The 72,089-nt window shown below is 39.4% G+C and overlaps 3 protein-coding genes and 1 long non-coding RNA gene across 7 annotated transcripts in view; 2 read left to right on the forward strand and 2 right to left on the reverse strand.

The window, feature by feature from the left end:
- BDKRB2 (bradykinin receptor B2) lies at positions 15,178-39,595 on the forward strand. 3 transcript variants are annotated; one of them, XM_021402617.1, is made up of 3 exons: positions 15,204-15,305; positions 16,478-16,615; positions 36,619-39,595. In XM_021402617.1, the coding sequence occupies exons 2-3, from the start codon at positions 16,531-16,533 to the stop codon at positions 37,764-37,766; spliced, it is 1,233 nt and encodes a 410-aa protein (XP_021258292.1). In that variant the 5' UTR covers positions 15,204-15,305; positions 16,478-16,530; the 3' UTR covers positions 37,767-39,595. The 3 variants fall into 3 exon arrangements, with proteins under 3 accessions (XP_021258294.1, XP_021258292.1, XP_021258293.1); XM_021402618.1 differs by lacking the exon at positions 16,478-16,615 and adding an exon at positions 21,512-21,637; XM_021402619.1 differs by lacking the exon at positions 16,478-16,615 and having other exon boundaries at positions 15,178-15,305.
- BDKRB1 (bradykinin receptor B1) lies at positions 43,400-46,312 on the forward strand. 2 transcript variants are annotated; one of them, XM_021403423.1, is made up of 2 exons: positions 43,400-43,857; positions 44,550-46,312. In XM_021403423.1, exon 2 carries the CDS (start codon positions 44,604-44,606, stop codon positions 45,690-45,692), a length of 1,089 nt encoding a protein of 362 aa, XP_021259098.1. In that variant the 5' UTR covers positions 43,400-43,857; positions 44,550-44,603; the 3' UTR covers positions 45,693-46,312. The 2 variants fall into 2 exon arrangements, with proteins under 2 accessions (XP_021259098.1, XP_021259097.1); XM_021403422.1 differs by having other exon boundaries at positions 43,436-43,857; positions 44,592-46,312.
- LOC110401771 lies at positions 61,733-65,267 on the reverse strand. Its single transcript, XR_002440592.1, has 5 exons — positions 65,241-65,267; positions 64,921-65,014; positions 64,628-64,786; positions 64,116-64,173; positions 61,733-63,091 (listed from the first exon to the last, which is right to left on the reverse strand). It is a non-coding gene; the product is annotated as an uncharacterized LOC110401771 (long non-coding RNA).
- Positions 69,705-72,089, reverse strand: part of ATG2B (autophagy related 2B) — a 44,221-nt gene continuing 41,836 nt past the window's right edge. Inside the window, exon 42 of the mRNA XM_021401911.1 lies at positions 69,705-72,089. This exon is cut by the window's right edge and continues 271 nt beyond it. The gene's annotated coding sequence lies outside the window, so the exon portion shown is untranslated.

A 72,089-nucleotide genomic window follows, 5' to 3' on the forward strand; every position in this document is an offset into this window, starting at 1 on the left:
AATTCATATGCAGCAGCAGCACCGAGATTCTGATTGCCAGAATTTTAGAGTAATATTTTTACAATCTTCTTGCAGCTTGACAACAAGTACTTTCATGAGTGAGTAAATCCAGCTGGGATTTGTTCCAAAGCAGCATTTACAAGTTGTCACTACCTTTTCATCTGATCCTACTGGCTAAAGCAAACTCAAGAGCTTCCTCTGATCTGCAACAAGACACACGATAGCAGAATGTTCTGCACTGGTTGAAGTAAGCTACTTCAAGCTCTTCTAGGTATCATTCATATAGTTTTTACAGTCCAGATCTACACACGTAGAAATCTGTCTCTTACATCCTTCCAAGGCAGTCACAATTAGTTGCGACTCGAAAGGCAGTTGGTGACTGGATAGAGGGCAGGATCTCTACAGCTCAACAGTCCAGGAAAATCTTTCTATTCCTAAGGCTGCTAGAGTCACTCAGAAATTGCCTCCAGGGCTCCAGTCAAAGTGTTTCCTATTCAGGCTTTTTCAGTGAAAACATTTCTTTGTTTTCCACCCAATAGCTGCAACTACAAAATTCAACCTTCCAGTCTTCACTGAGAACACAGAGGCAATGCCAACTCAGAATCCAACCTCCTTTCCTGTACCTGTTGCCCTTCACATCAGTTTTGAGACAACCAAGAGGACAACAAATACTCTTTGGATGGATCAGACAGGAAATTAAAATAACACATGAATGTTTTGTTGGACTAGTCAACTGGAGCTGTTCTCCTAAAGCAGCTCAGCCGTAACTCTGTACACACAACTGCACCTGAACAGCTACAGGCAGCAATATCTCTTGCAGGGAAAAGAACAAGCAGGAGGATGTTGGGTGAGACAGTAAGAAATGTTGTTAAATGTCAGACCTCAGCCTCAGGGTATACCTGTTCCAATCATGCAAATCTGAATCCAGGGTCTGGCCATCACAAGACTTGGATTAGAATTCAGTTTCTGTGCCTTCTCCCTGGTAAGGGATTTTGCACCTCTCAGCATATTCTACTTTTTGTTCTCATGACATGCAGGGACTCAGGCATTAAGCACTAATTTGGAAAATCCAAGATTTGATTACCTCTACTGATACACGGCTAACATTACGACAATATAGAGCAAGGCACTTTAGGTCTCTTGTATTCCTTAAATCAACAAGGACAGCAGTTAAAGGTAGTTACTACGCACAAGATAATTAAATCTCACCAAACACAATTCACTTGACCTGCCACTTACCTTCCCGTCCTTATTTTACTGAACAGCCTCTATCTAAGCACTTGTCAACAAAGAGCAGACAAATTTGCATACTTGGCTACAAGAAAAATAAAGTTGATCTTGTTTTACTTTAATATCTTATTCTCTATGATTTAAAACAACAAAAAAGGTAGTTGCTTTATTAGAAGACATAAGAGGTGGCTCTACCATCAGTTTATATTAGAATTGCTATATTGCTATATATCTCTGCCTTCAGCACTGGATTGTCATCACTACAAATCATTCAGCTTTAAGTTGAACCAGTATAATATCCTGAAACTCACAGAAACCAAAGGAATTATTTTTTTTTCCTCTCCGGGAAGGATTTAGGAGGTTTCAGACATCCTACTGGTACTCTACATTCTTGTAGGAGTGGTTCAGCAGCCCAGAACCCTATAGTACAACTAGTCCTCCTTATAAGAAGAGCTTACTCAACTTCACTGTGGTATTAACAAAAGAATGTGAACAAATCATTGTGAGGACTGAAAGAGATGACTTAGTGCAAGCTAACTGGAGGAGACAATAAACTAAGAAGATTAATAGAGTAAATTAATTCAGTCACTCAGTTTCAAGAAAGAAGACACAGTCATCTCAGATATGCAAACCCACACACACAGCATCACTGAAGTAAACCGCCCAGGGAGACTGATATGCCACCAGCAGAAACTGTTAAAGCTGATCTAGTAAATATGCTTCAGTGGAAGAGCAACAGCTCAAGAAATGTGCATGACGGCTACTTTCTCTGAATATTTCTGCTCACTGAGTTCAAATGAGGGTCAGGGAAGCTGCTCTCCATTTCTCTAGACTTGCTTCCTTTCAAATAGCTTTTTGAAGCTTGCAAAGGATTTCACATATACATGCATCTGCCATTGCATGGCCACATCTGAGTTCAGCTATCAATTTGTTATAGCAGTGCTTTCCTTAATACATCAGATTGCTAGAGGGGTGAGAAGCATCTTTCTGAAATACACATATATTGTCCTGCATTTTTTTTTTATTAAACAGACGTTATTTTTAAGACATTATTTGTCACCCACTAATTAGCATCCAAAAGCTGGAGGATAAGTGAATTGTGCCAAAACTGAAGTTACTGCTACAAACCCTTCATTTGAAATACAGCCACCTTTTTAACATCTCAGTCATAGCAGATGTCGAGCAGAAACATGTTCTTTCCATGCCCATTGTTGAACGCAGCCTACAGCCAATGCACAGCTGTAAACTAGCTTTCTGTCCGTTATCTATCACTTCCCAAAGATGACTGCACAGGCTACCAACTGTTAATGCATATTCAGATTTTCTTTTGCCATTGCCAAAACTGTTCATTTTGTCAGCAAGGCCAATCCTACAGGTTCTGTCACAGTTGCTAACATGTTTAGTGGATATCTCTAAATAAAACTTCAGATCTTTTTTTTAAATCAGTATGAAATCCACAAAATCTTTTTATTTTTTCAGTGAACACCAGTGTCATTCAGAATGTTCCATCAGTACAGAGAGGTGCAGCAAAGGCATTCTCCTCCACACACCTCAGAACCAATTGATACCTGCCAGGTATCCTCAGCTCAGCCTTGCTGAGAGATCATGAATAATGGAGGTCTTCCATGCTTGGAAGGAAAGTGCAGTCTCAGAGTAGATTTTTAAGTTTGCCATGCCTGCCAAAGTGACCCAGGTGTTGCAGAGTTCAAGTGAATGCAGAAAGAGAATCATAATAGTGTTTAGACAGATATCATCTAGGAAGACAACTGTGCGCTTCATTTTCAGACCAGTCTCCTTTTCTATTCATTTTTGCCAGTCACAGAAGTTGTCAGAAATGTACCACAAAATCCCATATTAAAAGTTAAGCATTATGGCAATAACTATTGTGGGGGAAAAAGGTCACAGATAGCAGAGCAATGAGTGTAACCTGAGTAAGTCATAGAATCATTAAGGCTGGAAAAGACCACAAAGATCATCTAGTACAACCCCAAACAATCCCCACCATGCCCACTAATCATGTCCCTCAGTGCCACATCCACACATTTCTTGAACACCTCCAGGGGCAGCGACTCCTCCACCTCCCTGGGCAGCCTGTGCCAATACATCACCACTCCTTCTGAGACTAAATTTTTCCTAATATCCAATCTGAACCTCTCTGGCACAAATTAAGGCCATTACCTCTCATCTTACCGCTAGTTACTTGGGAAAAGAGGCTGACCCCCACTTCACTACAACCTCCTGCTATTCCCAATCGTGAAACTAATTTCCTCTAACAGCATAGGATCATACCTGCAGCGCTGATCTTGCTATTGGAAGAGCTCCTCCCCAAACTAGGTTTTTACTTGATTTGGTAGTTATTCTTCCACACCCTCACAGAATATGAATGATGACTTGGAAAAGAAGTTGGATCTCCAATTTTAGTTAAAAAGAAAGAAAAACACACACCAAACTGATTTCTTAAATAAGCAAAGAGAATACATCTGGGAAAGTGATACCCTTTCAGGAAAGAGTGGCAGCGTTTTAAAATGTTATAAAGGTTTCCCTTACTCCTACTGAAAAGCTGACAATCTGGTTAACAAGTACCATTCATGTCCCTTACATAGCTTAAAAAAAAAAAAAAGCTTCCAGATTCCCCCCACATACATTTTCTATCTAAATGCCTGTTTCCTGCAACAGCTGGTACAACAAGCTATATTTTATTTTTGTCTTACAGAGAAGTCATCACACTAGATCACAAGACTTGTATAGTTAGGGGAGATGTTCATATTTTAATAATACTGAAAGATGCTTGCAAAAAAGAGTATATTGCAGCCCTAGCTGTTGTCAGACCACATCTCTCAGTCACAGCTCCAACTTTGCTAGAACAGACAGCAGCTAAAGTGGGAAATACAATATCTCAGAATTAAGTTATTCTCTACTTGAGAGGATATTGACGAATTCACTTACAGTGCCTTCTAGTCTATACATTATAACAGCAGTACTGATTTTTTTTTTGAAGTTTTGAGTTTATTATTTATTTATTTGCTTGAAGCGAAGATTGAAATGCAACTAGTGAGTTTCCAAACATTCCTCCTGGCACCTCAGACAATAAAACATGCTTTCTTACCACTACTCTTAATTCCAGCATTTTTAAGCTAGTGAAGGTATCATCCCTGAGCACTCTGGGATGAGCTCAGAGCAGTTAAAGGATGATTCCATTTTTAGGTCAAGTAGTCTAAGTCCTCTACTGTTTTACAAAAATCAAGTAAAACTAGATACCATTGAAGGGTCATATCCATAAGACTAGAGAGAAACTCCAGAGACCATCTAGACAATCCTCTTCCCCTCCCACCCCCCCCCCCCCCCCCCCCAAAAAAAAAAAGATATATCTGCCCCTATAGCAACGAAGGCTTTCTACAAAACAGAGGGTGCCAGTGCTTCACTTGCTTTTGGATTAGAAACATTTTTCTGACATTCAGCCTAAATCTCCCTTGCTGCAATTTACATCCATGATTTATTGATAGCCTAAAATAGGGAAAACCTTCCATGCCTTTTTAAAGCATCCTGTACTTGCTTGAGGGCTCAGGCTTCTCTTCTTCTGGTTGGGTTTGGTTGTTGTTTCCCTCCCTACCCTACCCCTCATAGAGCTACTGACTAAACGGAAATATAAATGGGTGTTTTATACAGACAGATCATGCTTTCCTTGTTTGTTTATAAACAAATAGGATGCAAGACACTGCCTGAATCTTTATAGTCAAAATATTGGACTGGACTGCACTGTTTCTATCTGCAAGATGTTATAGAGGAAAGTAAAATTAGTCCACTGTAAATTATTAAAAAGCAGTCCTATCAGGCAAACCACATACCAATTCATAGACAAAGGAGATCTCACTGTCGTTCAAAGGGTTTTTACTTTCTGAGCCCTTCCTCCTGACCCCAAGAAAGCAAGTGGTCTCTCAACCAGAAATAAATCTAACCCCAAAAAGGCTAAGAGAGGGCCAGCAAGTAAGTGCTAAGTATGATATTTCAGTTTGGACTGCCTCCTGCTGCTACTACAGAACTCAATGAAAACAGATGACGGTGGCATGTCCTTGATTTAGATTCCTCGGAAAAAGAAAAAAAATTACTCAAACAATACTTCCCTTATCCACTATAAAGGCTTTTTTTCTCTCCCTGAATTAAAAAGTACAACATGCATTTCACCCACAAAAGAAATAAAACTATCTCAGTATCCTGCAGATACCAGCAGCCCTGATATTCCCACTGAATATTCAATAAATGCTGGTTTCCTAGGCTACCTGTTAAAGCTACTGCTGAAGTTGTTCAGAAATATTAATTATAGAAAATAGAAACGGAAATTTGTGAAATAGGGAAGTTTATACGTTAGTATGCAGAGACTGCAGTCATCATACTTATTCCTTCTAAGTCAGTTTCTCATACAACAGTTAGAAGACCTCAACTTTTGAGCTCAATAAAAATAAGAAAGCAAGACATTATAACAATGAACGTTATACAGGAAAAACAAAGAAATTAAGTATTCTTCCCATCCTTATTCCTTGAACTATTAGCACAATCAGTTTTGCAGTCTCCAGGTCTTTCTACAGTTCAGTCATAGTTATCTTACACATATTTAAGTCTATGCATATTTTTCCTCACTGCAACTGACCATCATTGTAATAAGTCTTCCTAACTTCATTAAATAAGAGGAGAAAGATCAGAAGGAAGTAGGTAAAATGCAGGAAAACTGGTAATCAATTTGAAAAAGTAAAAATAAATGTCACTTGTTATTTTAAAAGCTCAGTTTTTCACTTAGATGCTGAAAAAGACTGGAACATAAAGAAAGGACGGCTTGACTTTTGACTGAAGTGCACGTGTTCCAAACAAGGGGGTTTGTATTCCATCTTCAAATTCATTTCTATTTTAAAAACAAATTTGGCAGAAACTGTGTCATTTCAGTTTGTACACCACTACTGAATACTGCACTTCCTGCATATATAAGAATTCTCACCACAGTCTTCCAAAAATTTATTCCTGACTGTAAGGAACGCTAAGCCAAGAAAGAGAGAAAAATGTTAGGACAGACAAAAAGGTTGCAGCTACTTTTTTCAGTGAACTTTGGAAACCTGACTCATACTAACAAACACCCTTGAAAATTATATACTGTTCTATTTCTAAGTAGAAAAATGACAGCTTTTATCCTCATCAGAATTGTCAGCTCATCAGCATGGAAAAAGCTGGGTAAAAAGAGTAATAATTATGGAACAGCTTATTTTTATTAATGATGTTAATCAGTATAAGATAATGGAAAATTGATCTTTCTAAACCAAGAGGCTTGGTGGCAGAGGAGGGTGTTAGCTTAATTTCTGGAAGAAATCCAAAAGCAGAGTTCTAGAAGCTATTTATCGTAATCTTACACAACATCATCATTAACAGACTGAAACAAAACCAAAAAGGAACAATATATCACACAGTTGCTTAAACCTGGCTGGCAGAACGCCAGCATTACTGGCAATGATAAAACTCCATTGGGCATTTATACTTCTACTGATGTTTCTTATATACTTGCAGGTCACTGACAGAGGGGAAAAAGCACTCTTGCTTCTTCCTATCTGTGGAAAGAGATGAAAACGGATATCAAGACTGTTGTGTGGTATTATTATTTTTTAATATATTTTTTCTTACAAACTGGGCCAGAAGAAATTATTTGTTTACATTGGCCACGGGTTAAAAAATAAAAGGGAAAAACTACTGCCCACATAATGGCAAAAGACTTGGGAGGGACTGTAAGATTAAGTCTTAACAGACAAATTCAGCCAAACTCCCTCTTTAATGTAATCCTTGAATGTATAATTATGAAGAAAATAAAGGTAATATTACAGCTCCAGTAATGGTAAGAAGGAGATCCAGTGCTATTCCAAAGGTGGATTCTTGTTCAGTTCTGAGACCAGATGGAGAAAACAACACATTGGAGAAGAGTTTGAAAAAAGCGTGACTTAAGACATAGGGAAACCTGACACAAAGGTCTTGCATTATACCTTTTCAAATGAAAGGACCAGAAATCACTGTACTACAGAATAAAGGTACCTACACAGAGAACAAAACTTCACTGAAGGTTTCTCCAACATAGCAAACAAACTCCACTGCTTAGACTATACAAATATTCTGAATAAATAATAAGGAGGGTAAGTGGTCAGGCCTCAGAAAAACTTCCCAAAGATTCTAGTAAATACTGTCTTTTCTGAAACTGTCACAATTTCACAGAATGACAGAACTCTGTTGAAAATAGTCTGAAGGTCAGATGGCCTAACACCAAAGCTCAGTCAGATTTCTCAGGGCCCTGTCAGGCTGAGTTTTAAATATTTCCAAAGATGGAGATCTCCCAACAGATTGGAACTTTCCTTACTGTATTTTATCTTTTGTTGCTTGTCTTTGCTGTTTACTGTTGAGAAGAGTTTCAGCTTCATATTTTCTAACAACCACATGCCACACAGTTCAAGACAGCAAGCATTTCCCCTCGACTTTTCTCCAGGCTTAAAAAAATGCACCTCTCACAGCCTCTGCATGCATGTCACATGCTTCAGCTCACTGTTAATTTCAGGGATCCTGCTTTGGACTCCCTTCAACCTGAAGTATCTCTTGTCTGAGGGGGTAGAGGTGGGTTGAAATAGAAACTTCACCCTAGAGGTAGCCTCAAAAATGCTGTGAAGAGAATAACTAGTGGGGGGTCAGAGGGAGTACACAGAAGCAACAGTTTTGTTTCTGTAGTCAATTAATTTCCAAAAATAAAAAAGTAAAAACCCCACAGCATTATAAATAATCCATTGGTGGAGGGGCAAGAGACACACACGTTTCATCCACAAGAATTAACAAAGATATTTGGCAAATTACTTTTCTGTGAACCGAGTACAGGTCTCTATGAAGAAAGAAAATTCAAAACCTATACCATCTTCGTTTAGTCCCATGTGAACAATACATCTTCGATGTCCTAACTCTATTAGATCACTGTTACTCTTAAACCAGCCCCATCACATAGAAATATTTAGGAATGACTGCAGTACAAACGTAAAGAGATACAAGAATCAACAGAACAAGAGTTAGAAGAGTCATGTCCAACAATAGACAGGGCAAAATTAACAATCATAAAACTGGTAAACACTAAAGAATGCACTGCTCATACCAAGTTCATGGCAGAAATGACTCATTAGCTGAAGACTTGTACTCTGGTAACAGAGCTATGACAACAAGTTAATAGCCTGGTGTTGGTGCCATTTCTCTTCTTGTTATTCAAACTAGAATACAGATTGCAGCCAGATTCACAGAGTTGTAGGGGTTGGAAGGGACCTCCAGGGACTACCTAGTCCAATCTCCCTGATAAACCAGGTTCCCTACAGTAGGCTGCACAAGAAAGTGCCCAGGTGGATTTGAATATCTCCAGAGAAAGAAACTCCACAACACCCCTTCACAGCATGTTCCTGTGCTCTGTAACCCTCAAAGTGAAGAAGTTCTTCCTCCTGTCTGTATGCAACTTCCTGTATTCCAGTCTGCGTTCACTGTCCCTTGTTCTGTTGCTGCACACATCACTGAAAAGAACCTGGCCCCATCCATTTGACTCCTGCACTTCAGACATTTATAAACAGTGACAAGATCTACTCCCAGTCTTCTCCAGGCTGTTCAGACCCAGGTCTCTCAGCCTTTACTCATAAGGGAGGTCCTCTGCTGGACTTCCTCTAGGAGATCCCAAAAAGATATAAAAAATGAGAAGACAAAAGAAATTGGGCAGAGATCACATCTTGACTTCTGAAGGGTAAAATAAACAGAACTCTGAGATGAAAGATCATTCCACAAGAACAGCTGATTGCCATGGTTATATAAATGCATGTTCAAAACTATATTATTACCATCAGTCTGAAGAAACCTGGAAGATACAGAAGAAGTTCAAAAGCCAGAGTTTCACATTCTACAACACACACAATACCAGTCAGACTTCTCAGGCACACATACCTAGGTTCTCATGAATATGAAAGGTTAAAGTTACCTAATCCAGGAATAAGAATAATCTTCTTCTACAATCCCACATGGAGTTTTCTTACAACTCAATGGTCTTCTGTCCTTTTCTGAACCTCATCTAGAAGGCAATAAATGCCTACAATGAAGGAAGCCAAACATGTTATTGCAGAGACTACTGCTTCACACTTAGAAACAGTCGGCAGTCAGAAAAAGCAGATAGGGAGTAACACTTATTGCTAGTTGTAGTAGGAATTAGGCACAGCCAGCCATTTGTCACTGTAATAAGGTTACAATAGCTAAAACTCCAAGACTTCCTGGAGCTATTACTCTTGAATTTAATTACTATGATCATCAAATCTTTGCTATCCATATCTTTAGCTTGGGTTTTAATGAATTATGGCAAACACATCTGTTTAATTGGCTTTCTGGGTTGCAAGTGCACATTGCCAATGGTATCCTAGGCTGCATCAAAAGAAACACGGTCACAGGGCAAAGGAGGTGATCATCTTCTCTTTGCTTTGCTCTCATGAAACCCACCTGAAATACTGCACTTAGCTCTGTGGCCCCCTGCATAAGAGAGACAAAGACCCATTGGAGCAGGTGAAACTACCTGATAGAATAACGCATGGCAATGAATATAAGTTCAGAAGTTTGGACTGATCAAGAGACAAAATGGGATTAAGTTATCCATTGGCCAACTTTGAGCATGAAATGTAAGGGGAAAACACTTTCCTGCCAATCAGTGTTTCCTCTACCTTCCAGCAAACGCTACTGTATTTCACAGCTCTCAGAGACCTAATTAATTCTGTGTATTCATAACAACTTATGCTGATGGAAAATCTGTTACCAGGAGTCTGGCAAAGTGATGCTAGAGAAAGACACACATAACAATGTACATACCTAACAATGAAAGTAAACAAGAAAAAAATATAAAGGCATGCAGTAAGTTTTACAAAAACAAACTGCCCAGTCATTTATTGTGTTACTACAAATGCATCAACTAAACTTGCCTTTCACGTAAATTCAGCATGTGTGGACCTGAGTAGCTATAAAGACTGTTGAGGGCATCTGTATTATCTTACTAGGGCTGTTGTTCACCAAATCTAGAAGTGAATATAGTTTTCTTATAAATGACAGAAGATTCAGATATAAGCAGAATATGTTGTTCCCTGAGGTATATGGCTGCTTTTGACTGAAAATCCATTACCTCTTAAAATATAAGCAGGCCAATCAGCGCAGCATCCTAACTAGAATCATAGCAGTCTTTGTTTTGGCACATTTTCACAGACAACATATAATCTTCTGCATGGGACTTTTTCCATGCTGCTTGCTGTTTAAGCTAATGGGTAATAGACTCTCTTCTACTCATCAACCCCTTCAGAGAAGGCAGGCTTCAAAGATTCACAGAGGGCACATCTTTCCCTCCTTCATTAATTTCAGCGATACTTGCTCCCATGCCACATTGCTTGACTCTTTTCCTTTCTCCCAACACAAAGCAGGTCACACAGCTACCCTCCCTATAGTTATATTTGGGAGGCTAGTCATGCTTATTACAACAAAGAGTTTCCAGGTACCATTCTCATCAGCTACCTTAAACAGAGAGCAATGACAGCCATTTACTTGCATCAAACTGACCGTGCTTCCTGTGTCTGTGTTGCAGCTCTATTAGTAGAATTCAATGGACCAGTGCAAAGGAGGAGAAAAACAACAGACTAGCAAAACCTTGTCTCAGTAGCTCAGGAAAAGAACAGCATTCTCTGATAATTTTCAACAAAGCCCAGCAGGACTGAGTTTTACATAGAGTTTTAAAGCCTCCTTATTTCTTAAGTGAAACAGTACTGAATTTGAGAATGTTCAATCAAAGGTAAAGAATATTAGAAAAAGGTTATTTGCTTAGCTTGGACAACATATGGCTTAGATTGTACTCTTGTAGGGTGAGATACAGACAGCAACATACCACCCTTGATAAATTCTGTCAGTGTTTCTTTACAAGAAGCGTTGGTCAGGAAACAAAAATACTCCTAAGTCATAAAGTTTCCGACAAGAATGAAGAAATAATTTAATGTAGAGAAACAGCAAGTTCCCTTCCTGATTGGAGAGGCTTAATTTGAGGCACATCTGTAATGCTGTTTAGAGGAAATGTTATGTGAAGATAAGGTGCACTACCCAGTATTTCAGGGGTTTTTTTGTTTTGTTTTTTTAAATCTTCCGTGTGCTAAATGTCTACCACTAATTCTGCTGAACATCTGTGGAGGAAAGTGGAAAAAAAAAATCACTTGACACAACAGTTGAGAAGTATGATGTAAGCCATAAAATCCTGCAGCACTGTGTGCCCAGGAAATCTCATGCACTAGCACGCAGCAGCACCCTTTTGAGAAGCTCAATCTGGTAGAGCTGTTTGAGGATCAGGAGGGACATTTAATCTTAATGTTATGTTTACAAGTATGACAAAAAACTATGAAGTTACCATTCAGTAGAAATGTCAGGCATCGCTGTAGGAATGGATCTACATAATGAACATTTAACTGAGGAGTTGCCAGCTCCTTCTGAAGGCAAAAAATATCTTCTTTATTGGCGCAGTCAAATTAAGGTCAGTGTCAGAGAAGAAGCAGGATCACGAGTTTCATCTACAACAATGGTTCCTATAATAGTTATGTCACACACAGGTTTCAAAAAAAAAAAATTGCCTCTGCTTCACACGGATGGACATTCTTGTCCCAATAGTACTATCTGCTACAGCCCACATGGACAGAAAAGCAGGGTCCATTGCTTTCTTCATTCACTCTAACATCATTTACTTGATATCATATACTGCAGATTCAAACCTTGGCTATCCAGTTGAAAGTCATTTTACAGCTAAGTTAGCACCAAAGCATTCAGGTCTCTCTATGACTTTCTGTAGAGGTAGGTTAAGATCTGTTCTACTACTTCCAAAGATTAATGTTGCCCTTCTCACAGAGCTGAAGAGATGTGGTTCTGACTGTATGCTTGTTTGATACCACACATAACAAATCCAGTTTTCAAACAAAAGGCTGTGTTTTTCCCTTATTTCCACTATTACTGTTGCTTCTCTGTCAGTATTCTATCTGCAGAGAACCTTCATCTTATTAGAAGACTTTCAAATCTAACTCCCTTGTACAATCATTCAGTAGCTCACACAGCTTCTAAGTGCTGAAAAAGTCAACATCTCTTATGATACAAAAAAGCAGCACAAAAACTCTGATTGCTGTAGAGAAAGAGCATTTCTACATCAACTAGAGAAATGGTAAGGTTTTAAAATAAACACATTTTCTTTTGAAAAATCAGAAATGCATAGGAGACCAAAAGAAAAAAGTTTTTATCATTCAAGAAAAACACAGCTGACCAAAAGGGGTGGATACTTCCACAAGATTACATGCCAAACAGCTACTAACCAGTGATTGTACAAAAATCTCACTGCTGACAAAGAACAGTCCGGATGCAGTTTATCTTAGAGTGTCAGATTTAGCCAAGGGTAAGGAAATAAGGCATGAGAAAGATACTATAAAGAAGGTAGTTAAGCCTCTTCCGTCACATATTTTAATAATTAAGTCTTGGACAAGACAGGGAGTTTCTACAGGAAGCAAATGCACATGCATAGCTACAAGAAAAAGCTTCTTCTAGGAGCCAGACCTGCACATACAAGTTTTAATATCCACTGAAAGCATTGGAAGTTCTAAGCATAGCTTCTCCCGCCTGCCTAGAGAAGGACGAAAGTCCTCTGCTTGCAAACCAACATCACAAAGCTGTAATTCCCCACCAGAAAACAGAGAACTCCTGCCCTCTTCCAAACCCAGGGACACAAAGACAACCAAACTTCCAGCAGTACAGGGAGAGAGAGAAAAACAGAAAATAGCAACAAATAAACAGTAAAGTCACTAAGCAAGACTGCCTCCCCAAGAAAGTACTTTTAACAGTCCCAAACAACAAATTAACTAATTTTCATTATATTCATTTACTCACTGTTTGTTGTTTGAGTTAGTGGAAAGTAACACTCAGCTATTCTCTCTTCCAATTTCCTAGCAAAATGCTAGCAGAGCAATAACGTTCAGATGTAAGCAAGTTCAAGCTGATTAAAGCTTCCACAATTACAACTCTCAGCTGTGGCCTCTTGTAGCCCTTCAGACAGTTACCCCCTGAAAAACAAGAAAATGGTGGGACAGGATAGGAGAAAGCTTCATCATCTGTCTGAGTTCAAGCTACTCCGGCTAAGATACTGAAGATTCCACATTTTATCTCCTTGATAATTATATATTAGGAGAACATCGACTGAAATATTACAAATGGCCAAGTAATTTAGCTGCACATCAAGCTCAGCTCACGTTCTTATCACCTCCTCACACCCATTAACCCAGTCACGATTTCCCCTTTGCAGAGCTTAGCGCCTCTGAAGCCCTTGAAAAGAACAAATGTATTTGTTTACCCTTTCAGAAGTTAAGTGTCAGTAGCCAACTAGCTGCTGGCAGCACCTACTCCAGCCTCATGGAGAGGGTAGAACTCCCCACACCCACTCCTCAAAAGGCCACCTGCACTCTCCAGGTTTAGCAGAGTCGATCTCACTAGAGCTGGGGTTTATTATGCTGCTACAAATGAGCTTGCCAAATCCTTCTTATGAACGAATAAAAGATATTTTAAAAACAAAGCAGGAGTTTGCTGTACTGTAGTTGCAAGATTAAGTCAATGCTATATTCAAGCAAAAAAAAAAAAAAAAAAAGGAAGAAACTCTTAGATATGGTTCTAAAATTTTTATTCAAGACTAAAAAGTTAGAACTACATGAGGAATTCAGGATGAAGATCTTGAGACCTTGGAAGATTTGAGTTCAGAGATTATATGATCAAGCTAAAACTGTTGCAGGGGAAGCAGGGATGGAGTGGAAGAAGACATGGTTAATAAGAAAGCATGACTCAACTTTCAGCAGTAAAAAAAGAAAATGTATTTGTTTTAGAACAGCTTCAGAAAAAGAAAAGGGAAATGACCGGTAATCAAAGCATCTATTCCTGTTGGGAAATGTATGAGCATTATTCTAAAACAGTAAATGAAGGAGTGGAGAATAGAGACCAAATGCTTTGTGTGGTAGATAAAATTGATCACAAAATAGACCACATAGAATATGATTAGCTACAAGTTTTTTCTTGAATCACTTACTTGCAGAATTAGTAATGTGTGTGAAACAGAGAGAGCAGAGTGTTCTCTGTTAATTTCTCCTCTGAATGAAGATATATTCTTTGTGTGGAATGCTGCAACCATGGCCACCATTTCAGGTTTCAGTTTAGTTGCATAAATAAGAGAAAAACAGCTATGCCTCTAACGAACATGGTAAAATCAGCTCTGTTATGATCTCAAATTCAGAATAAAAGTCACTGTCATAGGAAAAAGACTCTTCTCTGTGGACATAAATCTGCTTCAAACAGACATTTCTTCCAAAATCTTGAAGAAATTCTGGTACTGCTTCAAACTTTAAGTGGTATTTGGGATTTCTGTTCTCAGCCAACTGAGGACAGCCAGAGATTTCTGCTGAGGAAGAGCACTGTTCTCTGTTTTTGATAAACACTAAATTTCTTCCTATGAAAGAGAAGAATGTAAGATTATAAAGGAGGTAGTTGTTATTTTCTGTTTTAAAGATTTGAGTCTTGCAAGAAGCTAGCTCGTTTAGTTCTTGATTATGTCTAACACCAGTTAAAAATAAAATACACACACCGTCACTTGAAATCAGGATTAGGGTTGTATGTGTGTATGCTAGCATGATTCTGGAGGCTCTTGTGCAAACACATGTGGCTGTTTCATACACACTCTGTGGCACATCATTATTTTAAATTGTTTACCACCCATAGTCAAATACATGTGGTCTCATGCTGGTTACAGCAAACAAGCTCCACTCCTGAAATGAAATGCAGTACAGCAAAAAGTCCAGGACTGTGATGTCATCAACAGAGGGATGAGTCTGCTCTGTTCAGGGAGGGGCAGAAAATCAGAAGTTACACTCATTCATACAACAGAAGGAGCGTGGCTGCTCACTGAGAAAATTGCACTCACTTGTTTGTACCTCCTCAGTAGTGAATTTGCAGCCAAGGTATGTGTTTTTTCTCTTACGAAAAGTTGTCATTATTTAAATTTGGTAGTTTGTTACTTTTTCGAAACCACTTCTTGAATTCTTAATATGTTTCTAGTTCAATTAGAAAAGAACTGGCATCATTAGCATTCCAGGAACAGAGGAAGAAAATAATTATCGCTGATGTCGTGTGCTAACTTCGCAGATTTTGCAGAGGTTAAATGTTTACAGAAAAAATGCCTTATTTCAGAGTGCTCAGGATACCAAAGACAAAGGGACTGACGGGTATGGGCTATGTGAGGGAAATGATCTGTTCTGTCTGGAGGGCAGTCAGTGTGCTCCATTTGTTCCATCTATGAAAGAACAGAAAGTGCAAGCAGCTAACTTCATTTTCAGCTGAGAACTTACCTATCAAGTACCAGGGAAAAGCAGTGACAATTCTTCCTGTATGCTGTCAATGTTTTCTCACTGTTGTTTTGATTGTCAACTTTGTGTCACAGTTTGGATGTGTTTGTTCCTTATGCTGCTGACCTGTTTCATCTGTACTGACTGAATGGCAAAGATTAAGCCTTCAGAGTTATTTCTGTAACAAAGAAAGGTTTCAGTTCACTTTTGAGCAACATTATTGGTTTCCTTCTGATATTTGTATTAAAATGAAAAAATACAGTAAAAGCATGATTTATAAGATTCTGCTAAAAATAGAAAGCTTAGAACTGGAATTGTAATTAGAATGGTATAACAAAAGGACCAAATATTGATATGTATGCTATATTTCCAGCTACTCATTTTCCATTACTCAGTATTGTAAGCAGTAGGCTGAGTATAGTAACGGTAATAATAAAGTAGTCATGCAGCCAAAATAGTTAAGAGTTTTTCATTAGAATTCTTAGTTCTGATACATTGTATGTAGTCTTACAGATGCGATCTCCTAAGATTAGAATGTGTTTTTATCTTGAGCAGTTGTACATATTTCCTTAGAGAAGCTTGAACAGAGATAGGAAAAAATGTATTTCTTTTTACAGCAGAATCTCTAAATCTGAAGTATCAGGATATTGTGTAATATCTGTCATATAATTCCTATCTTTTCTGCTTTTTTTTCTGGAAATGTGCAGTCATTAAGGAAAAACTTAAAAGAAGCGTCTTTGCACTTCAAACCATTCAGAAACTTCCACACGTATCTGTCTTGTTTTCAGTGTGAAGAGCACGAACACAGAGAGAAAAGATAAGTGTACCGAAGTTAATAAAGATGTTGGATAGCCAAAGCAGAGACATCTCCAGAACACTTCTGTCAGGTTTTCCACTGCACCCTGTACATGCTAGAACAAGATTAAGTGAGTAACTCAGAGTTACCTGAACATTTTGTCCTGCCAACCCAACAGAAAAGCCCAGCCTTTCCTCTTGAGTTAGAGCTTCCTGAATTAAGGATCTCATATCTACACTCAAAAAAAAAAATCCCAGAGCTGTATTCCCAGGGCAAGTGTTACCACATTTAAAGTCCTTTCCCAGATAGAAAACAAGAGGAATTGGGAAGAATTTTAGCCCGTTAGTTATGAAGAGTCTAAAATTCAGTGCTTAAGAACAGTCAGTTTCAGATAGTCTATTTTTTCCTCGAAAGAAGGAGGCAAAAAGCTTTTAGAAACCCAAACCCCACTCTTTTCAGAGTTGAGTAGGAAAAAGAATCTTATTGCAATTCCAGGAAAACTTGTTAGTGAATAGAGCTTTGCTTTCAAAACAAACACATCCCCTCCCAGTAACCAAGTCAGCAACAAACGTACACCTGAGCTCATTAGCAATGTTAATCAATATGAAATTAAAAAGAGAATAAATATTTCTGTCAAAATGCTGTTTAGCTAAAACCTGTTTTTTCTTTAAAAGCTCCACATAAGACAGGCTTGTGCTTTTGTCACTGATGGTTTTTAGAATCCTCTCTCCACTCCAAACTTTTGGATTTCCCCTGCCTTATCTAACCATTGGTCTCTCTTCCTTCTTGCATACTTCAAATTTTACACACACGCAGATGAAACGTGTGCTCCTGCTCAGCTGATGCGTGTCTGCCAACAAACAGTGCCTCAAAGCAGAGGCAGAAGCTGTCCTTAGCCAGTCCTCTACAGCTGGTGTGGCTCTGGGTGCAGCTGCCCAAAGCCTCCAGCTTCTCCTTGTAGTATGGATCCACAGTGCTGTTCCTCTTCTGCTTCTCCCTCTTGTGCCGCTGCACAGCTTTTCTGATCAGGGAAGGGTTAAACAAGGGACTTTTCTTGAAGTGAATCTATTTCCTGAGCTGGTGATACCATTTGAGTACTTGTGATGCCTGCAAAAGAGTTGCACCCTACAGCACTAAAGTGGGAACACAAAGTGGGGCAGACTGAGGAGAGGTGAGGCAGCAATGCTTTAAAGTGACATTGCCGCATATGTCCTCACCTTTTGAGACCAGACAGCTGGGTGAGACCCTCTCCTAGCACAGCTAAGGAAGAGGACATCCCTAGGTGAGCCTTGTACAGAGAAATGGTTTTGTTTGTCCAATGGAGTCTGGTCTGAAATCACACTAATTGAACAGAAAAGTAAATGTGAGCCAGCAGTGTGTGCTTGCGGCCTTGAGGCTGAACTGTATCCTGGGCTGTATCAAAATAGGGATGGTAGCAAGGCAAGGGAGGGGATTGCTCTGCCCACATGAAGCCCCATCTGGAGTACTGTGTCCAGGCCTGGGGCCTCCAGCACAAGAAAAACGTGGAACTGTTGGAGTGGGTCCAGAGGACGGCCACGAGGATGATCAAAGGGCTGGAGCACCTCTCCTATGAAGAAAGGTTGACAAAGTTGGGCTTGTTTAGCTTGGAGAAGTAAAGGCTCCAGTGAGACCTTGCTGCAGCCTTCCAGTACTTGAAGGAGCTTATAATCGGGAGGGAGACCACTTTTTTACACAGGCAAGGAGGAATGGTTTTAAACTACAAGAGGGGAGATTTAGGTTACGTGTTAGAAAGAAATTTTTTACACAGAGGATGGAGGCAGTGGCACAGGCTGACCAGAGAAGCTGTGGGTGCCCCATCCCTGCAGGCTTTTGAGGCCAGGTTGGATGGAGCCTTGGGCCCTGATCTGGTGGAGGGCAGCCAGCCCATGGCAGTGGGTAGAACTGAATGGTCTTTAATGTCCCTTCCAACCTATGCCATTCTATGATTCTATGATATGATACAGACTCCGGGTACAGTTTCATACCAAACCCTGATCAAAGTGGAGCCCCCTGATCCAGCTCCCCATGAAGTCGGGCTCCTATAAGGGAAAGAGTGAGAACTCCCAACCAGAGATAGAGGGAGGATAGGGCATTCCTGTGGTGTGACAGCCTGGAGGCAGTGGGAACTACCGCAATGAGAAAACACAGGGGATAAGCATTGCAAGAAGAACACTAAATACAGATGCTGCAGGCTGCTAGCAGTTGCACCTGCTAGCTATCACCACAGGAGTGATACACCATTCACTTAGAAGCAGTGCTAGCACAGTGAGGCTGAAGAACTCTGGCCATGGTCCAGCACCCCACTGCAAGCCCCAGATATTGGAGAACAGACAGAAAGGAGACACAGGCAAGAAAGAAAAGAAGAAATAACACAAGGAGCAAAGTTGCCTGCTGAAAGCAAGCTGTCTCCATTCTGATAATAAGCAAGCCCAGAGCATTCAGATGTTGTAGAAAATCTGCTCCATTACAAACCACTCCAGGACTCTGCAAATTTGCTGAAGTGGTGGATTTTACTTCCTTTTGCTTCTATGCTATATTTACCTCCCCTGTATATTAACTCTTCAGCTTGATTCAGCAGCTCTGGGCTTGTCTTTGTGATCCCTGCAAATAATAAGGAACTTCCAGGTTTGCAGACCCTCCAGTGCTAAGCCTTGCACTCTCAGGTATGCCAGTGTGGTAAGGGTGTTGCAAACAAAGCCAGGCTTCAAGCTCTTGAATTACCAGAGAGCAGAGCTGCATAAATGCAGGAATCCATTTCTCACACTCATTATCTGCGATAAACTCAGCAATAAGGAGAGCAAGCTGTGGTTAGAGCTCAAGGTCATTTTGATATTAACAGGATTGAAATATGCATGCACAGAGGCAGAACTTGCTATAGCAGCTTTTCCTCCTGCAGTATTCCTGTAAGTTGTTTGGGAGCTGCATCCCCATGACTCTGGAGGGGCTTTTTCCCTTTCTTGCTGCTGTGTGATCTGCCAGCTAACTGACTGGCCAAAGGGCTGCTGCTCTGTGGTCAAGGGGCACAAAGGATGGGCATCAGGCTCCCCTCCAGAAGGTCAATGCCATCCCCTGTCCACACACATGCAGCAAAACCCAGCCACCTTCCTGGTGCAGTGGTGAACTGCCTGCAGACGCCACGCAGGCCAGTAAGCTGAGAGCAGTTCTTCAGGTCTCCTGAGCTTTGCTGCAAGCAGCTGTGAGGCTTTCATAATTCAAAGGTGGGACCTGATCCTTAAATACAGAATCATAGAATATCCCAAATTGGAAGGGACCTGTAAGGATCATCAAGTCCAACTCCTGGCTCCACACAGGAGGATGGAAATATTGAAAACATTGTCACTAGGTTTTGGCTCAGTTTTGCATGCACCTCTTATATTCTCCAGCACTCTTTCCCTAAAATGGACTATATTCTTCACTCTTTCTATTACATTTGGCTTCTGCTTAGACTGTAGGCGCTTTGGGGCAAAACCTGTCTGTATGCTTGCAGGGCTCAAGCACGTTGATTACCAGTGAAGCACCAGGTCCCAGTTTGATGCAAACAGGATGGTAATAGGATCACCCTAGAAGTTTTGCTCTTCCCACTCCTTCCAGCACTGGACACTGAAAATCACAGACCATTTTTCCCAAAGTAAACAGCAAAGCAGCAGGCAAATGGTTTGTGGAACTAAAAGTGACCATGAAATCTTTGTTTTGCAGAAGTGTTCTCTCTTTTCTCTCTATGCAAGCACAAAAAAAAAAAAGGCACATGCACAGATGTTATTAGCATCTTGTCAGAGAAGTAAGATGTATGCTCCTCTACATAATCACTGTACCCACCCAGCTCTGTCTTACCCATTTCTGTGCCATCCTCCAGGATGGGGCATCCATCTCAGACTTTCAGACTCCAACATTTAATTCCTGGTTCCCACATTTTAACTTACTGCAAAATATTATATATATATATATTCGTCATTCATTTGTGATGTCCATCTCTTATGATTGACACTTCTAAGTTTGTTTATTTCTTCTCCTTTACTCGGGCAAGTATTATCTTTTACTTGTTATAGTTAATGCTGAAATTTCCAAGTAATGAGAATCTGGGAGTAACCCTTATGAGCAGATAAACTAATAAAAATTCTTATCTTCTTTGAAACCTTCATTTTTTATAGAGATTTACAACAAGTAAAAGAATCCAGTAATGAAAAAAATGTACTGGCAGTTTACAGAAGAAGGGTGCTGGTTTAAAATTTGAGAGCTTTCTAAATGGTGCTACTCTTTTTTGTTTGTTTTCTTAGTGAGCTGCAAGTTAATTTTCAAAGCGATGCTATTCCAGCCTGATTAAGCCAGCATAACAAACCTGACAAGAAGGCAATTTGTGAATGGCACGGATGTTACTCACACTAGATTTAAATTTATAACATACGTACTTGTGAAAACACAGGTAGAGACATGTTGCATAAGATATGCATTGCATGCTCTCACATTCTACTTACATGATTTCTCTCAGAAACTTTTTTTCATTCAAAAGTCACCTCATAGCCAAGAAATTCCAGCCTGCTGACTCAGCAAAAGGAGTATTTCCCAGAACTAAAAGGAAGGAGAAGTAACAAAGTGGAGTCGGTTTTGGGAAGGCATTTCCTTCAACATTTTGGAAATGTCAGTCTTTTTCAGAAATGCAAGACAGCAATTTGTTTCCTTCCATAATGGACTTGGTCTGCCAATTGGCATCTGAACCATGAATATGGTGCTGTGCAAGACATTGGGAATTTCATTCTGCTGCACTTGTAAAAAATCTAGGTTTTGTAACATTTTGAATGGAAATCCCAGGTAAAACTCGTATTAATTTGGTGTCTATTTGACTCAAACAGGAATTCTTATTCATTCATTTTTTGCTTTCAAACCCTTTTCCCTCTTGGGAGATTAATCCCCTGTTTCCCTTCTTGCCTTCTTTCCAGCCTTCCTTCCTTCCTTCCAATTAGCAATATTTCTCCAGTGTTTTCTTTAACAGTGTTATGTTCTCTTCCAGAACTCACATCCCCTCATTTCCTTTCCACCTGTTCCTGGCCTGCCACGAGACTTTTCTGCCTGCAGAGAGCTGTTGCATGCAAAACCACACAGACCCTTATGTGCTATAGTGCCTGCAAAAGTGGAGGTACATAAGTTCAAATGGGACGATTAACTTAAATTAGAATATTTTTCAAAATTAACTAAGCTGTTCAGAAGATAGAAATTCTGTTTCATGGAAGAATTGGGGGAGCAAAAGGGAGAGATGAAAATCCCATTTGGAATGAAAGAATCTTGAAATTTCTGTAGCAGCAAGAAAACAAAGCATGTGCATTTGCTCAGGGGAAATCTGCCTGGGAATGGGCACCATAGAATTAAGAATTTTGAATGAGTTATCTTCCTTCTAAAGCAAGCTCCTGGTGGATACTGTAGTGAGTTGGCCACTTTCATTCTCACTGTTTTTTGGAGCTGCTTCACTTTGTAAAGACAATAAGCTATTCGGATGGCCACAGAGCACAAGAGTGAATCTGGGTCTCATGCTAAGCCATTAGCTACTTGTCTGTATATCTCCTTCATTGTTAAGAATCAAAAATTATATCTCCAAAATCTTTCCTGTTATTTTTTCAAAATGATTTATGAAAAAAAAAATCTTTTAAAATCTGTTCCTCAAGAAACTTTCTGTTTTGGTTGTCCTTTTAATAGAAAAAGGAAATTTGCCTCCTCTGACGTTTAGTAAAACATTTCACACAGAGCTGCAGCAACAGGTGAGGTACAGGAAGATGTGATCCATGAATTGTTACCACTGTGCAGACAGGATAGTACCTCTGATCTCTTGTTATTCTACATAGCTGCCCAGTGACAACCCAACACCACCTGACTGCTCAGGCTTAGAAGGATCTCTGCTTTTGCTAGTTGTGGGTACAAGAATTCTCTGAAGGGGTTGTGGCATGTATTCAGAAAAGAACCTTTCAAACAAAATTCTCACCACGTTTTTGTGTTGCACTCATATTCTCAAAAGAGCAGATAGACAGATCTTCTTGGCAACCACCTGTGCTCAAAAACCATAGCCTCAGAGTGAAAAACAGATTTTCTCTATAAGATTCTGGCAAGGCTCTGGCATCTCCTGCTGCTAACAAAGGGAGGACAATAAATTAGTACTCAGTTTAATTTCAGAACACTGGCAAAGCATGAAAAGGCAAAAATAAGATCATAATCCAAATGCTGGTTGTTGAAAATTGGTGTTGTAAATCACACCAGTTCACAGCTGGAGAAGTATCCTGAGCCATCCAGACCACTCAGAGTTGAAAAACGCATGACTGTTTGTACAATCTAGTTAATCACCAAATCCTTACCAACATTTGAATGCTTCATTCTGCATTTCCATAGAAATACAGTGCATTTCCACATAAAAATGGTCATTGGTGTTCTATGTTTTAGCAGAAAAACAGACTATGTTTGGGTGTGTATCCAATTTTATCAGCACTGGCTTTCAAAGTAATTGCAGTGCAGTCTGAGTTTACTATTCTCTCTCTCACACACACCATTTTAAGTATATATATGGTTTTGAGCTTTCCTCTGTGACATACTCATCGTGGTAATTTATATCTTGATATCTGAAAACTTACCTTTTCCAATTGTAAATGCTTCATACATTGGCTAAGGCAGGAACAGAGACAAAAATAATATGAAATGACTGTTGCAGCTGGTCAGGTAACAGTACAGGAGGGCAAGTTTGACCTAGGAAGGGCAAGACAAAATGGCTTTCGGAAGTTTAGCATTGAACTGAAAAAAATTACAGTTTCTTCTCCTTGAGAAGGGAACTCTTTGGCGCTTGGTTCTCCAGAGAGTACAGAATAGAAAAGAAAACAGACAGTTATATAGTTAATCATACTTTGCAGCCTATTCTGTTGTCAGAGCCCAATTTGATGTTTGAAAACTGCACCTTTACTGGATGAAGGTGTCCATAGAATCGTATGCTTTTTTGGGAGGCATTAAGAGAACCCAAGGCATTCTGTAACTACTAGCTTCTAGAAAAGATATATTCTGAGTGTGATAACTTCAGATATCTGCATGCACAGAGCCAAAAGCATGCTGGTGAGGATAACTGTAGTTGCAGATGAAATATTCGCTGCAGCAACACAAAGGATGTTCTAAAAATGTAGCAGAGCCTGATCAACTCGAGAGTAAAATCTACTAGAGATACTTAGCCTTTTCTCAAAAGTCACAGTTGTGAGAGTCACTTGTGAAAATGTGCAGAAAATGCTGCATTATTGCAAATGCCATTAATAACTGTGTAAACATGATTGTAATTAGAAGCACTGGAGGCAAATCTACTTTTTTGCCTAAATGGTTGTTAAAATGTTCTCTAGAAGCTAGAAGCAAAGTACTTCTGGGGCACAGAGCCATTCATTTGAAAGGCAAATCTCAACATTAAATAGTGCACAAAGGAAGCAGTATCAGTAAACATTTGGCCATTAGAGCTTCACATTTTACCTAGTTATGAGAACTTAGAGCTGATAGCCACGAAAAAGAGCCATTAGGAAAAAGGGGTGGCTAAACAGGGCCAGAGAAGATTGGTAGGAGTAAAGTAGAGCTGAAGAGGACACCCATGAGCTCATCAATGAGGGAGCCTTAAGTGGAGTTTTGTAAGCTGCAGAGCAACTCTTCTGTGCCTCCACTACAGCAAGGCAAGTAAAGGAGCATCAGTTTCTCAATCTTCCTGGGAACAGAAATACTTCAGAATTTACAGTTTTGTTCCTCTTATTATTCCACCTCTGTTGGTGAATTCATATTGTCCAGTGCTTTCTGCAGGATATTCCCACTGTTTGTGGTAGAGAAGATACCAAGAAATTTATGCCAATTGGTATGCTTCATCTGTGTTTTCCTATTTTTCAGCCAAGTAAAAATAAGTGCATGAAGGCAGTTTTTTTTTTTTCCTGTGTTATTTTCCCATATGTACCTTTTTTTTTTTTTTCAGAGAAAACACATTAAAGTAAAAACCTTTGCCTCTAGCTCATCTGCTTTAGCTGTTGCCAAGGTACTGCAGAGCTTTATATAGCATCCCTAATGTCCCAAAAGACAAGAAGCAGGAATTTTCTTTAAAAACAACAGTAATCCAAAGTCCAATACACTGAGCACCACATCAAACTTACTCATTTCAAATGCAGAAAATTAACTGTTTTTCAGATTTTAAGTATATTTTGTTGTTAAGCATAAATTTATGTTTCAACCATTTTTTTTTTCCAGAACAAATCAGGAGCTTCTCTTTTTCAGCTCTTAAAACCTGGACTGTTTTAACAGACTAATTCCCAGGAGACTCTTTTCCTTCTTTTCTTTTGCTGTAATTCTATATTTCATTTTACAGCCATAATGCTCTATTTTATAGTCCCTGATATGCTCTCCTATGCCTTAAAATTTGCTACTTTGTAGTAATATCAAATGTCAAAGGGTCACCAGCAGCATCTGGGGTTATTTCAAGAACTCCAAGCTATCTTGCATGGCTCCAGAAACACATGGTTCTCAGAGGCCCTATATCATACTCTTTCCAAAATACCCATACTCCAGCACCTGAATGGCCTCCCAAACACTTGGCTGCTGCTGTTCTTCAAAATAACAGATTTTTTTCTCTTATGCTTCTCCTGTGCCACAATGACCTAATGTCTTTTCTAAAGCCAGTTCACGTGTTGCTTTCAACAAAATGTCCATAGCTTCCTAAGGATGTTCAGTGAGCTTTACTCTGTTGACACTCTGCTTCTGTCTGTTGGGCTAAATTCAACTGGAAGTTTCAATTATTAGCACAAGAAGCACAAATTAAGAATCATAGGATAATCCAAGTTGGAAGACATCAAGGAAGTTAACCTCTTGCCACAGTCTAGGCCAGTGGTGTGGTAAGATCATGTTACTCAAGCTTTCATCCTTTTGGATTTTTAAAAATTCTGAAGTTGAGAAGATAGAAATTGAATGATTTAATGGCTGGAGAAACTTGAAGATCTTGTTGTTTTGATCTTAGACCAGATTCTAATGTTAAAAATGACAATTTCTCATTTCAGATGGAATAAAACTATATTAACAAAAATGTACTTTCAGAATGGAACCAACTTCAAACTTAGGTGCCATTTGCATCATTTGGAGCACATTCTGTTTCTAAAATAGGTAGTAACAAATCTGAGGATGAACACCACCACTATATCTAGAGTAAATCTTTAAAGAATTCATAGTAAGATTTGCCCTTTTCTATACACAGTTACCCTTCCTTCTGATCCAGTTCACATTTTCCTCTTCCTACCAGATCTCACAAGAGTCCAGCCATTTTGTTCTGCTGATCACTATCTCAATTACAGTTATTTTACACATAGATAACATATTCTGTCAGAATTATTCGACTTACTGAATAGGATATATAAACCATTGAAAAATAACATCCCAAGTTATTTGGAGATGAAAAGTAAGGAATTTTTCAGGAAAAGCATAATACTAAAGAGTCTAAAGTGACCTCTGTCAAGATAGCCATTTGGAAAAAAATATTATGTGTGGTGCTTTATCACACTTGATTGGGCTTCTGTTCTTACCACATCTTTCTTTAGTTGATTACAACAGAAAGTATTGGAAGTGTGTGTCTTGTGTGTATCTTCCCATCCCACCCATGGGAAAGAGTAATAGCCTATTCTCACCTTAGACTCATTGCTATTGAGATAATTAACAGAACAAATATTTTTCCTTTTTTATCTAACATAATTGACCCTTAACAGTAAATGCAGTGTAATGGCTGTCATTCCATGGTGTGCTTCAAGTTTACACACCAGAGAGTGTCTAAAAACTCCTCTTTTGAGAAGTAAAAGCTTTATTTTTTGTTCATTGCCTTAATTTTATGACAATGTGGGAACTTGATTCTCATTAAAAAGCCTTTCCTTCTGCAAGGTGATTTTTGTCCCAGTCAAGTTCCTCGATCTGGTTCATCATGACGGCTAATAAAACTGAACAGTAATTTTGAGGGCAGCCATAGGGTGGAAAGGAACAGCAGAGGAGAACAAGGAACAGGAACTGCATAAGCCAACATTGACACAGGAAGTATCTGCTGATCTACAATATCATGTGAGCTAAAACCAAGTAGATATTACTTGTACAAAGACTGGAAATTAGAAATGAGTCAATGCGACAGTAAAAGCAGAGAAGAAAACTTTTTATTGTGAAACTGAAGGTAAGAAACAAGAATGATTCAGGCACTTCTGTATCAGCAAAATAATGAATACATTCTCAATAAAGCTGAATTAAAAGGATATTCTGAGTAACTTTCAGAGTACATTTCACAACAGCCACATAATTATACATTTTTGATGTTTGGACAAAGGCACAACTCAAATGCTTGCTAAGGCCTAAGAAAGGGAAACAAACCAATCCCATTGCTCTTGGACTGGATGGAAACAAAAGACTTAATATACTGGGGACAGGTGATGATTTTTGAAATAGTAAAAGTTGAAATAAAAGTTGAATTAGCAGCTTTGAAAATAAGCCTAAAAGAGAAAGAACAGAATTCATAAGTAATAGGACTTTACTGTGTTTTTGTTGACAACAAATTCCAAAAGTAAGACCCATCACAGAAGACAACCTTGATCTTGCAACATGTCTTTCAGTTCTTGCTGAAAACCTTCTGCTTATGCTATCCTATCAACTATCCTTGAGGCCTCTGGACCTACTCGTGTGGAGATATAGGATATGCATTGAGGTTGTTATGTCATAACCTTATACTAAATTGAGAAACAATAAAAATCCCTTTCCCCTGCAAACACTGTCCTGGAATGAAACCCTCTAAATGTGTTAAAATGAAACGTACATCTCCTTGGCTGGCAAACATTTATGACTTGTCAGATGGTCTCAGATGAGGCAGTTAGAGGAAGTTCTGTCACATCTTATTTTCTTATGTCAATAAATTTTAACATTATACGCTCTTGAGAAAGGAGAAGTAATACTTTCTCTCAGCAGAAAACAGACTTTCCAGTAAGCACCATGCTGCAGAAAACCACCCTTACCTAGGGCATTCTTTAAACTCCTGTTATTTTTCATTTCAGTAACAGTAGATCTATCAGGCAGGTGCCTTTTTACTTATGGCTCTGGCAGCTCCTCCATTGCATTTATTGTAGTTTTTATAGCAGCTTGAAGAAGCATGGCTGCTAGACTATTGGGCACCACTAAGGGACACTTGGCTGCCCCAGCTGTGTTCAGGGATATTTCGGAGGACAAATCCTCACAAAAATAAATAGCATTGGAACAGCCTCAGGTCTGCACAGGATCAGAGATTTAGATGGGAGACTGTGGCAGGCCTTGGTGTTTTGCTGTTTCTTTCTGCAGCTGATCTTTCTTTTAAAAAAGCACATCACTAAAGTCTCATATTTCAGAACCAAGCCAATGCCCCTCCCAATTTGCAGCCACTCAGAACTATTTTTTTCCTCCCATCTTTTCTGCTCTTCTGTACCATCATCACCAGGTTGTATATAAAGCTGTATGTACATATGACAAGCCAGCTACTAGCAGTACCTAAAACAAATAAACAAAATACTGTTAAGGATGATTCCACACGCTTCAGTGTGGAATTCATCTGGGTATTATATCCAGCCTTCACAAGGCCTTTGATCTGAATCTGTATCACTGAAATGAATTTCTGGTCTGGATACCCAGCTCCCAGGCACTACCACCAAAAAAGTCTAACACAATTGCTTCCATAAGTGTGACAGCAAGGGATAGTCATTTCAGGGAATAGGAGAAGCTTAAATTGGTACTATATAATCTCACAAAAATTTTGATTTACATTCAGATAAATAGTAAATCCTTACCTGAAATGGCTTATAAGAGCCCTGAAGTTGAGTAATCATCAGTAGTATACCATTTTATTTTAGGGAACACAAACAATCTGGCAGCATGAATAGACTTTTGCAATAGCATTTGTCCACAAAATGAAACATGCTGTTTCATTTTAATTAAATACTCTTTCTCTAAGTTCAGTGCATGTATCCAATTAACTTAATACAGGAAGAAAAACCAATATCAGCCATATATCTGTAAAAAAAAAAAAAAAAAAAAAAAGGCTCTGTTATGTTTTCAGTGTAATGATTCCAGAGGCTGCCTGTCACCTTCCTTCCATGCCCTGCATGCCTGCATAAACTCCTGTACCATGCCCTTACTGACACACCACATCCTGTTTGCCTGTCCTGTTTGCCCATCCTGTTTGCCTGAACCACTCTATCATTTTTGAAAGGTCATGGAGAACAGGAGAGGTTCCTGAGGATCAGAGGAAAGCCAAAGTCACTCCAGTCTTCAAAAAGGGCAAGAAGGAGGAGCTGGGAAACTACAGGCCAGTTAGCCTCACCTCCATCCTTGGAAAAGTGATGGAGCAGCTTATTCTGGATGTCATCACCAAGCAAGTGGAAGAGAAGGTTATCAGGAGTAGTCAACATGGATTCACCAAGGGGAAATCATGCTTGACCAATCTGGTAGCTTTCTATGACATCATGACCAGCTGGGTAGATGAGGGAAGAGCAGTTGATGTCATTGTATACCTTGACATCCGCAAGGCTTTTGACACTGTCTCCAATTGCATCCTCATGGGTAAGCTTAGGAAGTGTGGGATAGATGAGTGGACAGTGAGGTGGATTGAGAACTTGCTGATTGGCATAGCTCAGAGGGCTGTGATCAGCAGGAGAATGTCTAGTTGGAGGCTTACAGCTAGTGGTGTTCCTCAGGGGTTGATGTGGGGTCCAGTCTTGTTCAACATCTTCATCAGTAACCTGGATGAAGAGGTAGAGTGCACCCTTAGCAATTTTACTGATGATCCAAAACTGGGAGGAGTGGCTCATTGCAGCCAGCAGTTCAAGGGAGGTGATCTTCCCCCTCTACTCTGCCCTGGTACATCTAGAGTACTGTGTCCAGTTCTGGGCTACTCATTTCAAGAAAGACAGGGCTAGATAGAGTCCAGCAGGGGGTCACGAAGATGATGATAGGCCTGGAGCATCACCCTCATGAGGAAAGGCTGAGAAACCTGGGACTTAGAGGCCTGGAGAAGAGCAGACTGAGAGGGACCATTATCAGTGTTTATAAGTATCTAATGGACAGGAGTCAAGTGGATGGGACCAGGCAACAGGACAAGGGGCAATGGGCACAAACTGCAATACAGGAAGTTCCACATGAACATGAGGGAAAGCTTCTTTACTTTGAGTATGACGGCACTGGAACAAGCTGCCCAGAGAGGTTGTGGAGTCTCCTCTAGAGATATTCAAAATCCACATGGATACTTGTGCATCCACATGCAGGAAACCTGCTTTAGCTGCAGGGTTAGACTAGATGATGCCCATGGGTTGCTTGCTCCAACCCTAACAATTCCGTGATTCTGTGAAGATGCTGGCAACAAAACTGTCCTGCCGTGTTTGCATTTGAAACAGTCAGAAGGAATAAGCCAATGAGCCAGTCTCAACTTCTTACCAGTGATTTTTTTTTTTAGTTTTTTTTTAAGCTTTTGTATGGGCATATATCCTTATTTATGTAGTACTAAGATAAGCGGTAATTTGTGTATAAGATGAATTAATGTTGTTTCCCTAAGCAAACAAAACTACAATAATAATATTTATATTTCAGCCTTTTCCATTTTAAAAATTGTTGTCTGGTATTGCTACCACTTGTGTTGATGCTAATAAATAAGACCAAGAATAACTAAGACCTCAAATCCAAGTGTCTAGATACATATCAATAGTGAACAAAAAAGTTATTGAGCTGGGCAGCATGGATTCTGGTGACAAGAGAGCTTATGCTATTGTCTAGGGGGAGGGAATGTTCAAAGTTTGCCTTGAATAAAATTGAATCAAACCGCCCTTCATCCTGGCAAATTTTCTGGTGAATAAGAAGCCTTGTACTGCTCAGTGAAGTAAGCATGTCTTAAGAGGCAGAGCATGGACACAATGTGACACAGTGGGAGAGTAGCATAGTGGTTCCTTGCAGTTATTCCAAAGTGACACGACAATGGTTAGCTGACCCTGATCCCAAAATGTAAAGGAAAGGAGAAATTTTTCTGTGTGAAATGCTGGTTAACTGTGTAAATCCGGGTAACAGCAGTAGCTGGCAAGCACTGAGAGTGAAGACATTTGATAGAAATAGAACTGCAAGGATGCTCAGGCCCTTGTTAAGTTTTAAGCTGTGTCTGCTATTGCTTGAGGGCAAAAGAAGGGCTGTTTATTGTAGGAGACCATAAATTAGAAATGGAAGCGTGGAGGCCTGCAGTGACTCATTTCAGCCTTAAGATCCTCGCTGATGTCATTTGTGGACAATTTGATCATACCAGGATGTGGCTATAATTTACAAATAAGAGAAAGCGTAAACTTTCAGAACCTGAAATATTACATCATGCTGGTAATTCCAGTACTTTTGTAGTCGGGAATATTGCCATGGGCTAAACAGTCTTGCCTCGAGGAATTTTTATGCTAATTTTTGTCAGTGTAATTCAAACATCTCATCATTAATTTGGATTCCAAAAAAAGTCCATAAACTATCAAACACTGAGTACTCCGGCTAAATTTAAGAAAGATAGCTCTCCTCCCCCCTTTGTGGTCTCAAATACCTTTATTTACATAACAACTTACACGTAGCTTTCCCAATCCTCAAGTAACAAGCAGCCAAGAAGGTTGAGGTCATATGGCAACAGTTTCTATCTGCTGCTTTGCCTGGTGTTCTTGCAGATTATTTCTCACTATATCTCAGCACACAAGCAAATGGTTAGCATAGTACAATAGAAGTTTAACACCACTGTCAGAGGTACCCCAATCTGACTGTGAAAAATGTTCACTTGTTGCAGCATGGGCATTTCCCCATTTGGAGAAGAAAACGTCTTAGCTTTCCTGGAGCTCATTCATACACAGGGGCACTATTAACTGAGCTCTGAGTTTTTTTCCCTGTATTTGTATTCCTTATTTCACAGCTCTTGATCTTTAGAGAGTTTATCAGTCGCTTCATCATATTCTGCTTCTCCTCCTTCAGGACCACCCATAGGTTCTAGCATGTGCAGCAGTAGCGTGGAGACCTTCCATCCTCACCTAACATTTATTTCAAGGATTCCTGGACTCTGGGCATTATCTTTGGCTTTCTGCTCCTCTTACACCTCTGTTCTGGCATGCTACCCCCAGGATGGTACATACAAGTCCATCCTTGATCAGTAGAAGGACCCACCAGGTTTCCAGGCAAAGCCAAGAGATGTTAATGACTGTTCCCAGCTCTCAGAGCTTTCTGGTCATGGCATTTGTGACTGCCACCTTTTGGAGTCCCTCTCCCCTTGCCTGTAAACAATCCAGCACCACAGCAATTACAGTATATTACCCTCTTCTTCCCAGTCTCTTTGTGAGTGTACGTTATTTGGAGCATTGGCAGGATTATGCCATTGCTCAACATATGATTGCAATAGCCAACCTCAAAGCCTTCCTCCATTGCTTGGGACAGTGTTTGAAACCAGTAGAGGGCTGGGTGCCACCAAATCAGACAAGACACAGCTATCTGCCACAGAAGCCATGCTGCAGCCTCCTGCTACCAAAACCTTGCCATTTATGCCCAATACTACTAGCAAAAAAAATATTCTGGGAGAACAAAAAGTAATGACTGACAACATGTTTATCTGACTGCCAAGGATGAAGTATCTAATAGTAAGAGGCGAACTTCAGCAGGAACAAATTCAAGCCCCTACAGCAGTCCTCCATAATCAGTAATAGTAAATTGCTTCAGCTAGACAGTTTACATCAAAATCATCAGATAAAATCAGTCCCAGCTGAGACATTAAAACTGCTTTGCATTGCACACAAAGTGTTTGTAGAACCTGTGTAAGGGGGTTACATTTATTTTCACTGGCCTGAGATAAGACAATGGCAAATCAATCTCTTCTCTAAATTATAGCAGTGTAAATCATAATTTATTCAGCAAGCACATGGTTTAAATGACTTTCCTGTGCTGCAGAGAATAGCCCCAAGCAATCATTTAAATAGGATATGTAATGACAATTAGCAGATTTTACACTGTTCATGCCCAGATTTCTAACAACATTTTATAGAAGGCCTGAGCTAAGGACCAAGGATGCACATCATCCAGGAGCCTCACAGCATGAGTCTTGGTCACATTCTGACTAGTTCCTGAAGTCTGTTCCTAGACCACAGTAATGTGACAGAAGTAACTTATTTTAAACAATTCTCAGTCTTTCCTTTCTAAAGCACAATCATCTAAAAGGTGAATTAAAGGAAAAATATCATCAACCAATGGGCAGCTTTTGAGCTTCCGTTTGCTGTAAAAATTAATTCCTGGTTCTTGCTTTCCTCTTAGTCATAATTATGCGAAAGAGGCATAGAAATTGCCAACAATATCATTGTCTTTATGACTTTGAATTACTAATGAATGCATTATTAAGTATCTGCAGATATTCAACCTCAAAGAATAACATAATGCACTTAACAATTCTTGCTGCTGCCTGCTACGAGCAGAAACAGCTTCTGCTTACAGCATCACCCAACAGAACTTCTGTTCTCAGATGACCTTTTGTTGGTCCATTAGTATTTCAGTTCCTAAACATTGTTAGAGTATGAAGTGCCAGGAAAAAGGGCTACAAAGGTGGTGAAGGGTCTAGAGGGCAAGGTGTGTGAGAAGCGGCTGCAGCCCCTTGGCTTGTTCAGCCCAGAGCAGAGGGAGCTGAGGGGAGGCTTATGGCAGCCTGCAGCTCTTCACAGGGAGTGGAGAAGCAGTGCTGAGCTCTGCTCTCTGTGACAGGGCCCAAGGGAACATCATGAAGCTTTGTCAGGGGAGAGGCAGGTGAGAGTTAGGGACAGATTCTGCACCAGAGGGCAGTGGGCACAGCCTCAAGGTGCTGGAGTTCAATAAAGTTTGGACAATGCTCTCAGACAGAGGGTTTGAATTTTGGGTAGTCCTGTGTGGAGCTACAAGTTAGAGACAATGATCCTAGTGGGTCGCTTCTAATTTGGGATATTCTGTGATTCTGTGAGACACAGAAAGAGAGACTTGAAGCTCCTGTTTGCAGTTTGGTAGTGGTATCTCTCAGCCACAAAAGTTGGGCTTTGAGGTACTTGTTTATGAATGTCACCACCTTGATGTCAGGCTTTTATACTGGAACAATAATTACAGAAAAGTGTGATTATCAGAGCTATTACTTAATCTACCAGAACAGTAAAGATATCAAAATCATTAGGATAAAAGTTACTTGCATTTAAAAGGGGACATAGAAAGTAATACCAAAACTTCCTATAAATATATCAAAAGTAAGAGGGTTATGATGGATAGTCTAGGCTAGCTACCAAAATGAAAAGGGAGCCAGTAACTCAGAGAATGCTGAAATGTTCAGTGACACCTCTGTGTTATTCATCTCAGAAGAGATTGTGAACTGATATTTAAGAACATTGATTTGAACAATTTGATACATTTGATTTGAGAAAAAATAAGTTAAAGAATTTATGGAGATCTTCAGAGTGATACGGCTGTATATAACACACAGTTGTGTGGCTGAGGAGTTAGAAGTTCTTTGCTTTCACTTCTCGTGTCTGTGAGGTCAAGGAGAATGGGGACATTTCAGAAGCTCAGAGATGGTAAACAAAATATCTATCTTTTAAAAGGCACAGAGTGAAGGACCCAGGGATTTACAGGCCTGTCATCCTCATTTAAATTTCTGGAAATACAACAACAAAATATTAAATAATCAATATATCCACATATAGAGGACAATAAAGAATATTAAGGTGATAAGGAAATGCCAATAGGAGCTTGTCAAGAATAAGGTTGTGTCAAACCAATCCAATCCAGAACTAATGGATAAGCCAAAAACAATAGATGAGGCACATCTAGGTTTCAGTAAGTCCTTTGGTATTGTCCTATATTCCATTGTGCTGAAATATGAACAAATAAAATCACAGAAAAATGTAATGTATACAAGTGGTCTGCTATGCCTAGAAGGGCTCAAGACAAAAAATAAGATTCCTAATGAAAGCATTCACAATATGCAGCAGTTGCTTGCACCAGGAAGATAAAAAGCAAACATTGATCAGAATATTTCTAGAGTCACATAACATGGAACAAATACATCCATATCTTCTATACATAAAATCTCTAGATAACAAGTGTAGCCAAAAACATAGGTCACTGGGCAGGTGTCTACAATATTTAATGCTGTGTAATAAAGCAGCTTCACCAACCCATTCTCTAGAATCCGTTTATAAACTTTCAAAAGAAAAAAGTACACTGGTGTCTCAAGGTTGAGGTGGTCCTAACAATAACAAGATAAGTGAAGATGAAGAATAGATGCTTTAGGATGGATATATGTTCCTGTTGTTAGATATGGGGTTTTGGAAAGATGAACTTGGAGAATATTTATTTTGATAATCAGTTTATACAAATACCGTCCTTTGCTCAAGTCATGAAAGACTGGAAAGATGTCCATTGCTGTCATTTTGGTTTGTGCTTGTCTTTCCGTTTTTGTGTTGTTTTGTCTTTAAATGTTCTCAGTCTCGTTTGTTTTATCCAGCTGACCTGTACTGCCTGACACTTGTGTTGTAAATTTTATGGCAGAGAGTTTTTGTTATACTTAGTGAAATGCAGTCTTGATCTTTGCATTTGGTTCCCAAGCACTACAGTACTTAATTAAAATAAATACACAAAATATGGTCATCATTTTTCAGCAGTTCTTCATCTAACAGCCAAATACCAATGTACATATCCAGCACTGACATTTATCAACCAACTAATGCAGTAACCAGAACACAAATGAGAACCTCATCCTTCCAGGAATTACAGACATATCCCCTTTTCACTGCCAAGTTACCAGATGAGTCAGAAAAATGTTTTAGTTAAAAATACATCTGAAAAGCTTCCAGTAAAACCACAATATTATCAGAGGTATTTTAAAGACCTGGAATAAGACAAACAATATTGCTGTCACCTAGTCCAGATAACTATACAAAGAGGCCTGAGGTCTTACATTTGGGCATTCGGTATCTCAGAAACACAGCAATAATTACCACAGTTAACATTTTAACAGCAACAAGTGGAACCTGAATATTCAAATTCTGTTTGATCCTAGTGACATTTAATCATGTATCTGAGATTTATGTCCTTAAATAATCCCCTGTAAGACCCTAAGCTGTTCTGAGTGTTTGCAGTACACCTGGTTTTCACATTGTGCTCTTACGCTCAAATTAGCTCACTGAAGCTTGATTGCAGACAGGTAACAGAATATCCCAGGGTGGAAGGGATCCATAAGGATCGAGTCCAATTCCTATGGTCTTTGCTTACATGATGGCAACTATCTTTGCCAATCTGCCAGCCCATTTAGTATGGACCTATTAAACCCAGATTCCCTTCCAAACGTTGTACCATTCATCTCTTCTGTGACTTGCCTGCAGAAAGAGACGGTAGCATAAGTACAGAAATATGCAGGTGATTCCAGTGAGTCAATAAAACCACTCTGCTTCCAAATACTAATCTTCGCACCTGCAGCTTTCTCAGTGCAAACTAGACCTGCAAACTAAATTCTTGCTGTGAGAGGAGATTTTGATAAAAATAAGGAGCTGTGTGAGGAGGAAACACTACTGAATTCCATCAGTTCCAGTTTTACAGGAGAAGGTGGCAAATGTTGAGAAACATGCCACAAGCCTGTGAGCTTTTCAGCTGGAAGCATGAGTCTCACAATGATGCATCTTCCTCTGAGAGGCTATGAATATTGATACGCAAAGATAAGAAAAGAAAGTAACCGTCAACCTCCTCAAAGAATTAAAAAGAAGAAGAAACAAAAGGAAAGAAAAAACAAGTAAACTTGCCGTTTTCTTTTATTCACTTGCTAGTGAATAAAGGCTGGCAAATGTTCTTTGCCAGCTTCAGTTAACCAGCTTGTTACAATGATGACTGTTCCACACATGCAGTCCATGGCAGTTTGCTCTGTGAAACCCTCTGCAAGCAAGCAAGGTGACTACAGAAAACCAACCCAGAGAATCCTAACTCTGTTTGATGCCATCTTTGTTTAAGATAGCAGGAAAAGCAGAGCTAGCTTTTCTCCTTGTGTCTTTTGCAGCAATGAGCTATTTCACCTTTTCTTTTTTCCCCTCTCTCTCTGCACAGAAATGGTTACCATCACAACTGAAAATGTTACACAACTTTACAATGTTATGGCCACACAGGAGTTCACAATCAGTCCAGCAGATTTCCACAATAATTCAAGAGAGCATCAGATGAATGAATACAAATGTATTAATCCAGATGCATGGAAATGGCTACAGACTTTTCAGCCTGGATTCCTTTGGATTATATTTATTTTGGGAACAGTAGAAAATGCCTTTGTCCTTATTGTCCTGTGCTTCCACAAGAGTCGCTGCTCAGTGGCTGAAATTTACCTCGCAAATATGGCATTTGCTGATCTAATGTTAGTCTGTTCTGTACCTTTCTGGGCCGTTAATATTTCTAACGATTTTCAGTGGCCTTTTGGCCTGTTCCTCTGTAAAGCTGTCAATACAATCAGCTACATGAATTCTTATTCCAGCATTTATTTTCTGACATTAGTGAGCATCGACCGCTATCTAGCCTTGGTAAAAACCATGTCTCTGGGACGGATGCGGCGAACAGCCTGTGCCAAGTGGAATAGCTTTATAATCTGGATGTGTGCATTGTTCATATGCTCACCTACAATGCTGTTCAGAAACTTACAGTATTTCAAAGAGTACAACATCACAGCCTGCTCTCTTGTTTATCCAGCACCCTACTGGCACCCTGTAAACAACTGCCTGCTGAATACCGTGGGCTTCATGATCCCACTCTGTATAATTACCTATTGCACTACTCAGATCACCAAGGCCTTACGAAGTAACGAGCTACAAAAACTAAAGTTAATCCAGACAGAGAGGAAAGCTACCTTGCTGGTCCTTGCTGTGCTCTTGCTGTTTGTCACTTGCTGGCTTCCATTCCAGATCAGCACACTCATTGACACAGTCTGCTACCTAGCAGGGAATTTGGAATGCCTTGAAGACATCAATGACATTGTGACCCAGATAGCAATCTACTGCGCCTTTAGCAACAGTTGCTTGAACCCAGTCCTGTACGTTATTGTTGGTAAGCACTTCCAGAAGAAGGCAGTGGAATTCTACAAGGACTTGATCCCACAAAGGTGCAGAAAGTCACAGTCTGTGAAGACAGAGAACTCTCTGGACACTTTAAGAACTTCCATTTCAAGTGAATATCTAAGGAAAAAGTCTGCTTTGCCATTATCACAATAGCACAATTTGTTCATAATGGAAAAAAAAAACAACAAATACTTTTAACGTATCAGTCACCTCTAATATCCATCTGCTATGGGCCAGCAGAATGAACATGTAGCAGCACTCATCACTTGTCAGAAACCGATGGTTTGATCTTAATGCAAACTCAATACAGATAATTGCTTCTAATATTACTGGACTTTTTTTTTTTCCAATTGAATCATTCTTTGTAGCATATTTACATTTTCATGGCTGAATTATATTTTTTGTGTGTATCAATTGAAATGTTTGTATTTCTGTGGAATATAAGTGTCAGAATGCACATACAGTTCACTGAATAGAGTCTCAGTCTAGAAGCTATTGTTAGGGTCATGCAACTACTAATGGTACCTATACCCTTTGATAGAGTACATTTTTTGATAGGATGGACTTGTACTTATGTAAGTTTAAATGAATCCAGCAGGACTATTATTGAAATGGATTTTCAAATACGGCCATCTTCTGGGCTTTTCTTTTCTCTGCTCCAAAGTTATTTACTCAATTTACAAGATGTGCCTTCTTGCAAGTTCTCTGACTGCTTGGTGCAGATTTACATTTGCCCCTATGTATGGAACATGGTTCGGAAAAGGTAGAACAGTGAAGAAATGAAGGCTGCAGCCAGCCTCATGAAGGCAGTGGAGTTTTCTTTGTAGCAGGAGGCTCTTTACTCCTACAACTAAGTAAAACATTCACTATAGAGAGCTCCTTTAGAGTTAATGTTATTTACATTCATACCTATCCATCAGCTTAGAAACTTGTTTTTGAATATTCACAAAGCATAATTAATATTTGCAATATTATTTAATGGAAACATAAATGCTCAGCACAACTGGCACAATCTCACAAGAAGAAGAAATAAATATAGAGGAGAGCATCACCTCACTGCCTTAGAAAGATGACTGAAGCTAATAGGGGTCGTGAATGCTAGGAGTACTCAAAAAAAGGCATTTTCAGACTCTACTGCTACCTAAATTTTATTTATACAGTTAGTCTGACTGATTCAAATACAAGATAACAATTCCTAAATTAGACTGGATTTAAAAATGAAAGAACTTTACACAAAAAAAGCTCAGTGTTCTGAATAGCAAGTATGCACTTTTACTTCTGGGAACCTCGATCTAAAACCAAGCTGGAGAGGATCTAAAAGCTTCTGAAATTAACAGAGCCTTTCTGTTCCTTTCAAAGGACTTAAAGTTGGAGCCTTAAAACTCCCAAGAAATAGAGTTTTGAGACATCAGGAAACTCAAATTGCTAACGTGTGGCCTTTATTCAGAACAGCTAGACTGGAGTAATTTCATGAATTCCATGAGTGGAATGAAGTTCCATTCAAGCTAGGGAATCTGTATTCAACCTTCAAGTAACTAAACTAAAGAAATGCTCTAGAAGTTTGTGACTGTGCTATAAAAGCTATAGGATTTAGATGGCTGCAGATAATTTATAAACAATTTCTATAGGTTTCATTTAATCACATGTTATAATTATATGTCATAACTATTTCTACTGTTTGTTCTATATATGGTCCAAGATGTCCGTGATGAAACACTGCAAGTCTTTCTGTTATCTCCAGTGTTACCAACATTGTCTTGTCCAGGAGCATGTTGTTCACACAGCCTTTAAGTGAAACCATACAGAGGTCATGGGCATAATGGAAGAGAATTTTGAGTATTTGGTACTGAGAAGTAAAATATGATAATGTTATGACGTGTAAAGAATATGACATTAATTTAAAGTATGTAAATAAATAGGTGTGTTATTTTGCTATACAGTAAAAATGCACAATAGAAAATAAACTACCTTAACACATGAAATGTGATGGTATTTTGTTCTCTAGCTCGAGTTCTCTTACTTAGGAGGGACTTGTCAGAAGTGCAACTGTTAAGGATACTTTCCTCTTCCTTCGCTTCCCATTGTACCAAGAGAAAGCAAGTTGAAAGTATGGAATATTTTCTACTTTAAAAGCCTTGGGTCAGCCCATTTCTGAGTGGTGCTGAACATCCTCAATTCCTTTTGAAGTTGAAAGATTAATTAAGGCAGATAAAGATCCCTTCAGTAGCTTTTCTTTGCACGTTGGTAGCTCAATTTCTCATGAAGCAGCAAATACTCAGTTTCTTTCTGAGGACTTCAGGTACACAAGAACCTCTAGGTGCCCTCCACAGCTGCCTGCAGGTTAGTTTGCCTAAAGTCTTTACTCTTCTGTGAAAGCACAGATACCAACAGTAAGGCAAAATCTTTACATCAGGCTATGCAGATTGTAGAATGCATTAGGTTGATTCCCAAGTTGGCCACTTTCTAGACCTATCACATATTGTGAAGTACTGGCATATAGCACTTACGCAGGTAACAAAGTAAAAAAAAAAAGAAGAAAAAACACTCTAGAAATGAAGTTAACGTCCAGGGTGGATCTTACCTCCTAGCAGCTTATGGTGACATTCATGTACCTTGCTCTGTTCCATTCTCGCATGAACTATGGAAAATCTGAGATAGGTTCTTCTGTAAACAAGGGCAGACATTGTCTTGAGGATCTCAGAGTTGAAAGTGTCAGATTGTCACTCCTTCAACTTTTTGTTCCCTGTTCCCATCCCATAGCTGCTCTCATCTTCTCTCTTACACTAAGCTGCCACCTCTTTCATTTTAATTCTAGTCTAATGAAACTAACTGCACTTTCATTCTGATGGAGGCAGCTAGGGGCTATTGCCAGGAGAACAGCAACTATATGAAAACTCAGCTGACATTTTAACAGAATAGAATAGAATAGTTCAGTTGAAAGGGACCTTCAAAAACCATGCAGTCCAACTGCCTGACAACTTCATGAGTAACCTAAAGTCAAAGCATTATCTAAATGCCTCTTGACAACTGACAGGCATGGGGCATCAACCAACTCCCTATGAAGCCTGTACCAGTGTTTGACCACATTCACGGTACAGATTTTTTTCCTGATATCCAGTCTGACCCGCCCCTAGCAGCTCTGAGCCATTCCTACCCTGCCATCAGTTCCAGGAGCAGAGCCAGACACCTCCCTCTGCTTTCCCTCATCAGGGAGCAGAAAGGTCGCCTCTCAACCTCCACTTCTCCAGACTGGATGGCCCAATGCCCTTAGCCTCTCCTAACAGGGCATGCCTTCAACTCTGTCACAGGTTTGGTGCCCTCCACTGGACACTTCCAAGGACTTTAACAGCCTTTTTAGTGTGTGGAGCCTAGATCTGCACACCACATGCAACATGAGGCCACACTAGTGCTAAAGATAGGTGAGAACCACCTCTTTTGACCACCTTGGTGTGCACAACACATCCCACAATGAACTTTGCCCTCTTGCCTGCCTGCCACACTGCTGGCTCACACTGCAGCATGCTGAGCTGCTATCAAAGTACCCTAGGTCCCTTCCTGCTGAGCTGCTCTCCAGCTACTCCTCACGCAGCTTGTGTCTGACATTGCTCTGTGTAGGTATGGGCAGGAATAGTTATCACCTTCTATTGTCTGTTTTTTCAAGTAGATTATTGACTACACCTGGAAAACAAAATTAACAATCTTACAAGTAGTTAGTACAAGCAGCTGATGCTTGTGAATAGGGTAAGGTTGGTCTTCATGAAGGCACTCTGTGGAGAAGTCAGGAACTCAGTTCAAGTCTCCCAGATCTGGTAGCCATTAGATCATCCTTTTCTTCTGTTCTCCAATCATTATGTTGTAGATTTCCAGTCTGTACTGGCACCTTCCATATTTTGCCATTTACACTCACTGCACACTGTATGTTACTAAGTCATTTGTATACTTTTCACAGGTTGAAGATCCAATATGCAAAAAGATAATACGTTAAAATCACTCTTTGTATACAGTTACATCCTGTGGGGACTAAGATTCTAAGATGTTTAAGAGTAGCACCTATATTAGAACCCACTCATTTCACAATTTCCATGAAATGTATAGAATTGCAATCTTCATTCTTCATTGCTGAAAACATGTTCTAAACATGAAAATAAAAAACAATGGAACATTGGAAGCTAGATTAACAAAGAGGATTTGGGCTTGAAAACTGACACTTTGATCCTATTTTGAAGTGATGATTTTAGTAAGTCCACATTTTTTTTTTTTTTTACCATTTACGTCTTAGACATAGCTGCCATCTGCTATTTGATGTCTGTGAGAAAATGCAGATGTTGGCTGCTCTTAGAAAATTTATGTCCAAGCAAGGCTGAATTCCAAACTTCTTGTTAATGCTCAAATGTTCTTCTTTATGAAAAAATAACTTCAACACAAATCCACTAGCGTAAGCAAAGAGGAAGTTATGGAAAGTTTATGACGAAGATCTGCTCTTCTCTTGCACTTACCTTAGTGACTCAGTGTGGGATGAGATGTTTAAAAATTGATCTCCTGTAGGTTATTAGGATTCCTTACGCTGTGTGCTCACAAAAAGTCTTCACCAAAATAAAAATTTTGATTGAGATGTCAAAAAAATTGTTTTGACAGAAGTGAAGCATATGGCCTCATTTCAGAAATATTTTTAATTCTGCTTCATTTGTTTAGTAAAGTAAACAAATGCTGAAATAAATTACTGTTTAAATAGAAGTATTTTGTATGTTTTAAATCTTCAAATCAAGTATTGGATTTTTTAGAATTTTCTCCAGTGTGATTGTGTTCAACCAGAACAATGTTGCAAGTTCCTATAAATTGTACTACAACATAGCATATTTTTAATGAATAAAATGAAAGTTAGAATAAAACTATTTATCATGATGATAAGGAAGTTCATCATATGATATCAGAATGCAGCCTTGCACGATCTTTTATTTTAACTCATTAATCAAACAAGAGCACAGTCGAGAAAGAATTTGGATAGATGGTGCATTTGTTGGGTAGACAGCCAACAAGCATAATGTTTTCATATAGAATCATATCATAGAATGGTTGGGTTGGAAGGGACCTTATAGTTCATCCAGTTCCCACCCCGTTCCATGGGCTGGCTGCCCCCACCAGATTAGGCTGCTTAGGGCCCCATCCAACCTGGCCTTGAACGCTTCCAGGGATGAGGCACCCACAGCTCTCTGGGCAGCCTGTACCACTGCTTCACCGCTCTCTGAGTAAAAAATTTCCCCCTAATATCTAATATAAATTTCCCTTATTTTAGTTTATAAGTAAATAACATTCCAGTCCCTTTGTTATTTCTCACTGCTCTTTAAAAAGTTGCAAATAGCCATTGTTTACACATGTGTACTTGAGATTTGTATTTAAAAAATCTGATATACATCAAAGCTGATTTTTTTTAATATTGCTCAGATTAGAGGGCAATTAAAGTGAAAAGCTTAAGTTTATAAACAATTAGCCTCAGTCTACGAATTCTCATGCAATGAAACAAAATGCTGATTGCATTTTGCATGCCTGATAAAATACAGACACAATCACACAGTCCTTAGAAGTAATGTTCATGGAGATTCATGCACTAGATAGCTATAGTGGTGTGCAAACGACATCAGTTTTCAAAAATGGTGGAAAGGTTTAGTGGTTCCAGGTTTCAGCCACCCTTCCCAAATACCTCTTCTGCTCTAACCCCAACTCCTTGGCATGGCCTGCCACATATGCAGTATCATCTACACTACACCAGCTGGACAGGAAAGAGCTCTCACAGCAAAAACCTCATAGAAATTTTGGCTTTGATTGTGTTGGCACGGAGAGAGGTTTGGATCTGTTGATACAATTGCCATTGTTGCAGACATTGTTATTCATACAAAGGAACTTTTAATTGCCACTGACCTGTACTTGAGACCTTTATTTACGATCACGTAGGAGCAGAAGTCAAGGCGTATAGCTTGACTTTTTCAAGAATTTCACAACAAGAATGAAATATCTCACATGCCTTGAAAATTACCACAGCTGACGTTTGGAAAGCTTAAAAAAGAACTGTAGGGCTTTCTTCCAAATCGTAACATCATACGTAACGTGCATGGCGAACAAAAGACTCAGCACTCAGACTCACTCACAGATGAGTCTTTGAATTCTCTCAGTAAACACTGTACTGCTGTTTGTCAGCTCTTCCTGAATTTGAAACTTCACCTAAACTTCCAGGAAGGACGAGAACAAGGTATGTCTATCTGTTTTAATGTCTTATGTGTATTAAAAGTATTTCAGATGCTTTTATACAAAAAAAGTATCTTGTGCTCTCAGTTCCAATGTGTGCAGGCTTCTAAGACTTTTACTGCGCAGCTAACTCTGAAGGTCAGGATTAAGTCTTCCAATCCATAAAAATATGGTGGTTCAATCTATGAAATTTCTGTAGAGCTGAATAGACTTGCCTGATTGCAGAATTTTCTCTTTCAAAATAATATATTTTAATTGTTCCCATAACTCAAGCTGCATTTATTTAGTGTTTCCAGAAGACCTTATCTTAACTGAGAACTATTTATTAATTGTAGTAATGGCTATAGAGTCAATGAACACAGAAAATAATCAGAAATGAGTTCAATGTAAAGAGACAAATGTCATTTTCATGAAAGCTGGAATACTTGAAATGTATTAAGGACATAAACTGAAAACCATTCTTTTGGCTAATTGTCCATTAGTACTAAATACTTTATAATACTTACAGAAGAAAATTGCCTTTGAAGGAGAAATGAATTAAGCAACTGCAAATTGTGTTTTCTGTCAACAAGGAATCTGGTGTTCTAAGTTCATACAAGTCAGTGCTAGGGCACTGAAGACATTTGAAAAAATTAAAATGTTTATTACACCACTGATAAGAGACAACATTTAGAATTTTATGCCTCCATTTTGCAGTCCTTTTCTCTTACTTCAAAAAGTGTCTCCTGTTCATTACAGACTCTTAAAAACATGACTGAAAGTCCTCTACTGAGCGCTCCCTTCCCAAACCAAAGTGAAAACAAGAGCAACTCAACTGTTTGTCCAGACTTGGATAACTGGTGGGAAATCGTGTACTACTTAGTACCTAAGTGTATTGACACCATCTGTGTTATTGGAATGCTTGGAAACTTATTCATTCTCTTTGTTTACTCACTGTACAAGGGCCCCCTGAAGATAGCTGAAATCTACCTTGGGAACCTAGCTGCTGCTGATCTTATTTTTCTCATATGTCTCCCTTTCTGGGCAGAGAATATCCGGAATAAGTATAACTGGCCATTTGGAAATTTTCTTTGTCGTAGTGCCAGCGCATCCATCCGCCTAAACATGTACACTAGCATTTACTTGCTAGTAGCAGTCAGTTTGGATCGCTATTTGACTTTTGTTCATACCTTGACACACAGAAGAATACGTAGCAAAGCTACAACCAAAGGGATCTGCTTGCTCATCTGGATCTTTGGGATCCTTCTCAGCATCCCAATCTTTATGTTTCGGACTGTGAAACACTTTCCTGAGTGGAATATCTCTGCGTGTGTTTTAGACTTCCCCACCCCATTTTGGGGAACAGCTGAACGTCTGGTATTCACCATAGTGGGGTTTGCATTGCCATCTACAGCAATCGTCTTCTTCAATTTCTGTACCATTCGCTCCCTACAAGAACACACAAGAGAACAAAGAGCATTCAGGACAAAGAGTTGCAAGGACCACAGAGACACAAAGGCCACAAGGTTGATCTTCTTAGTGGTGCTGATGTTTCTTTTGTGCTGGACTCCTCACCATCTTGTTACATTCCTTGATATATTATTTCAGATGGAAGTGATCAAAGGCTGTTTCTGGGAGGATTTTCTCAACTTTGGTGAGCAGTTTAGTTCTACTCTGGCTATCACCAATAGTTGCATTAACCCAATAATTTATGTCTTTGCTGGGAAATATTTCAGGCAAAAAGCTTTAGAAGTTTTTTCACAGTTTTTCTGCTGTGGGTATTTTTTGAGCCATGTATCATTCCAAGAAAAGTCTTCATATTTCAGCTTGTTTCTAGTCAAGAGTAGTTCAAGTTCATGATTCTCAGTTCCGTCTTAATTTTGATATTACAACTTATTTGAAATTGCATTCAAATTAACAGGAATTGCACTATTCTAGCATTCTCAGACTAAGTTAATTATTTATTAAATCACTTTGCTGTTTATTTGTCCATGGGCTTGCTTTTCCTTTTCTGTGTTACCATCCAAAGGTATAATGTGTGATACCAGAATTTTATACCAAATGATCTAACCTGTCTCATCAGTTATCTGTGACTGGAAAGAAAAGTTCTTTGACAAGGTATCAGAATTTTGGTTTCCTTACAGAGCGCTATAAACTAATTGACCAATTTATTATATTGTATCTATGGTGACAGCTATTATACCACCAATAACACTATGCAAAGGATTATAAGGTATAATACAGAGCAAATATGAGCTTAAGTTTCAGTTGATAGCTGTATTTGAGCAATTACAGACCAGATTCAGTTATTTTTATCAGTATTTTAAATGGGTTGTATTTTCAGTGTAGTATTAGAAAATTTGAACAACTGTTCATTTAAAATATATTCATTGCTTAAATATTACATAATAAAATGTACTACAAAGGAAATGTACTTGAGCTCTAATAAAAAGCAGAATAACCCAGTATCAACCTCAAAACCGGACTATTTTTTTTATCCAGTAAAATGTTACACAACCACTCTTCAAATAGGCAAGGATTCTTATTCATTTCCGTATGTTAAAATAGTGATGACCACTGACACTGTATAATTCTGAAATTTTTTCATCTGAGGCAAATCCTTAAGTTCATGCTTATATTTTTATGAATCTAAAACAATAAACTGCATAATATCCCATTTCATCATAATCTTGTTCTTTTTTGCATTGTTTTATCTTTTGTCTCTTTCCTTATTCCTTTGGATGGGAAGAAAGCTATATTTCCACGATTAAAAACCCTAATACTATAATACTAACTCTATTTGTAGCAGTAATAATAATATAACAATAACATACCAAGCAGGAGATAAAGAAGGAAACTTTTTCATCACAGCCACGGCAGTAAAAAAAAGTTGATGCAACTGAGATATCTGTTCCCATTAATGTAAAAATATTTGTACGTGCATACACTGGGAGAGAAAGAATGGAGATATTTCAGTAGGGAAGTTGGTTCAGCCAGAAAGACACTGAATACAGACAGGGCCGCATAAGCACTTTGTTTGTATAACATTTCATTTAGTTTAGTATAAGTTCTGTTTAGTCTTTTACTCACTGTAATGGTGTTTCCGCTTTGAATATGAAATTAATCTCTTATTGTAGAAATCTACCCATTCAACATTCCGAAAAGATTAGTGCTCATTTTTAATGATTTCTCCAAACTTTTTGGAATTTGAATGATGAAAGCCTTTTGGTGAGTTAAAAGTCTGTCTTCCTGCAATGATGAGTTAAGAGCCGAATGTGGATTAGGCGATCAGAGAGGAAGAATTATTCATAACTCCGTTCGCTTTTCTCCCTCTGTGACGGTTTTTTTTTTTTTTCCAAATAAATTTCAGTTAGACATTAGTAATCACAACGGTATGTGAAGTCTGGTGAGTCATCTGAACTTGATTCCATGTAGTCATAGACCAAAGAATGGCTTGGGCCTTAAAGACCATCCAGAGGGTTGCCACCCACTAGATCAGGCTGCCCAGGGCTCCATCCAAATTTCTTCCTAACATCTAACTTAAATCTATCCTCTTTTAACTTAAAGCCATTTGCCCTTATCCTGTTGCTAACAGACCATGTAAAAAGTTGCTCCCCTTCCTGTTTATAAGCTCCCCTTGCATACTGGAAGGCCACAATGGGGCCTGCCTGGAGCCTTCTTTTCTCCAAGCTAAACAAGTCCAGTTCCTCCAACCTTTCTTCATAGGAGAGGTGCTCCAGTCCTCTGATCATCTTGGTGGCCCTCCTCTGGACCTGCTCCAACAGCTCCACATCCTTCCTGTACTGAGGACCCCAGGTCTGGACGCAGTACTCCAGGTGGGGCCTCAAAATGGCAGAGTAGAGGGGGACAATCCCCACCCTCACTCTCCTGCCACCCCTCTTTTGATGGAGGGGAAGTACTAACCCAGCTTGACCCTGCATATCTTCCAAGATCAGATGACATCAGGGTGGCATGGTCAGTCTATTTTAAAATATTGCACACTATTTATTTCTCAGATCTCCATCTGAAGCCTTGAGTTCAAATAAACTCCCAGAGATTTTTTTTTTTTAAGGCCGAAATAATGAGAAAAGTGTATAAACAGAAGTGCCATTTTCCCAACATGCATGGGAAACCTTTAACAGGAAAAATACCTCGTCGTCTTTAACTCTAGTCCATGTTAAGCATTGAACAAAAATAAAGGAACACTGGTGGCATTTAGAACGTATTGAAACGCACATTTAGGAATAATATAGTCTGGGCTTGCATTTGCAGTATCAAAATGTTTTGACAAGATATTTTTTCAACTTAAAAAACTTTAACTGTAAACATAGACCCACGCCAAAAGCAGCTGATCCATTTCTAAAACTGAAGATAGAACATACTGATTGCTAGAAATAAAGGCAGAAGTGTTTTCAAAGATTTGTATCCACAAGGGCTTCTAGCATGCCAAGAGACATTTTCCTAGGAAGAAAGCATTTGACATCCCTCTGAAAACCATACCAAATCAAGTAAAAGTTATGACTTAGTTGGAAGAAACCTGTTTGCTCGCAATACAGTCATGCTGAAGGTTCCGGCTGCCTCATGATCTCATCCTCATGGAGATGTTCAGACCACACTTGCCTGTGACAGTGTTGCACAAGTGAACTGGTCAAAGGTAAAGAGGATCCACTTCCCTGCCTGTGGGAGGCTTTGGGCTACAGACAGTAGGAGTCAAGGATGCTGCTTGCTTATGGTCCTACGGTGGTTTTGGAGGCCCTCCCACCAACAGGAAAGGATCAAGAGACAAAATCCAAGTCACGCAGCAGAACAGGAGCCAGGAAATGTTTAACGTAAGACCGTCCCTGGAATCTCAGTGTGACTTCTTTCAGTGTATGAGTTATAGTAGTCTCATATGACTAAGCTCTGACTTTCCAAGACTGCAATTTAGCCACTTCTGATTTAGTTCTGTGTCACTATGCCTTATGTGGGAGAGAAAAACACTCAATGTAAATTAAACAGTACCCTCAAGAAACTAAACTATCATGTCTTGTATACTAAATACCACCTAGAGGATTGATAATGCATATCTTGCCATGAATTTTACAGAAACAAACCTTTGAAGAAACATATAATTAAATTGAATAGTTTATTGCAGTGAGATTGTACAGAGACAAGTGAGTCTAATAATCAGAACTGAAAACATTAGAAGAAATTCTAGACTAATGGGAATTAGGAAGAAAATTGTCATCATGGTCAGTGTAGGATAGAACGTCCTTCTTTGTAGCAAAGTAAGATATCTGAGAAACAGTAGAAACCACTCAGTCACTGGCAAAGAGGAGAAAATAATCACAGAATAGTAAGACAGGGCTTCGGATCCACCAGGTGGGCAGAAGGATTGGAAATTCCAAAGAAATCCTACTCTATCATTTCAGGGCACGTAGACAAAAGTTGTAAACACAGGCCCCCAGGCTGAACTATACAACTGCAGTTTATTTTGCTCTCAGGGAATTTGAAGCTTGAAGGCAAAAGAAACGCACCTTAGGAGCATGGTAGGTCATCCGAGTTACTCTGGTGTTTCAGTTGGTTTGTTCTTCAAATTATTGCTCATTTCCAAGCCTGTTATTCCCCAAATACCTAAGAGTCAAATCCTGAGTGTCTTTCACAGCCTACTAGATGACAGACCTGGTGTAATGCTGTAACGCAATGGAAAGTCATGGATAGCAACATCCTAAGCTGCAGAAAGTGAGGATTTGCTCAAATACAACAGCCATAGGCACAGAAACAAAGGAAAGAATCTAGGAAGGCCTCAGGTATGCAGAGATCTCCAGCGAGATACCCTTGCCTCCACTGGCAACCCTTAAATGAGGTCTGGGAAGGGGTGGATCCTGGATCCACCCATTTCGGTCACTCAGGTGCATTGCATGCACCTGAGCTCCCCTGGGTGGGCCCTGCCTTCCTACCAGGTGCTCCATCACTGTTTTAAGCCCTGTCTTAGAATTTCCGCTACACCTGGCTTCTCATTCCCTAGCACCATATAACAGAAATGCCTTTCAACTAATATGATTCTCTGTGGTGGAGAATGGTCATGGATCTATTTATTCACAGGTATCGTGTCTTTTTTGGAATACACTGCCTTACAGATACCTATCACAGTGAGCTGCTGAAAATGTCAGCAAAGTTCTGCTTCAGCAAAGGAAAAAGCATGTTCTCCTTTCTTTCCTTTTTTGTTGCTGTTGCAAAAAAAATGGACATTGTCTTGCTGGACGAGTTCAATCTGCAGATGCTCATAAGGAGCCAATACGTGCAGCAAGGGTAAAAAAGGGAAAAGTCTGCTTGAGAGCTCTGCTTCTCAGTTTCAGGCAGAGCAGGAGAATCTCACCCATACAAACTACTTTGTCACAGACTGAAGTCTCTTGTGCCACCAAGCAGTGACATAATGAAAACCAGTAAACAGAGATTAATGAATTCAAAACTTTCTATGTTTAAGGCATAATTGAGGCTGATTGTACTGAGTAGTATAGGAAAGGAGGCAAATGATCAAAAAATCCGTCTGCCATCTTGTGCACTCCAAGTTTGTTTCAACAAAACCTTCACTGTCTGCTAGCTGTACTTACAGGAGCTGATGCTTATTCTCCATCATAATTCTAATCTATAGCTGCACCTTGGAGAGACATTCTCCTCTGGGAAGTAATTCACACACGGAAAAGTTCACATTTGGTTTCATGCATTGCAGTTCATCTATTTCAACTCCTGCAGAACAAATCCTCAGCCACACGTTAGGAATGAAACCAGTCACCCTCATCCCCCACAGGAAGAGATAGGATAAGTCTCACATCCATCACACAAGTCTGAGTCAAAAGATGAGCTTCTTGGTCCCAAGCCTGAAAAAACTCTTGAAATTATCACAGCACCTTTTTAAGTATGGACAAATACATATGTCAGGTAGTAAGAAATGCTCATCCTTCAGCACTGAGAGAAGGATAAATAGCAATATTTAATTTGTAGCCTCAAGCATTCCTCATCCAAGAAACAGAATTTTTCTATGAGGGTAGAGACTGAAACCTCACCTAATGTACATCACAGTAAATCAAATTTAATGGAGATGTACTTAATTGTACCAGATAAAGGGTTAGTCCTGAACAGGGATAGTGACTCTGAGTCTCTATATAATTACACAATTTTAAAATTACAATTATTTTTCCATTAGTATAAAGCCAACATAATAGGTGAGAGATCTTTCTGCATTTTATTTTCTTCTGATGCTTTTTTTAGCTATTAAGCTTCTGACTAAGATCTCTCTCACATGACAAAACTGCTGGTGCACATATGCTGTAGAATTGGTGTAGATTGGCGATATGCTCTTTTGCCTGATAACATGATAAAGTGAGATGCCCATTAAGATCAGTTTTTAGAAAAGTAATGTGCAAAAGAAAGGCAAGATTTGATACTACATTCAACAAATAGAAAGGCAACAGAGATGTTTTTAAAAAAGAGGAAAAGTAAGAAAACTGTAAATATCAGGTTGCCTAGTTTACCAAAACTTCAGTCCATCTTCGCAAGGAACTCTGTGCCTCTGAGTGAGGCCTCTTGACAATACTGCTCAGCTCTTATCTGCTGGTTGCATGCCAGCTTCCCAGCATGGATGCCAGTAACTCACGCACAGCCAGAACATAAAATCTGTTTGACACGGCAAATGGCAGTCAGACAATGGGTGACAATGTGTCTCTTGGGAATTAATGCCCTACAAATACCCTACTCTACTGGAAGAACTCAAATTACTTGCGAGAGGATGCTATATCATTAGCACAGTTTTGTCTCTTTCTTTTTTTGCCTCAGAAGAGCTGCAAAGCAACGCTGGTTTGGCTAAATACAGACATCTGCAACTACAGAAAACCTGTCTTGTGTAATGCCATAAAATATATAACCAGGAAAAGTTTCTTCTTGCCAGTGTTTTGAAGGAAAAGGAATATCCTGCTTTTTTTGGCAGCTACTTCACAGCTTTTAAGTAATAACGCAGCCACCGGCAGCCATCTATCATGGAAGGGGTTATCCTTACCATATTAGCAGAAGTAACCATAGCAGAAGATTAATGATAAACTGAATACAAGATATATGGGAACATATGTAGAGTGTCATTTGTCAACAGTAGCAAAATCGCTACAGCTATTCCCTAGGGGTGCTCTTCATGTCTTGATAATAAAAAAAGAGAGAAATTCAAGCCAATGGGAAAATACCTATAAGATGCAAGTTCCAGAAAAGAAAAAGTTTTTCTTTTATCAAACGACTTTTAGATGTGCATACTAGAACTGATGTTTTACACATCCTAACGCTCAAGGCGATTCTTGGCTAAGTTGTCACTGCAGATCAAAAGTAACATTCGGGTGCTCACTGATGCATTAAAGACACACACTCCCCTTGTACACATGACCTTGTTCACACCACAGCTTAGTATCATTTCTCAGGCATATCCAGTACACTCACCTTAGTGGCCCAAGGGAAAATGCTAGTGGTCTAACTACCAATTGCACAACCAGCATCTCAACTTCCCAAAACCATAAAACACGCTCACAGATCCCAGCTACACCCACTCAGCCTTTTGGCTTTCTGCAACAGCCGTATTAGTGCCACTGTGTCCCTCAGACAACTCCGTGCTCATGCCTTAGACATCTGAATACTTTTGACCACAACATTATTAATGAGAAGAAGGCTTCACTGTAAACAATTCCAAATTTCACCTTGGCTACAGATCTTTGATTTCATCTGTGAGAAATCCTTAGTTTCTGTAATTATTTCTAAGATAGCCTTTTTAACTAGGAATCTGAGTACTCTGGTTTCCAGAAGCATCTCAGGAACCAGTACCACTCAGATGGAAATAATTCACCTGGCCTGCTGCATTCATGCTGCTTAGAAACAAGAGGATCATTGTTTTTGGAAAAACTCCAAGACGATCTTTGTCTTCTTCATCAAAGGAAGGTCAGGCATGGAACATGCTCCCTGGGGCTGTGGTCACGGCACAGAACTTGCAGAAGTTCAAGAAGCATCTGGACAATGCTCAAACATATGGTCTTATTTTTGGGTGGCCTGTGTGGATCCAGGACTTGATGATCCTTATGGGTCCCTTCCAACTCAGATATTTTATGAGCTATGAACCTGGAAGAAATAGCAGCAGGTAGAACAGAGAGCCAAGCCCTCACAGTGAGGTCAGATGCAGTACGCTGATAATAGGAATCTAACGACAGCCTTGCTGTGAGCTCTACATGCAGCTGGGACTTGCACTGGAGGTGACCCTTGACCAAACACTATAACCAAAGAGGTACTGTAGTTTTGCTATGATCAGCACTGTACAGAGCAGGGTCACTGCTGCCACTAATGAGTTTGAAGTCAAAATCAATAAAATGAGTTTTAAACATTTCACAGCTGTATTATGATGCCTAGAAATAAAGCAGGGATAAGGTATTCAGATACTGAAATAACAGGGGTTATCGGGCACTTCATATAGACTATGGAAGCCAAAACACAAACTGCTGTCTCTAGGCATATAGCACATCAAACATGGAGTTCTTGGTGGAAGCTTCCCCACACACCTCTCTCTGCCCCCCCAGAGATGGTGGCATTGCAGTTCTTGTCATCCTCATGTGCTGCATACACAGCATTTATAGGTTTATATTTATTAGTAAAATAATAGGAAAATGAGAGTTTGTATGTTTTATAGATAAAATAGCTGTTAAAAATAACAGCCAAAAAATCAGTTACTTTAAAATAAAATTATCTCATCTTTCACACTACAGTGAAAAACAAATATCTTTCAAGTACACCATACATTATCTAAATAATAAGTGCTCTAAACAGCACGCGATTTCCTGAGGAACTGCACAAAAGTACCGCTGATCACATTAGAAGGGCAATCCACAGAACAAGCATGTAAGCCAACGCCTTGGTTTCACTGGAATAAAATTAGATGTGATTGTGGACCTCCACTGCTCTTCCTGCCCAGCTCTGCTCCCCTGAGCTCCGCTTCATTTCCAGGCATTCTGCACAGCCCATCCTGTTTATTCTAATGAGGCGCAAAGGGTCTGGATGAGTTATTTTGGGATAACATCCCAGAATTTAGGGATACCAATGTGAATCCCTTCATGCATTGGATTCTTTGATCTTTTTTCAAATTCTAGCCCTTCAGGCAAACATTAGCAGAATGACTTTGTGCTCCAACTTCAGTGAAACATTTCCTTTTCCACTTCAGTACATTATCCTCTGGTGTGCTGGACAATACTGTACCCAGCCATGCTGAAGGAGATATACCTGCAGTCCCTGGTCACTGGGGGAGGCAGCCTGCAGTACCAGATTGCAGATGATGCCCTTCAGCAGTGCCCCTCAGTCCAGCCCCCAAACCTCTTTCCTACTCCACAGCTAGGGCCCCAGGAACATCCAGCTGTGTAGGGAACAAGCTGAGCAGCTGAGGCACTGCAGCTCTGCAGTAACGTACCTAGACTGCAGAGAATCATGGGACAGGAGCCAAATGGACTAGAAAAGTGCCATGGAACAGAAAAGCCACCTTTCTTTTTGAATAGTAGAATCGTTAAGGTTGGAAAGCCACTAAAATAATCTAGACCAACCATCAATCCATGCGTGTGACTGCTCTAGACCATGTCACTCAATGCGACATCCATCCTTTCCTTGAAACCCTCCAGGATGGTGATCCCACAAGCTCCCCCGGCAGCCTGTTCCAATACCTCAAACATGTCTTCCTAAACACTTAAGATAGTTTTTGTGTGTGCATGTCACACAAACCAGTTGGGATATACCTTTATTTGCCCACAGCTATCACTATATGAAGAGACACTTTCTGTACATCTTTCAGGAACAAATGAGACAGCATGATACATTCAGTTCTCTGAGCTCTATATAGTGTGAGGAGAAAGACTGAACAGCTCTGATACTGTTAATCCCACTTAGAGTGAGGTTAATAACACTTACTGAGAATTAGCGATAAACTCATTCCATAACACTATGTTACAGGAAAATAAAATAGCATCTATTCTGAGAAATATGAGTGTGTGTTATCAGAAGCTGTGAGTGAAAAAAAACAAAACAGATCTTAGAAAAAGATCATTAAAAATATTAATAGTCAAGGGAATCATTTCTCAGTGTTTTATTGCAAGATGTTTCCTAGTTCCGTGCTATACGTTAATAATGTACACTACAATGAGTCAAGTAATTAAATGGCTTCCCTTTTCCCAGACTAATTATCTTATTTGTAAAATTGTAAGTATTATTAATGTGAAATGTATTTTTGAGAGATGCATTTCGGTACGCAGCTTACTCACATTCACTTCTGTACTACCGGAGGTGATCAAACAAACTGTGGCATTAGAAAAACTTTTCTGACATTGCAAGAAAATTACCTCCAAAGGTACATACAAAACTAAAACAGAAATCAAGATACAGAACATATTAATAAAATTATCTATCCTACACTGCCAACACACGTGATCTTCTAAATAAAGCATTTAGAAAGGGCAGATTTGTTAATTGCAACTTAGGTGAAGGCCAGAAAAACGTTCGATGTTTGGCAAACAATGCGCATCATGCAAGGGACTGTTGAAATCAAAAACGACCCTCACATCACAAACTCAAAAGGGTTTGTCCTACAAAAGGGTAAGAACAAAGGTGAAGTCAGCAATAGTTTGTTGCATTTGTTTGCTCTCTGCCTTTGGATTTCTCAGTGTTAGTTGTATTATTTTGCTATAAATAGTTTCTTTATATATGTATGTATACACGTGGAACTAAAACCATGATACTTTTTAGTGTTTAAGAATTCTTTTATTCTTCTAAAAGAAATCAGGGAGAAGCCTCAGTGCTATTTAAGACAAGTATTTTCTAATTCATGTGGTTTCAAGAACATCAAATTACTGTTTGCACATTAACTCTTCCTCCCTCCACATATACATTACAATAAATACACTACATTTCTTTTTCAGGAAATTTGCTTGCAGTAACTTCTAACGTCACCCAGTGCAATTACTATCTGGTACTGAGTTATAGACTGAATGATTTCATTAGGGTTGAAATGAGTTTTTTCTCAGACATTTTATTTGAGAAATACAGCCCCTTTTTAACTCAACAGCTATCTATAGAATGAACACTTTTAAACGTTCATTGTTTAAAATTATCCAGAATATATCCAGTATATATTGCTGTATAGTAAGTGATTAACCCCTGAATCTTGTTGCCAGTTGTTTCAGCTCCTGATTTTTTCATGTCCAGCTGCCCATGGCACCTACTTTCATCTGTCCTCCATGACCCAGGAAACTTTCAGACCCTTTGATATGCAGACTTGCACAAGAGCAATGAGGTCACTTCTCTCAAATCACATTACAAACAAAGATTTGCTGCCTGAGATCTCAGGGGATGGTAGGGGCACAGCAAAAAAAAAGATCTGCTTTGCTCCACCAAGGACCAGGCTACGCTGAATAGGTAGCATCCCCTGAATCTGCTTTGCCTCTGTGATTGAGCTGGCCCCTTCTGCTAGAACGTGGCAAGGCTTCATCTGCTCAGCTGCACTGAGGGAACCTCTGTATCCCCACTGTGTCTACGGAAATACAAATTAATTCTAAGTTTAAGTCTATTTTTATAGAAGCATAAACCAACCCGGAGGAGACCTTCCCAGCAGACTAGTAAAGAAAGTGGCAGCTGTACATGCAGTGATGCACTGCAACTCACGACACCCTCCGCAGAGTTCTACCAGCAGCTGTTACCCTGAGCTATAACAATATTAATGTTGATGAGGGGCTTTTGAAATGCATCTTCAGTCTTAAGGAGTGGTTGTCTCATACTCTGCTTGCTGCTGTGTGGAATGTGCAATGCTCCTTGCCAAGTGTCTCAGAAAGACTAATGAAGTTTACACTGCTTCTTACATATTTGGACACAACATTTTCACAATATGAATATCTAGAATTCAGATCACCCCATTGGATGGCCTTCTTCGAGCAGATAATGAAAATATCTACTAGTGAAAACAATTGGGGCTTCATGAATAATTTCTCCCCACTATTATTAATTACAGCTGTATTTTATGTAACTATAATTATATAGCTGTAATTCATAACATACATAACAGAATTTCAAAATATATCACAGTAGGTCTCTTGGAGCCTGAACCATTGCTGCTAAGCTCTGTAAGGAGGATTGATTCACATCAGTTTTGACCTATGTGAACTGACAAGCTAGACACATACTGTGTGCACAGCCACCGCATGCATGCTCTTACTGGGAAGGCTGTGGGAGCATGCCTCTCCTACAGCCCAGATCTCCATAATAGCAGCACTGTGCAGAACAAGCGTTCACTGAATTAAAGCGTGCAGTAATGTTGAAATAGTTTCCTTACCCAATCCCATTTCCTTGCACACCTTTACACAAGGCAAAGCACACAGGCTGTCATGGCAGCAACTCTGCCATTTCAGGTTAGATGCTCTCTCAGCAGTGAAACCACTAACACATTGTACATGGGAGATGCTATTAGAGTTAATGCACTTGAAAGAAAAACATAAGGAAATTGCACTTAAGCAACAAAATGAGGGAACCAGAAGCAGGATTCTGTAATGGCCAGATGAAGTTGAGACTCCCTGACACATTCCAAACATTAAAGTGCCTTATTCTACTTGATTACCTGTATTAGGGAAAAAACACTGAAGCATCACACAGCTCCTAACATGACCGACTTTGTTAGGGAGTCCTTGTCAAAGAGGTCAACAAAGCTGCTCGCATGCCCATCTCTCATTTCATTTGAAGGAGGACTGAAGAGCAAGACAAGGTTTTCCTGAAAGGCAGGGGTTAAAGTAAAACATCATTTGTTGGGGATGCATAGAAGCATACCAGGGAAATACAGTACTCTTATTTTTCTTTAACAGTAGACAAAAGACATTAGCATTCCTTTTCTCTGGCTATTGCAACTCCTTTCCTGTTGCAGTCTATTTTGGTTGTTTTAATTGTTCTGGAGGACTTGACCTGGTAGACCAGACAGTAAACATCAGCAATCCAACTCTGCCCTCCTAAAACATGTACACTGTCCTCTTTAATTTTCTTTCTGCTTCGTGAGAAACTTCTGGCCCGTGAAAGGAGAGCAGAGCTCCGTTAAAACATAGAAATTAAAATTCAAAATACAAGTCTGCGATTCAAAGCAAGGAACACCATCCCGCAGGTAGTTTCTTAACAGCCTGATATTTTTCAATTCTATGAATAGCATGTTAGTATTTTCTCACATACTGCCCAGAAAATATGCTTACCTAAGACCTGTGGATATTCAGAGATCCTCAGCATGACTATTTCTTTCCACGGATGCAGAAGTCAATATATGTAAGTCACTCTGAAAGTAATGCCTCCTACTTATTTCCATGAAAACTACGACAGATACGAGGAGCACAATAACACTGTTTGGTAGAGCAAATTCTCAGCAACAAAATGCTATTTCTCAGTGTAGTCACCATCATTAGCTGTGCGTTTTCACCAGCCACAAACAAGAGTCTGCATGCCACGCGTGTAACAGTCTGCACCAGTGCAGGTAATCCACTTTTGCCACCGCTGAAACGTACCATCCACCACCTCACTGTGCTCACACCCACTGTTTGGTCTCCAGAAACATTCATCAAGCATTGATGAATGTCAATGGGTGCAATTTTTTCCGCATGGAGAAGTTCAGTGACACACCTTTGCTTCATCCGCATTTCCATCTCAGACAGCCCCTCTGCTGCTATCTGTCACACGGTAACAAAATGTAATCATATAATGGTGGGAAGATTCAATCTCTACTGCCATATCACCAACATCTGCCTCTGATGTCATAGGTCAACATAAAATAGGAGGCATTACTTTCAGAGCAGCCCTCCTAACACTGCTCTGTGAAAACAAGGTGTTTGACATAAAGCTGAAAACTAACCAACTGATGCAAGATGAGTTGAATTAATTCCAAGCAGCTGAGGATATTGTTGCCTCCCCAGGGGTGAAGTGACAATGTTGAAAACTCTTTGGAAATGAAGGAATACGTATCATTCACAACTAACACCTGAGATGCTTCAGGGACAACACCAGCATACCACAACTGAACCACAGTTAAACAGTGACTTTTAAATCACATGGGCATCTGAGGCCTCAAGAGATGAGACAGAGAGAAGCAGAAAGAGTAAGCGCATACTTCATATAAAGTAAATACATCAAACTGTTTAGTATAAATATTTCAAAAGTATTTCCCCCATTCACTGATAAAGATGAAGAAAACACCATTAAATACAATGTTAATAATTTTCCAAGACTTCAACATCCTGCTTTATAAAAATATTGTAACTGAACAGAGATTGCTTCCAAGCAGCATACACTTAGGAGTAGAACCCAGAGTTGGTGAATCGTTTATTGGGAAGAAACATCCTGAAATCACCCAGTTCCAACAGCTCAGCTCAAGCAGAGTCAGCTGCAGCGCGTTGCCCAGGACCACATCCCGAGAGGTTTTGAGCATCTCCAAGGATAGAAGCTCCAGAACCACTCTGGCTGCCTGTTCTAGTGGTTGGCCACTCTCACAGTAATAAATACGTAAATAAATATAAAAATAATAAAAATTAAAAGTGTTTTCTTGCATTCACATAGAATTTCAAGGATGATAGTTTTTGTCTGTTGCCTCCTGTTCTGTCATTGGGCACAGCTGGGAGGAGTCTGGCTCCTTCATCTTCCTTCCTTCCCATCTGCTACTTGTACTCACTGATAGCATCCTCCCAGGCCATCTCTACTCCATGCTAGACATCTCCATCTTTATCACTCTTCCCTCATGTGAGAGATGCTCCATTCTTTTAATCATTTTAGCTCAGCTGTGCTGGACTCATTCTAGTAAGTCCATCCTTTCTTGTACCGGGGAGCCTAGAACTGGACGCAGCACTCCACCACCCCATGCCAGTGATGAGAAGAGAGGTAGCACTGCTTCACTTGGCCTAAGAATTTAAACAATTCCTATCTGTGCACTGGATCACAAATAAAGAAGTGAAAAAAATAGCAAGAAATGGACAAATAATGCACTGTAATAGCGGTGGCCCATTGCCACCAAGTGAAACACTGCTTTATGGCTGGTGGCGTTCCAGAGCCTCACCTGGGGTGTGGGGAGAGCACGCACACAAACACACACAAAAGCAGGAACCTTTCAATCAGGTTGTCTGAAATCAGAGGACACGCGTGAACACACGAGCTGCAGCCCAGTGAGGTTTCCTTTCCTCGGCAGCTGCTGAGCAGCCTCTCCTGGTAGAACCGAATTACTGCTTTTCCAGAATAAAGGTTTGGGGTTTGGTTCCTGCTGGACTCACTGCAGCAGTGTTTTTCATCTCTATCACCTTACCACACTGCCAGAGAAAATTGTAATGGGTTTATAAACACAGTCAAACATTAAGCTGAATGACATTTAAAATCTAGCAATTTCTTCTCATAAAATCTTGTATCTGTGAAGATGAATCACCATTTCCTTAAGCTGTCCCTATGTTATACTTCACACACCCCTGTGAATCTGCAATCTGTATAGAATTTGAAATGTCTTTTCAAGCAAGCACTTACGTACATTCTCCGTTATTATAAAAATACCTAAGGTATGCGTATGACTAACTTCAGCTCACCTTTGTCTAATTGTTCTGCTGGATCTAACTGTGATGTTGGATTACTCACTGTCAAGCCTTGCAGACACCTAAAAGCTTTCTCCTTTAACCCTGTAGAAATGGTTACAGCAGATAAAATGCACTTTCTAAGTAACACCTACTGCAGGTAAAGCAAAGCTCTGTACACATTTTAACATTATTGAGGCTTTGCTTGTCTATCCTTTCTATTCCTGGTAAAATCTGCCAGTTGGAACACTTGCACTAGCATTACAAGCGGCATCGAATCCGCACCACATCATCTCACCAACACAGCAGTTTCAGTTATCCCAGCACAAATGGAGATGCAGGCAGAACAGAAAGCATCGCTTCCAGATGCTGAGCAGCACATTGATAACAGCGAGACAGATAACAGTTACAAGTGCTCATAAGTAGTCTGCTTACTGGAATGTGAATTCTCTTACATTCCTCCCAGAGAGAATAAGAGACAAACGTAACTGATCTTGCAGAGGCTAGAGTTTCCCAAATATACCTTTAAGGGTCTCTCTCTGGCTCAGCTGAAAGCTGCTAAAGTCATCTTTCCTCAACCCATTACCACCATCTTCTCCAAGATGATGAGTTTACTACAGGAAACCACGTCCTGACTCTCCAAAGGGCACAAATGCTTTTTAGCAGTATTACACCATTTGAGAGATAGTCATGCAACTAAAATGCATCATGCTGATACATCTTGTTAACAGACAGAAGCTTCCCTAAAGTTAATGTGACGCTGCATTGTCACCACTCAAGGTACTTGGCTAAATACCTTGAATTTTTTCCTTATAGACCTGCTTTAGTATAAACAACACATGTAAATATTTTTAACATTACAACTCAAAGCAATTATCATTATTCTTTGAGAGTCCACATAGATGTATGTACCCTTTCTAAATACACCTTTAACTGCTTTCCCTCTTGAAAGGGAACCTTTTGTATTTTTGGTAGTTAATATAGTGTTTGTCACATTAAAATGAGTCACTTAAGCTGTAGGTGACTTGGAAAACAGCACTCCTTAATTCTCTGTGATGTTCCGTGGCCTCTGTGAATGACAGTAGATAATACCATAGCATATTATTCTCTCCCATGGCACTAACTTTTTCATTTGCAGTATTTCCTTATCAGTATGATCAGTTTGTTCTGAAGATTCAACTCCAGAATTTAATGATGAAAAGCTGAAAAACTTCCCCTTTGAACATGAGAAAACTTGGGGAAATTATTGCTAACCTTCAGGAAATATTTTCATTAATCATTGCAGAAAGTGCATCATCTGTCAGTCTTTCACATACAACATGACTTGCTGTGACTGACACTTGTAAGGATGTAAACTTGCCCTGCAGAAGGTGCACATGGCAGTACCCAAGATTGCGTTTAGCATCAGCTATGGGTCTTGACAGCAATTGTCCAGCACCTTCCATCCTGGGCTGGTAGAGCTTTAGCAGCATCCTCTGCACAGGTAGTTTCTATCCCAAATTGCTACCTGGGATGAAGTTTTATCCATAGAAGACAACAGAGCTGCTGGTTTTGATGAAAATGAGCTATTCTGAAAATATATTTCAATCATTCTTGCATTATAGGGGTAGCGGACATTTCTAGAAACACTGCAATGAAATTCAAGTTTTGGAAACTCGTGCTAAACGTGATTTATTGCTGCTTGAAATCTAGCACTTGATCTTAAATAAAAAAGCAAACTGAAGAATGAAACAGCTTTCAGCAAACAAACACAGATGCAGCCATGTGGAAGTTCCCCTGCAGACTGGTTGTAGCCTGTCAAACGTTCCCAGTTCATTGTCTTACTCTAAGTGGGTTCTTCAATTTTCCAGCAGTAAAGAATTTGAAGGAGTCTTCTCTTTTAGTTCTCCTCAAACTCTTGCTTTACCCTTGTTATAAATAGGGAAACAGTTTTGTTGTTTTTTTTTCCCCCCCATTTCTGCTGAGAACACAGAAGATACAAGCAGGAAGGCACACAGGGGCCATCCGTTGGCTGCCCTGCCACCTCCCTGCAAGCATGGTACAGATGTGTGGTTCTAAAGGCACAGCTTCTGCTCTTGGGGCCAAACCTCAGCACGCATAGCCCAGCAGGGCCATCACCAGGCTGGCTGCAGCTCCAGATTCACTGCGATGCAGTGACAGAATTGCATTCCTCTGGCGTCCCTGTCCCAAGACCCCAGGAGAAGGACATCCACAGTTTCCCCCCCTCAGCTCAGGAGCCTTTGTTTGGGCAGATAAACTGGATTTATTATCCTTTATCTATCCTATGTTAACTTTGCTGCAGAAATGAGGTTTGTGCAAGCAACAGGTAGGTGGAACTGAAACTCAGCAACACCAGCAGGAGTCTTTGAATATCTGCTCCTAAACTGTGTAGGAATACAAACAAATAAACCATTCTCCAAGTCTTAAAAATTGATCTCAAGAATCTGCTTTTCCTTTCTTCCATTTTCATGGCAACTTTAAATTTGAGCAAATGCCCTTCGGGTAGCTGTTCTATTGATCAAGTAATTCAGACAAAAGAGCACTTACCAGCAAAGATCAGGGTTGTGAAAATAAAAATAATACTCACCTTTATTCATCACACTTACTGTCCTTTTCTGCATCTTCCCAAACGCCTGTTTAAACCTGTTCTTAGGGCTTCAGATTTAATAGGAAGCAGCATCAGAAAAAAAATCAGGCCAAGACAACAAAAAAAGATGGTTATGATGAAAATCACATTTGAAAACCTTCTCTCTCAGTGTCAACGTGGATCTCTGCATTAAATGATATGAGAGGCTCCAGGCAAAAATGTAGAGGCATTAATGGTTAATGCAGTGGGACGCGCTCCTTCGTAATTGCCTCCTGTTATTTCTGCACTGGCCCTGGGACATTTCAAAGAGGCAGTGCCCAGTTTATAATCCCATGTCAACAGATCTTCTCAAACTTGGAGGTCATTTTTTTTTTTTTTTTAAATGAATTGTCAAACTATGTCAAGTTAGTAAAGAATTTACGTGTGGGGGCATTGACACTTGTCTATGAAGAAAAAAGTTGCTACGCAGTACCAAATTGCTGCTCTTAGGAAACAGTAAAAATACAAAGCAGTGCCCTGAGATAGTATTTTTGACTGGTTTGAATGAAACTCGGCCATGAAGTGGGAAGGGTCGTTTCAATGAACTTGGTGTAATTGTTCCTCCCTTGCTCATATCTGCTGAATTTGGCCTGCTGACTGTTCAAGGAAAGAAAGCACTCAGAGGCAAAAATGGCACAGAAAAAAACAAAATTGCATGTGTTGTTACAAGAAAGTACTAAATAAATCTAAAAAGCCAAGAAAAAATGTAATTCAAGAGCGTCACTGAAGGTCTCATGCTTAAAATAAATACCTTTAGTGCTCTTGAAGATACTTCTGGCACCAAGTACACAGAGGTATGCCATAAAAACTGTGAAGCATTTCATTTTATTGAGTTATTCCAGGAAACATTTTCGATCTGTTAAACATTACGAAAAAGATAAATGGTACCAGGAACTGTATTTCCTAATAACTTGGATCTAAGTAACCTGTTTATACAGCTGAGCACTACTTTTTCCGTTCTCCTGTACTGCTGTTTTGCTTTTCTATTAGCCTTCTGCCCACAGCACCAAGTGTTTGTACAAACATCTGTCACATAGACATACCCACACTTACCTATCATTGCCAGGTCCATGTGCTGTTTGGCTTTCCACCAGCAGTGACGGATCCAGACCTGTAAATTACCGTTCATATCAAAGATAAATTCAGCAATACTCAGGCCATCGTCTTACAAGCACTCCTATGGCACACCCTGCTGTCTTCAGTTTCTCCTTTCATTGTTCAGCATCCTCTTCAGCCCACCATTCCTGCACCCTTTCACATCCCTTGACCTGCCATTTGCACACAAACTGCAACTGAGAGCATAAATAGCGTGGTACTGTCAAAATGCCTTATGCTCACAACTCCTTTTGCTTACAACCAACCACAACTCTCTCTCAGACTATGTTGTATGAACAGTAGGAAGCATTTTCAACCTGAGTAAACAGAAGAGGAAAAAAGTGTTGTGAGATTAATGGAGTTCATGGAATCACCTGCAAGTTTTCAATATCAAAGAACTGCCAAGTGTTGAAATTAAAGCTCTCTTATTAAGACAGCTGAGACCTGCTGAGTACTGGTGCATATTTTACCTTAGTGCCCATGAGTGACACTGGTCCAAGTCCTCATTCAGTTGAGTGCTGCCATGAAGGACACAGGACAGTCCATATCCCTAAACCCAAAGTTGTTTTTTTTCTTTCCTCCTGCCTTCTACTCTTCATCTGTAAGAGCCAAATTCCACGCTCAAGCTCCTAGTAAAGAATGAAATGAATAGCAAAGCACACAAAGAGATACACAAATGAGTCAAGGAACAGAATTACACTGCCTTTTGTTATCTCAGAAATCCTAATCATAAGCAACTAAGAAGCTTGAATTGTTTCCATACCTGTTAGACAATAAACACTTCACTGCTGACCCTCAGTAAATTCTGTGTTCATCTAATCACTCTGCCCTCGAAGAAAATAGCTCTGAAATGAAAGCTGCCACAAAAAAAAAAAAAAAGTAGCTTTATGCAGTTTTTATAATGTATCATAATACCAGATGGTTTAAAACACTATTGACTAGATAACTGAATCAACCGAATGTAACACTATAAGGCAATGGAAAACACAGTAGTGATAGAGGAGTAGCAAAGGCCTAGATGACAGCAAGTGAGAACAAGCCCAAAAGCAGCAGCCATAAAAACAATGGAAAAAAATTACATACCCTTAGAAGGCCTCAGGTATGCATGGGCCTCCAGCAAGATACCCTTGCCTCCACTGCCAACCCTTAAATGAGGTCTGGGAAGGGGTGGATCCTGGCTCCACCCCTTCCCATCACTCAGGTGCATTGCATGCACCTGAGCTCCCCTGGGTTGGCCCTGCCTTCCCACCAGGTGCTCAATCACTGGTTCAAGCCCTGACTTGCATTTCTGCTACAATGGGAAAAAAAAACATCACTTAATAGCACATTTGAAAGTTTTTTAAAAAAATCACTATGAGCAAAGTAAATAAATAACACTTCAGCCTGGCTCATCTTCAATTAGCAAATTATCAGTGCAGTTCAAGGACTCCAGCTCACGTTGCTCCTGGTTGATGGCACACTCTTGGCTTCCCGTAAATTCTCAGCTAGCTGAAGTGCCATAGGCTGTGGAGTCTTAGTCTATGCTCTTGGGACAAACTGAGACATCAGGAGACTGCCTTGCTATCACGAAGAGAAATAGATCATCTCTGACATTCTCCTTGAGTTGCATTTCCATCTTGTGCCGTTCTGTGTGATCTCCCCAGAGTTCATCCAAACAAAATGACGCCTTATGTTCTGACAAGGTGGATACAAGCTTTGCAGATACAAACTTAAACTACAGCAGCCTTAAATTCAGAGAACCAAACACCTAGTAGAAGATTTTACATAATTGTTTTCTTACAAGCGACAGATGAGACCCCAAAATCTCGGGGAGCACTGACTGCAAATGAGGAATTTTTGTAATGTCACCTCTTTTGATGTATAAAAGAAAGCACGGGGTACAAATGAAAAAAGAAATCCCTCTCAATTTTTGTACCTTCTCGTGATGAGTAATGACTAATCCCAAGTTTTTGCCTACTTCTCCTTAGCAAAGCATTTCTTAAAATAGCCTTGATCACTTTCATGAGCAGCATTTAGAAGAGCGGAGTAAGATTCTTGTCCACCTTGCTTGCAAACAACAAAATCCCCCTCTCTTCTCCTGCAATTTCCTTAAGAAGAAATTAAGAGCTTTATATCAATATAATAAAATTGGAATTCACATGAAGTCTTGCTTAAAAAAAAAAAGGGGGGGCGGGGGTGAGGGGGCGGGAATGAGGGGCTGCATGGGATAAGAGTCAATTTCCTTCTAAAATGTGAAGTTACTCTTTGACCAAATAGCCATCCAGGCTTCTTGCATTTTTATTGTTCTAGTTTTTAAGCTATAAAAGCTTTACAAAATACAGTAGGAACACTGCACTGCTACCAGGATCTGGGTACTCAGCCATTATAGGTTCTTTTCAGATAGTTGTAACTAAGCACTTGTAGTGGGCATCATACCAGAGTCCTGAAGGAATTACTAATTACACAGCTGTGTAGCCAGGTACATTAAAAAGCTTTGGCATAAACTTTTGATACCTGGGGAGAATTTTTGCTGCATTATTTTTATTCATAGGTAGGGAAAACCAACTCAAGGAACAAATTTCATGTATTTATTTAGGTATTGTTACAAATCTGTGGGTTATTTTCCATTAAACATATTTAACAGGACCACCTATTTGCATTCAGGCCTTTCAGCATTTTAATAAGTAAAAATATAACATTTAGTGCCATATAAATCATGGCCTGAAAATAATAATCACACAGATTGAGAGGACAAGAACTTTAAGCAAAACAATTCAAGTTGAAAGTATTGGTTCCTTCAACAGTGGTTTCTAGCTCATGAGATTACACCCTTTACTCTTGCAAACTATATACAAATAATACCACAAAACTACTATAAATGCAAAAATGTAAAAAATATACACTAACATTTACACAAACAGCTTTATTTCTGCCTGAGCTAATCCACTATTAATTCAGTATAAAGGCATGATATGTATTTATGTACTTAATACATAGTGTTTAATTTTTTTCTTATTGTAAACAAGATTCAGCACATACAGCAACTTAAAACAGTTGTCAGAAACTTAAAACATAAGGTCCAGAGAGAGCTATGCACAGTATGGATCCAAACATGACTTCAACACCCACATCTTTTCTGAGAATGCTTGTACTACTGTGAAATTCAGGGTATTTGAAAGTATTTAACCATTCTAAACAAATTCTTGGATCTCACCGCTTTACAGATGCTTGCGTTCCAGTATTTAAAGTAAAATCAGTACCACATTTGCAAAGATATGGATAACGTTCAGTAAAGGTGTCCTGTTCATAATTGCTTAAGAGCTTCTTGGTTTACTAAGAAACCTTTCTTGTCAACTCAACTGTAACTCAAACTGAATAAGAGATGAACACAATTAACCACCTAATGAAAAAATAAAAACAGGCACAGCCATTAAGCATATATAAATTCACTGGTGAGTGACTTAATGCTTATCACTACACAAGCGAGCACAGAGTATACTGCATTGCTAAAAAGCTGTGGTATTTAGGAACTGTCAATTGATACCTGTAAGTAATTGGAAGCTGCCTTTGCATGGAAGCATTTGGTGTTCACAGTCACTGTTAAGATTCTTACGGAGCAGAGGTGTTTTTTTGTTTCAAAGAATAGCTGTTTTTCAGGTAGTTTCTAGGCACCCATCAAGTGGCAGGATGCATAAGAAAATCCCAGTAGACATTTCTGAGCCTGAGTATGTGGCTAAGCAATAGCAGTTGCAGTGTCAGTTTGATGTTACAGAACTTGTGTGTTAGAGAACACACTGAAACAATGAGAAGTGCCCATTAGTATCTACAAAAGTTGATTTCAGTGGAAAACACAAGCACATGTTTATAGATCTCATGCTAACAAAACTACAGCAATGTACATAGGTTACTCCAAAAGTAATGTCTCCTATTTATTTCCATGGAAATAACAACAGATAAAGAGCACAATAACACTGTTTGATGGAGCAAGTTCTCAGCGACAAAACACTAATTTTCAGTGTAGTCACCAACATTAGCTATGTATTTTTGCCAGTGATGAACAAAAGCCTGCATGCTGCGCTGATAAAAATCTGCACCAGCAGAGGTGACCCACTGTTTCACAGCTGCTGTAACTGCATCGTTGCCCACAAAGTCCATCTTTCATCACCACATAGAAATGAGAAGGTATCAAATAAGGACTACATACTGGGTGTGGTAGGACAGTCCAGGCGGGATTGGCAACATGCTCCACAGTCTTGTCATGGTTTTATGATTTTCGGTTATTGGTATTCCACATCATAACATCATGTTATGATCTACCATGACAAGTCTTCAAACTGGCATGGCATTATTGTGTTGCAAGAGAAAGGTTGTCTTTTTCTCTGGTCTGACTCTGGAAGTGTGAGCCTTCAGCTTAGTCAGCATTGTGATGTAGCGGTTAGAGTTGATGGTTTGTCTGAGTTCCAGGAAATCCAGAAGGATCACCCCTTTCCTGTCCCTTCTGTCACTTCACCCACTGAGGGCTGCGTCTTGCAGTTTTCTTTGATGCGGATTTCGTGTCACCTCTCCACTGACTGCTGTTTTGACTCTGTCTCATGGTAGTGACACTACATCTCATCACTACTGATGACGCAATCCAGGACACTTTCACCTTCAGCCTCATATTGGCTCAATGAGCCCTGACAAACTTGCATACGGTGTTCTTTCTGTTCCTGAATGAGCATTCATGGGACTACTCGACACAAACTTTTTGATATTCCAACGTTGCCACCACTGTTTCCAAAGCAATGAAGCTGATGTTCTGCTCCATACACTGCTCCCTGGATGTAATCCACCAGCTCATGCAAATGAGACACTTTTCTGTACACAGCAGTCAAGATAGTGGCTCATCTTTCACATTACTTCTGCCACTGCTGAAACGCACCACCCATCTCCTCACTGCGCTAACATCTACTGTTTGGTCTCCATAAATGTTTAGCAAATGTCAGTGAATGTCAATGGGTGCAATTTTTTCCACATTCAATGACATGCTTTTGCTTCATCCACACTTCCATGTCAGATACCATTTTGTACCTGACTGCCCCCCTGCTGCCATCTGTCACATAGCAATAAAATGTAACGGAAGACTGGCAGGAAGCTCCTGCCATTCCACTACCACCTGCCTCTGATGTCATGAGCCAACATAACAGAATAGGAGGCATTACTTTCAAAGCAGCCCTTGTATCTTATATCCTTAATTTCCAGGAAATACGTTCGGTCTAAGTGTATTTTGTGAATTAAATGCCATGTAAGTCTTAAGTATTGAGCAGAAATTCTGACAAATCCCTTTTTCATAGGCAACATATCTTTTGAGTTAAAACAAGCCTCCCCAGTGCACAATGCACAGCCTGAGGAGAGTTTAGGTTTTTGGTTTTTAAAATATCCAGTGCTACATGACGTTACTGAAATGAAAAACAATACAGAATATACATTCAAAAATTAAGAAACTGGTCGTAAAAATAAAATTAAGGGGAAAGAAACCTTAAGTTTCACTGAAAAGGCTCAATGAAGTACAAGAAATACATGCAAGGGTTTAAATAGTGAAACGTTTAAAGTTTAATAATTTGTACAATCTGTATTGTCAACAGTCTATAAAATGTTTTACCTTGAGAGTATGCTCTCGTATAAAAATATGTTCAAACTGCATTGCTGTACAATCAGGTGATGACAGAATGGAAAATGAAATGAACACTGAAATGCCAATGCTTCTTTTAAGCAATGTCAAAAAGGAAGAAAACATGCAGATTTATTCTGTTACAGTGTACTCCCATTAACTGGATGAACTAGACCAGAAGAAATGATGTAGCATAGTAACTGTAATTGAAAATGATTAATTGCTACTTACTTGCACTGATTCATTACCACTTCTTCAGAAGGCATTCAGGAGGTATGAAATAGCAAGCATGGAACTCATTCCTGTGCAAAATGCTCAGCTTTGAGCTCTTACTGAAGAATTTAGTAACATTAATGAAGAAAAATATGAACTGCAGCAGGTATTTTTACATCAGAAAGTATTTCATATATGCTGGTATTGCATATATGCAGGTATTTGTCCTCTCAGAAGGATTTCCTTCTGCTTACAACGTGTTGCTTAAATGAAATTATCAGGTCTTCAAAACATATCACAACTAAGAGGATTCCAGAGAATGAAAGCCAACTTTGTAATAGCACCTTCCACCCACGTAAGAACTTGTTTGCAAATAATTTTTTGTTTTATTAAAAGTAATAAAAGCAGACTGCAATAGTCATTCCAGCAGAGGGGATCTTTCTCCCAAATATTTACCCTTCAGACAAATTCTTTGGTGTCCAGGAACAGCTAGTTAATGCTTATTCATCTTAATATAATACTATTTTCCTTCATATGCTACTTTTGTCCTGTAATACAGTATATCAGCAAAGCTTCTGATAATGGTAGATTATTCAAAAAAAAAAAAAAAAAGAGAGAGAGAGAAGGAGACTATCTCCTGATCACCCTTAGAGATTCAAGTGAGACGAAAAGCACCTTTCAGCAGAGATCTGTCTATGGCGTATCTGTAGGACAACAACAGGACTGGCAAAAACTAATGTTCCAATTGGTCACCCAAACTACTGAGCTGCTGACATTCAAAATAAGTAGTTTTCTATTCAAAGTAGTCTTCACATTTTATCCTCCAGCCTTTGCAAGTACAGGGAATAAAAGTTTATACCTGCACAGCTAGTGTCTAGCCTTTTAATTTCCCAGAAATGGTGCACTATCAGTGGCTTAATAAAGCTCTGCAGAGACCCTGTTCCCCTACTAAACTGTAAATAGCATCAGAATCAACTCTGATTTTTGAAGTTTTTGTTTTTCAAATCCTCAACTATTCCAAGTTCAAATTAAATGGCTCCAAATGCTCGCTGCCAAATAACTGATGATGCACAATTAAAAATACCTTGTGAGAGCAGCAAATTTGCAACCTTAAATAAAAGCAGATTGTTAAATTTTGTAGAGAATTTTAACCATGACATTATAAAATAATTTGGGTTTACTTAGGATTCCTCATTCTTACAAAGAACTTTTTGCTACAATATGTAACTACTGTTTTTTTGAAGAACAGTTATTTTTAGCACTGTAATTAGTGTAACAGAAGACAAGAGTGTTTTTACATATAACAAGCAGTTTAAACAAATTTAAGACACTTTCTGTAGAATCATCATCAAATGATGCTTTTTTCAGTAACCTGTTTAAGCTTTTAACCACATAAAGGATAATGCACATTACATTTTATTCACACTATAAAAAAGCACAATATACAGGCCATATCCTTTAAAGTGCAACACAACAGAACATTTCTGCAACATTCAGTTTCTTCAAAGACCCACAGAAGTAGGTATTAAATATTGAGAAACAAATCCTGTTCACAGGTGTATCAACACTGAATCTAAATTCTGAATGGTTATCAAGATTGCTCCTTAAGTGCCACACTAAAAGCAATGCTTACGACCACTAAATGATATTATCATATCTGCTTCCATGTTACATAACCTCCATATCTCAAATCCAAAATGAAAGCTGTTATCTTTTAGTCAGTGAAGAGCATCTGCAGAGCCCTTTGTTGAAGACAGTTTCTTGACAATGCTCAAAAACCATCCTTAAAGTATACTTCGTTTCATCATACAAGCTACTGCTTCAGATGTTATATCTACCAAGAAAAATATGGTAAACGGAATAGAGCGAGCATGTCTCTGAGTTGGCAGCGCATGCTTTGTTATGTTTGGCACTATCTACCAAATGTATTGGTAACACACAGCATAAGCAAGTACCAATTTGCTTTCCATTTCATACATATTTTTGGTTGGATGTTTTGCTAACAATAGGCAAAAATCTTGCTTGTTCCTGAGATGAGCAAAACAAATTGAGCTTCATCTAAGGTTGCCAATGGAAAAATCATCTGTATT

The sequence above is a fragment of the Numida meleagris genome, chromosome 6, assembly GCF_002078875.1.
Source record: "Numida meleagris isolate 19003 breed g44 Domestic line chromosome 6, NumMel1.0, whole genome shotgun sequence".
Classification (NCBI taxonomy): domain Eukaryota; kingdom Metazoa; phylum Chordata; class Aves; order Galliformes; family Numididae; genus Numida; species Numida meleagris.

What these genes read in the sequence shown, in the direction of transcription:
- BDKRB2 (XM_021402617.1), top strand. Translation starts at nt 16,531, where the DNA reads ATGTTGGATAGCCAAAGCAGAGACATCTCCAGAACACTTCTGTCAGGT. An exon ending in ACATGCTAGAACAAGATTAA is followed by an intron (nt 16,616 to 36,618) that starts GTGAGTAACTCA and finishes CTCTCTGCACAG; the next exon opens with AAATGGTTACCATCACAACT.
- BDKRB1 (XM_021403423.1), top strand. Translation starts at nt 44,604, where the DNA reads ATGACTGAAAGTCCTCTACTGAGCGCTCCCTTCCCAAACCAAAGTGAA.